The sequence below is a fragment of the Mesoplodon mirus genome (genome assembly GCF_964341445.2).
Source record: "Mesoplodon mirus genome assembly, chromosome: 8".
In the NCBI taxonomy this organism is placed as follows: domain Eukaryota; kingdom Metazoa; phylum Chordata; class Mammalia; order Artiodactyla; family Ziphiidae; genus Mesoplodon; species Mesoplodon mirus.
The window spans coordinates 30,346,062-30,418,150 of NC_138984.1; the positions used below are offsets into that span (position 1 = coordinate 30,346,062).

The window sequence follows — 72,089 nt, forward strand, 5'->3', positions numbered from 1 at the left end:
CTTCAGTAGTGTGGCACGTGGGCTCAGTAGTTGTGGCTCGTGGGCTCTGGAGCTCAGGCTCAGTAGTTGTGGCGCATGGACTTAGTTGCTCCTCAGCATGTGGGATCTTCCTGGAGCAGGGATCAAACCCGTGTCCCCTGCATTGGCAGGCAGATTCTTAACCACTGAGCCACCAGGGAAGTCCTGTATACCATCTTCAAGCAGCATTATTCACAATAGCCAAAAGGTGGAAGCAACCCAAGTATCCATCTACAATGTGGTATATACATTCAATAGAATATTACTTAGCCTTAAAAAGAAAGAAAATTCTGACACATGCTACAAGATGGATGAACCTTGAAGACATTATGCTGAGTGAAATACGCCAGTCACAAAAGGACAAATACTGTATGATTCCAGTTGTATGAGGTTCCTAAAATAGTCAAATTCACAGAGATAGGAAATAGAATTGTGGTTGCCAGGGGTTGGGGATAGGAGAGAATGAGAGTTATTGTTTAATGGGTACAATGTTTCAGTTGGGGAAGCTGAAATATTTCTGCAGATGGATGGTGGTGTCTGCACAACCATGTGAATTTACTTAATGCTTCTGAACTGTACACTTAAAATTGGCCCAAGTGGTAAATTTTATGTTATATGTATTTTACCACAATAAAAAAAAAGTCAGCTACAGCAAAACACAGCCCACAACTGAAGCTGTGCTCTCAGTCAGTACTTCCTAAAAATAATGCAGGGCACTGGACCATGCCCAGTTAACTACATAGGAATTACTTTCAGAGCTTGGCCAAAATATAAGCGATATATAAGGCACACATCAAGATTCTAATTCATGATGTCTGGGGTGGGGCCTGAGCATTTTTTTTATGTTCCCCTGGTGATTCTAATATGTAGCCATGTTTAAAGGCTGCTATTCTGCAATTTCACCATATCAGATTTAGAGGCAAAAAAGCAATTATCTATCTTTTATTTGTAATTGACTCAACTCTAAAAGGACTAATTTTATATAATAAAACATGGTGATATTTGTTTATTTTTTACATAATGCTATATTGATATATAGCAAAAAATTGAAGTCTGAAAACTTGACTTAGACATTTATTACTTAATAAAAAGAATTCACGTAAATCTTTTAAAATTAAGTTTTTAGACACATTTTCCCAATTCCTTCTGTTAACTTTGTGTTGAAATTTCTTAGATGTCCACAGAATACTTTCTAAGCTAGCAGGAAAATGTCATCTCACATGACATTTGTCTTGGTAGATGCTGGCATTATAAAAATGTTTTGATTATTTGCTCATAGGTACATCACAGTTTATATTTTAAAAGTCAGCTTCCACCTGAAATAATCAGTGTCTTTTCAGTGAAAGCACGACACAGTAATTATATCCCATTTGCATCTACAGACTCATTCATTATTAACAACTTTATGATTTTACGTATTGATCAGCATCTTTCTGAAGCCAGGAAATTTTTTTTGATTACATGCAAGTCAATGGCCAAAAGATGTCTACAGGCAATTCTTGATAAGTGGTGACACATGGTATCATGGAAATATTGAACTGAAACCAAAGACCTGGTGTCTAGACTATGTGCCACCCAGGTCCCGTGTTCAGAGCTAAGTACTCACTGCTGAATGAAAGAAAATACCCTCAGTCAAAAGGTTATGCTTAGCACAGGGAGATCAGCTCGGTGCTTTGTGACCGCCTGGAGGGGTGGGATAGGGAGGGTGGGAGGGAGGGAGACGCAAGAGGGAAGGGATATGGGAACAGATGTATATGTATAACTGATTCACTTTGTTACAAAGCAGAAACTAGTACACCATTGTGAAACAATTATACTCCAATAAAATTGTAAAAAAAAGAAAAGGTTATGCTTCCTCCCAGGGTCAACCTACATACAATGACACATGGATCCAGACCTCTTGCCTCAATCCACACATCTCTGAAGGTCCAGCCCCTCTTTAGAGCTTCCTGGCTAAAGCTTGCCTATGATAACAGCTGCATCACAATTCAACCTCTCTCTCCCCAGTCCTGCTTTCCTCACTCCCAAGAGCAAGCTCTAATAAATCACTGGCAACAGCATCGTCATCTCAGAGTCTGTTTCCATGGAAACCAGACTTGCATCACCAATTTTCTCAACTAGCTCTGTAACCATAGTAAAATCACTTAATCACACCTCCCTCTGTAATTGAAGGAGACTTACTGAGCTTGGAACCACTGGAAATTTCCAGTGCCACATTGAACAATGTTCAGCACTGGCAGAGACCTGACCTCAGGACTCACCTGCTGTGACCAAGTTCATACATTTTCCAATCTATCCCTTTGCATCCCACCCCCTTTAAATGGCAAGGAGGGGAAATTCTGTATCACTACCAGGCACTATCTTTAAGGTCCATCAATTCCAAAGAAGACTTTGGCTTTCCACTGATAGAAAATATACTGGAATGGGGGTAGCTGAGGGTGATCAGGGTTTACCTGGGTTTACACTAACAGACTCATGTATCAGAAAGGCTCTCAGTCCCAGGTAAACCTGGTCACCATAACATAGCTCTATATATCCCCTGGTCCATGGATTTGCACAATTGGTCATCATCTTGGTGACTCTGGCTGCCTGACTATACACAAGACAGAATATAAGTCCCAACCCACAAAACTAGGTCAGATCTCCTGCTGTACACATTCACTGCCCTCTCTGTTTTTCCTTTGTAAGACTTATCACAACTGTACTTTTTAGTTATGCAACTATTTGTCTAATTTTTGTCTCCTCAACTAGACTGTAAGTGCCAAATGGACCCATGTGCCTTGTTCATGGTTGCATCCTTAGTGCTTAGCAGAGGACCTGACACAGAAGCAATGACTAATAACTATTTGTTGGATAAATTAATGAAGTGGGAAGGAAGGAGATGTGTAATGCCTGGGACCCACTCAGAGGGTGAAAGACTAAAAGAGGATAAAGTGCAGGTTACTAAGACTGAAAATAGATTAATAGGGAGTGGAAGACTGTGTGGGCATTCAACCTTGTACCATGTTTCCACTTTCCTGTATCATATCACTATATTACTGAACTATTGGCAAACATTTGGTTAATTCCAACACTCAGATTTGACATATATTCATAATTTTCTATCAGATCAAGTACACTCTACCTGGAATATAGTAGGCCCTCAATTAAAAAAAAACAGTGTTGTCTTAATGAATGAACTGTATCACCACTCTGAGGATTACTGTTTCAAATAAATTCCCTGACAAGGAGATTTTAAGCACTTTATCTAGAGAAAACCTTGGCAGATATTTGGTCAAACCTTCCAATTTCTCTCTTAAGGCAACTGCATATCACATCTTGGTTCCCTGAAAGTAGTAATATCTGTAGAATTCTAGTTTCTTCTAACTGGCTACTACTAGAATAAAGCAAGCCCTTTCAGAGCACTGGAAGACACACCGAAATTCCCCTTTTGTGTAGCTTCATGACCATAATAAACATTTTATAGTATAACTCCCCACCCACATAACAGCTTTTTGACCTTATTGATGCTTAACCTGAAACTGGCCTGAATTGAACATACGTTTAAAAAAATATAGAAACTTCTGTGTTCTGTGAAGTTACTAATCAATAAACGTTATTCATTTTGAACAACAATTCATAGAAACAAAATTCATATTGAAAACGCCATCCTCTTAGATTCTGGTGTAATTAATTTTGGAACATGAAAATGGATTTTGCCAACATGAGATACCAGACTTGATTTCTGCCCCTGTTCTTGGCTCTTATAAGTGACTTTTATCTTTGGACCACTTAGAGCTCTGTAGAAGCTGAACAGCTTCATTTGTCAAGCTGAAAGATTATTGTATCTCATCAATCTATATCATACCATAAAATATTTATAAAATTTTATTGATTTAAAATTCACTACTGTAGCTTATAATGTAAACCATGTGAATCAAGTGATATAAATAAATAAGCAAACAAGCCAGATGATAAAAAGATAATTGGTAGATTAAACAATTCAAACCTTCTTTGTCTCACATCTAACTTCATCGCAAAATTGTCCAGTTTGCAGCCCCCTACATCCATTATCAAGGCTCCTTAAGCTGAGATGATGGGGGTCTTAAAGCTCCTAGCAGTATTGCATTCAGAAAAAAATGCTCTAAAGCAGCAGTTCTCACACCATGACCCAAGGACCATTAGAGATCTGGGACACCCTTTCAGGGGGACATGAGATAAAAATTTAATTTTATAATATTACCAAGACATCATTTGAGGGTTTTTCCCCACCATGTTAACATTTCTGTTGATAGCACAAAACAATAGAGACTGAAAGTGCTGGCACCTAAGTACATATCAAGATTGTGGCGCTGAGCTGTGCTAGTGGTCATTATATTCTTTACCAAAATGTATTTATTGAGAAAAAAGAAAAAAACAGTTTCATTTAAGAATGCCCTAGATGAATCAGTAAAAATTATTAATTTTATTATATCTGGGTGGTTAGGTACATGTCTTTTAAATATTCTGTAAGATGAAATGATAAGTACACAAAGAACTCCTGTGTATTACACCTAAAACTCTGTAATATTGTAAATCAACTATACCTCAATAAAAAAAATTAAATTAGAGAGAACTACTGTGTACTAAAGTAAAATAGTCTCCAGGAAGAGCATTTGTGTAGTTTATTTGTGAACTAGACTTTTTCCTGTAACCCCATTTTATTTGAAAAAACAACAAATGGGCAAGGTATGCTTATTCAGATTTGGATATTTGGCAGACGTTTTACTGAAAATAAACAAAATGAACCTTTAACTTCCAGGAAGACAGCTGACAACATTGTTGCCAATAATAAAATGAAAGCTTTCAAGTGAAAATTAGGATTTTAGAAAACTGTATCCAACACTGTGAACTTAACAGTTTACCAATACTTAAAAGACCTTTCTGATGAAATTGGTAGTAACATAAATAATTTTTTGATATTATATAATGAAACATGTCAACATTTGAAATATCTGCATATCTCAGTTAAATGGCATTTTCCAAATGACCAGTGCATGGTATGTTACAAAATCAAGCATGGGTAAAAGATTCATTCAAAATGCAAAATAGGGCCTCCCTGGTGGCGCAGTGGTTGAGAGTCCGCCTGCCGATGCAGGGGATACGGGTTCGTGCCCCGGTCTGGGAGGATCCCATATGCCGCGGAGCGGCTGGGCCCGTGAGCCATGGCCGCTGGGCCTGCGCATCCGGAGCCTGTGCTCCGCAACGGGAGAGGCCACAACAGTGAGAGGCCCGCATACCGCAAAAAAAAAAAAAAAAAAAAAAAAAAAAAAAATGCAAAATAGACCAATGGATTTTAATGTTACAAAATGTAAAACCCAGTCCTTTGACTTTAGTTTTTTTGTCATTTGCAACTAAAGTCAGAATTGATATAGAGGAAAAGGAAAGAAGTTAAGTTTCAAGTGTGGCATCACATCAATTCAGAGATAAAGAATCAGCTCCAATATTTAGAACAAAGAACAAAAATTCAGCCAATGTAGAATATAGGAGGTAGATGACTGAAAATTCAAGCCTTCTTCACATCCCCTACTTAAGGATCTGTAGAAATATTGAGGATACTTGGACTTGGAATTATCTGAGTATCCTCAATATTTATTTCAAATATTATCCTCAATATATATTTCAAATTTATTCAAAATACTGAGAGGAAGGATGATTCAAACTGACATCAGGTAGTGTAAGTTCCTAATAGAAAACTTTCTCCTATAGAAATTTGGTTTCAAGAATTTGTACCCAAATGCCCATCACTGGTGAATGGATAAGCAAAATGTATATCCATACAGTGGAATATTATTTGGCCATAAAAAGAAATGAAGTACTGATGCTTGCTACAACATGGATGAACCTTGAAAACATTATGCTAAGCGAAAGAAGCCAGATCTAAAGGCCACATGTTGTAAGATTCCATTTATATGAAGGGTTCAGAGCAGGCAAATCTATTAAGAGACATAAAGTAGATGAGTGATTGCTAAGGACTGGGGTTAAGGGAACTGGGGAGTTGCTGCTAATAGGTATGGGTTTCTTTCAGGGTGATGAAAATGTTCTGAAATTAGATAGTGGTAAAAGTTGTACAACTTTGTGACTATACTATAAATCACTCAATTATACATTTTTAAAGGGGAAATTTTATGGTATGTGAATTATATCTCAATAAAAAATTACATTAAAAAAGAAATTATAAACCTGGTGCCTTAGTTTCCTGAGGCTGCTGTAACAGACAACCACAAACTTGTGGCTTAAAACATCAGAAATTTATTCTCTCACAATTCTAGGGGCCCAAAGTCTGAAATCAAGGTGTCTGTAGTGTTGTAGTCCCTCTGGGAGTTCTGGGGGAGAATTCTTTCCTTGTCTCCTCCAGCTTTGATGGCTGCTGGCAATCCTTGGCCACATTAATCTCTGCCTGTCTTCACATCACCTTCCCATGTGTGTGTGTGTGTGTGTGTGTGTGTGTGTGTGTGTGTGATATTCCTCTCTCTAATAAGGACACTTGTGATTGCATTTAGGATCCACCTGGATAATCTCATCTCAAGATCCTTAACTTAACCATATCTGAAAAGACTCCTTTTTTTCCAAATCAGGAAATATTCACAAGTTCCTGGGATTAGGAGGTGGACATATCATTGCAAGTCATTATCAACCTACCACACCTTAGTGTATATATAAATAACTGGTGTAGTATGGTAGCCGTAGAGGTGTGCCACTTGGATCTGCCAATCAGCACAAGGAGTGAAGTTAGCGGACAGCCTCCAGCTACAACATCTTCAGGATTTGCCACACTCTGCCTGGCAGCCCCAAGCCAATGACTGAACATGGCATGTGTGCAAGGGGCTGGTCATCTCCCAACATGGGACCCCTCTACCAGCAGTCCTTATGCCAGAGCCTTCCATTGAGCTGAGTGAGATTTAGCTCTTCCTATTTAATTCATCTCTCTTCTCCCTCTTTTTACCTGCCTGTTCCTGTTGCCTCTCCCTTTATGATTCACAGAGTCACTCTCATGAATCTCTTTCATTGTCAACTTGGACTTGACATCTTCTTCCCGGAGGATCCAAGCTCAGTCAGTTGATCCTCAGAGTGGTCCATCCATGACAGCAGATAGCAAAATGGACTTTCAGGACTAGGTTACTCATTGTCTAGCTGCAAATGAGGACCCCCATGCCCCAGTGGCATGGATAGTCCCTGGCACAAAGTGACAGCTTATTCACTAAACTTTTACCAGTGCTGACACAGGAGAGTGTTCTGATGGAGAAGACTTCTCTGGCCAGTGCAATAATTCAGGCATTTGAGAGTGAACAATGCAACAAGGACAATGGAATTGGCCAGTTATTAAGGGATACAAAGGGGTAATGAGAAACCGAAGGCAGTTAACACTTAAAAACTAAGCGTATGAGTCAAAGGACATCTTTGACAGCTTATAAAGAGATGTTATCTCCTGCAGTTAGAGAACAGACACAGCTGTGGAGCAAATTCAGCATAGCCAAATTTCAAAGACTATTGAACACACAGCCAAGGCAAGTCTGTTGTGCTAAGACCAAGGCTCTGGCTAGAAAATACAGGGCACTAAAATATGGGATAAGAATGGATTTCCCCAAAAGACTTTGGCTCTCTTGACCACCCTGAACCCTCAGAGACTGCAGAGGCTACCTACCCCTCCCTATGAAGACTTAGCATTTCCTGCATGAGGCTCTATTCTGAGTTAGCACTTCCCCTATGAGAAAGACACTGCAGAGACCTCTCCCCTGCAAGCCAACCAGCGCCCCACCTCAGAATCTGTCCCCATCGCCTCACTTGGCTGATCAATAACTAGGGTAAAATCCCAACCTAGTACAACTGGACACATGTTGGAAATAATAAGGGAAGAAGAGATCATACCCTAAAGGACCTGCAAGGATTAGCTAGGATACACTAGTAGAAGCCAAAGGACTGGATTTTTGAGTGTGCTTGATCAACTCCTGTACAAGCAAGAGTTTACTGACTTAGGGACACTATATCAGAATACACGATTTAACACCCTGTCAAGGACCCAAAGGGATGAGAGAAACTCACGGGTAGGGTGGCTTTAAAAACCTGGAGAAAGCAATGACCCACGCTAAGTGAATTTGAAATGCATGAGTTGCCCTTGCAGGCAGTGGAAAAAAATCATTTAAAGCCTCAGGGAATTGGACAGGTTGGGATGCATAGATATATGTGGGACCAGAAGATCAACCAGAGAATAATATTCCACAGGAAAACCTAGAGGACACACCATTCACAAAGGCCATTAGAAATGCAGTGGGGAGAGGGGCACCAATGTCACTAAGAAATTCAGTGTGGTCCTCCTCTGCAGATTAAGGCTGATCGTAGGAGAGGCAGTCACAGAGAGTGGCTCAGAAATAGCAGTGGTGATAATGGGTCCCTGAAATAGTAGAGACCTGGCACATAACCACCCAGCAGAAGCCCCTTATAAGATGGAAAATATACGCCTGGGATCAAGCTCATGCAAGACAAGAGAGCATGTGTAAGTTGCATGGGGAAGTAGTTCAGACTCCAATTTGCCTTCCTTGGTTGCACCAATGTTCCTCCTTTAGCTTACACCTCATGGTCATATGGAGGGTTCCACATGAACAGCTGAACCAAGAGGAAAAAACCTGAGCTTGGTTCACAAGTGGATTGGCTCTGAATGTGCGGGAAAGCTGAAAATAGATGGAGGCTTCATTACAGTCCCATTCAGGGTTGACTTTGAAAGACAGTGGTGAGAGAAAATCTTTACAATGGCAGGAGCCTCACCTGGCACACCTGATCATTCACTTGTGTGGAAGGAGAAATGGTCCAAGGTGAAAATATATACAAAATCATGGACAGTAAAGAATGGCCTGATAGGCTGGTCAAGAGGTTAGGAGGAAAATTCTGAGTGACTGGAGAAAAGAGTTCTGGAGTAGAGGCAAGTGGATGGGCAGATGGGAATGGGTACAAAGTATAAAAATTTTTATATCAAATGCTAACCTCCACCAGAAAGCACCCACCACAATGGAAGCAATAAACAAACAAGTAGATAAAATGGTTCAGCCAGTTGACATTAGCCAGCCTTCATCATCAATCACTTGAGAACTGGAAAGATGGACATACAAATAGAGTAATCACCATGTCAGAGATGGAGGCTGCACATGGGCCCAACAGCATGGACTTTTACTTACCGAGGTCCATCGAGGTACTGCTATCTCTGAATGTCTAACCCACCAACAACAGAGACCAATGTTGAACACATGATTTGGCACCATTTCTTGAGGAAACCAACTAGCCACTTGGTGGCAAGTTGACTACTTTGGACCCCTTATGTCCTGGAAAAGCCAGTGATTCATTCTCTCAAGAATACTTATTTCAAGTAAAGGGTATATCTTTTCTGCCTCCACCTTTCCTGCTAACATCCATGATCTGGGGGCTTAGAGTGACTAGTCTGCAACCATAAAATCACATACAGGGACTTCCCTGGTGGCACAGTGGTTAAGAATCCACCTGCCAATGCAGAGGACACGGATTCAATCCCTGGTCCGGGAAGATCCCACATGCCGTGGGGCAACTAAGCCTGTGCGCCACAACTAATGAGCTTGTGCTCTAGAGCCCACAAGCCACAACTACTGAGCCCACGCACTGCAACTACTGAAGCCCACGCACCTAGAGCCCACGCTCCGCAACAAGAGAAGCCACCGCAATGAGAAGCCCACGCACCACAACAAAGAGTAGCCCCGCTCGCTGCAACTAGAGAAAGCCCGCGCATCAACGAAGACCCAACACAGCCAAAAATAAATAAAATAAAAATAAATAAATTTATTTTTTTAAAAAATCACATACAGCTTAGCATCCAACCTACCTCACAGCAAAGGAGGTACAGTAATGAGCTCATGACCATGGGATTCACTGGTCATATACACAATACCATCCGAAGAGCAACCAGTCTGAAAGAGCAGTGACATGGCTTGTTAAAGTGTAAGTTTAAAGGCAATACTCTATAATAAACCCTGATGAAGCTGTTCCTCCAAATGTGATTGGAGAAGAGGATTTACATGGCTCATGGTGAGGACCATGGTAACCATGGAGATGCACCTCTCGGATCTCCCTTTAAGAGGAACTCACTGGTCAGCAACCAGGAATGCAGTTAACTGACAGCCTCTAGCTGCAGCATCTTCAGGATCCACTAAGTGTTTGAGCCGAGCCCATAAGCCTATTGGACAGCCCCCAGCCAATGACTGAGCCATTGCTACCCAATGTGGACCTCTTCTATGGGTCATCTTTACCTTGGAGTTCCATTTTGGACTGGTCAAGACTTTATTAGACTGTACCACAGTGGCTCTTCCCACCCAACCCTCTTTCTTTCTCCCGCTCCTTTCCTAGGTGTCAGACATACACTACATTTCCTAAGTGTCAGATGTACACTACATTTGAAGACTTTCTCTGCCTACTTTTGCTCCCTCCCTCTTTATATTTCACAGGCATTTTTACTTGACAATCCTGTTTCACAACAAGTATGTAGTTGCATTTCTAACTCTATCCCAGTGTTTCTTCCTGGAACACATGCAATAATTAAATTTGTCTTATCAATCAATAAAGCTAAATTAACTTACATTTCCTGCCTCACCACTACCCTACCAATGGGCCTCTACTTAACACCATGCAATTCAAGCACTTGTTAATGACTTCAATATGTATTGTTAGCTACAGCACCTATAAAAAGTCCAGAGTCATTAATTTATTTATTCAAAAATTATGTATTGAGTACCTACTCCATGCTAGATACAGGCATTGGAAATACAGTGTTAAACAAACCAGAAAAAAGTCCTTCTCTTCATGGAACTTACATTCTATGGGGGCAGAGAAACAATACAAAAGACAGACTACCAGAAGTACGCCTATCTGTATTATATTGCTTTTTTTCCTCAATGGAATTTCCTTTCACAATATGACAGCACAAAAATTAGCCTCAGCTTTTTATTATGAACCAATTTAAGAAAGAGCCATATGTTAAATCTCTGCTGCACTTTTTTGGTAGAGCAACTAATTATAAAACCAGTTTAGTCTACATTAGAAAAAGCACTTATTAAAAATGCACGTAGGCTGTGTTGCAACAATTTTATTTCTAGGAATTTATCCCAAGGAAATAATCATGAATATTCAAAAGGCTTTATCCACAGGAATAGTAGTTGCAGAGTTTTTATACTTGTAAAAACTAAACTGAAAACCATCTAGTATATGACAATCTAGAATTATTTAAATAAACATTTGGCCATCCATGCAACGGGATACTGCACAGCCGTTAAAAAGTATGTTATTCAAAATATGGCAAGGGAGGATGATCACAATGTATTTAATGGAGGGAAAACTAGTCACAAAACAATACTCCATACACTATTTACAGGGTTATCCCATTAAAATGAATCAGGAAGAATATAAACCAAAATATCAAAACTGTGTTATTTCTGGATGATGAGATTATGGAGAATTTTAATTTTCTCAGTTTGCTTGTCCATAGCTTCAAATTTTTCTACAACAAACAGGGAAATTTATTTTATCTGCTACCTTAAATTTATTAAAGTTGTGCTTTCATTTTTGTTTTTGGTAAAGAAAAGTCACTCAACATCTCTGACATGAACATCAATAAATAAATTTGTCACAAGACTTCCAGATAGTTAGTTGATATTCTAGAGATAAATATTTTGATGGCCACAGCTCTTTCCCTCATAGCATTCTGGCGGGAAGGGGTGAAAGTGTCATGTCCTGTGCCCCCTAGTAACTAGCCTAAAGGAAAACTACTACCCAAACACCAGTGTCCCGAAGTCTCTGATAAGGACGCAGAACAAGCACTCAGTTAGCTGCTGAGGAATACAATGCTCCTTCAACATTTATTGATCATTGATTGATTATAATAGGTCAAACCTCTCTATGTCACAATTTTCTCCCATATAAGAGGTCTTTCCCTCTCCCTTACCTCTCCTAGTTAAGAAAAAACACACATGAGAACACATACACATGCACGCACAAACATACCTACAGGATCCCGCAATAGCAAGTCATTAGAAAGGACTTTGTAATGAAATTCAAGGAAGGAAGAAAAAAACCCTCTTCTGCATAACAAAAAGTCAAATACTGCATGGCAATTGACAACAGATTAACTCTTCCAGAATCCCAATGTTTGAATTTTAATATATAATTTACATATATTTTTATATATGTATAATTTTTTCCAAGGCCAATCATAAAGAAAAAAAAAAGCATGCTGCCACTCCAAGTGCACACTCCTCAGTGAATTTTCCCCTCTCCATCCTCAGGATCTTCTACTCAACTTTCAAAACTGGAAATTAAAAAAAAAAAAAAGATTCATACGCCACACCAAAGTTTCAAAAATTAAAAGGTATCTACAAGAAATAACCAAGATCTGGACTTCAAAGCATATGGGCTGAGTCCTGCAGAGGAGGGGAGGCATGGCCAGGTGAGGGAGAAGCACATCACACATTTGGGTTGAGAGGACTCCCACTCTGGGATCAGGGCCCTGTAAAGGACACAGCAGCAAGAAAGGCCAACGCTGGCTACCAGATTCAACTGGTAAAGACACATTAGCTCTTTTCAGATTTAGACAGTTTATTGTTTAAACTGGAAGCAAAAGAGTAGCCAAAACTCCAGCTCCTTGTCATGCTTGTTCCACACAACAAAAAGGATGACCCACTACAAAAATAGAGGCCAGAAGATTGTGACACAAGCTGTGAGACATTCCATTGGTGCGGACCCAATTCTGAACTGCAGCTGAGGGAATTCCCTGGTGGTCCAGTGGTTAAGACTCTGCCCTTCCACTGCAGGGGGCGCAGATTCATTCCCTGGTCAGGGAACTAAGATCCCGCATGCCACACGGGGTGGCTGTAGATAGTTAGATGATAGATAGATAGATAGATAATAAAATAAACTGCAGCTGAGTGGTTTTGGAGTCTGCAGCTCTATTCCGAAGTGGCAAGGCAGAAAACTTTATACATCATTAGTACCCCGAGGCAATGAAAAACTCAAGAGTGATGGCCTTGGACCAGCTCATTACAGACCTTCCTTACACTCATGTTCTGGGAGAATAAGGTGTTCAGCCAAGACTCAGATTAGCTGTGGCTCAGGTCTTTGCCTGCATGACCTATGTAGATATGTGTAAGGTTGCTAGGGTGCCATGTGGAGCTGTTCCCCTACAATCTCCACGTAAATTCTATCATGGTGAATTTTATGTAAAGACTCAAATAAACTTTTGGAGCTCTGTGAATACTCATTTGTATGAGACAGGAAGAAACCAATCACTTAACCAACCATACTCAGTAAGGTGAACCAGGGAGGCCCAGAATTTCCTGGCCTAGAGATCATCTGATTGTTAACCTGCATAGTATGCTAACCAAACCAATTTTTCTAATGGTCTTGCCTACCTCCAAGATAAGGAAATTAGTGACTGGATTATAGGGGTAATGATAGCCATCTTACACTAATTAAGGTAATATATATAAATATAGGACAGTGCATGATATAGAGCAGATGCTCCTCAAATGATTGTTCCTTTCATTCATTAATTTGTTCATAATTTATTCATTCAACATATACTTTTTAAAAAGTTACTATCAGCCAGATATTAAGTCAGATGCTGGATAGATATTGCTGAATAAAGTAGACAAGACTCAATTCTCTTGAAGTCTCCAAGCTAGTGAGGAAGACAGGCACACAATAAATATACATTCACAAATTATGTATGCTATGTGCTAAATAGGAAAACTATGTATTACACTAGACACATTGAAAGACACAAAAATGTAATTTACATGATAACTATTACATCCTTAAGGAGCCTACATAACCTACTAAGGAGGACAAGATCAATAAGCTTATGATACGTGGGCCTCTCACTGTTGTGGCCTCTCCTGTTGCGGAGCACAGACTCCGGACGCACAGGCTCAGCAGCCATGGCTCACGGGCCCAGCCACTCCGCGGCATGTGGGATCTTCCCGGACCGGGGCATGAACCTGTGTCCCCTGCATCGGCAGGCGGACTCCCAACCACTGCGCCACCAGGGAAGCCCAAGATCAATAAGCTTTTAAAGAAAAATGTGTGGAAAACTTTTCAACTCCAGAATTTCTCTTTGGTTCTTTTTTCCAATTTCTCTTTATTAATATTGTCTATCTGATAAAACATTGTTTTCATACTTTAATTCTTTAGACATGGTTTCCTTTGGTTCTTTATATTTATATATTTATAAATACGAATTTCTGTACTTATATTATAGATTGTATATCTATATTATATATAATGACTGACTTAAAGTCTCTAGGAAGTGCAACATTTGGGTCCCCCCAGGGACAGTTTCTATACACTTTTTTTTTCCTGGGCATGGGTCACACTTTCCTGTTTTTAAAAAATATTTTTAAAAATTTTATTGAAAACTGAACATTTTTTCTTTTTACTTAAGCCATAGAAGTTTGTTTTCTCATACATATGGAGGCTGGAGAGACAAGACGAAGGTGCTGGCAGGACTGGCTTCTGGTGAGATCACGCTCCCTGGCTTGCAGACACCTGCTTTCTGTGTCCTCCCATGACCTTTTCCTTTGTGAGCACACATTCCAGGTGTCTCTTCTGCTTTTGATAACAACATCCATCTTATTGGATTAGGGCTACACTGTTATGACCTTATTTAGCCTTAATTACCTCCTTAACAGCCCTATCTCCAAACAAAGTCACATTGGGGGGTAGGGTTTTAACATATGGATATTGGGGGAACACAGTTCAGCCCATTTATACTAACCTCCCAATTTGAAAACTGGACATTTCAGATAATATACTGTTACAACTCTGGAAATCAGATTTCCCCCACCCCCAAGGGTCTCTTGTTATTGCTCTTTTATTGTTATTGTTGCAACTGTTTGTTAGTTTAGTGGCCTTCCTGGACTAATTTTATAAATTCCGTATTCTCTATAGTTGTGTAGCCACTGAGCTCTCTGATTGATTAGCTTAGTGGTCAGCTAAAGATTGGTCATATATGTCCTTAAACGCCTTGAACCAATAAGCGTTCCAGCCTTTGCTGAGAAGCTCTGTGTGTAGGTATGTTGGTACATGCCCTTGGCACACAGGCAGTTTACATCCCTGTCTTAGCTGTCACTTCCTGCTTGTGCAGGGTCTCTAATCAGCCAGAGGTGAGAGACTGGGGCCCTCTTGAGTCTTTCCCAGGCATGCACACAGCCTTTCACATTTGTAGAGACTTTTAGACCCCCAAGAATATATCAGAGTTTTTCAGAACCCCTGTGGACACCTCATTCCCCAGATCTGCTTTTTAAGTTTTGACCAGGCTCTTGTTTGCCCCCAACTGGTACCATAGCTTGGTGATGCTACACAATTGTACTGGTTGTTTTTGACAAATGCCCTGAGTATGGGGCTTTTCCACAGATTAAACTCAAAGTCAGGACAAAAAAAATAACAAAAACAAGCAGTTCTAAGAGGGAGGTTTATAGCAATAAAGCCTACCTCAGGGAAACAAGAAGAATCTCAAATAAACAACTTACATTTACACCTAAAAGAACTAGAAAAAGAAGAACAAACAAAACTCAAAGTTAGTAGAAGGAAAGAAATCATAAATATCAGAGGAGAAATAAGTGAAATAGAGCCTAAAACAACATTAAAAAAGATCAATGAAACTAAGAGCTAGTTCTTTGAAAAGATAAACAAAATTGATAAACCTTTAGCCAGCCTCATCAAGAAGAAAAGAGAGAAGGCCCAAATCAATAAAATCAGAAATAAAAAAAAAGAGAAGTTACAACTGACACCACATAAATACAAAAGATCATAAGAGATTACTACAAACAACTATATGCCCATAAAATTGACAACCAAGAAGAAATGGACAAATTCCTAGAAATGTACAATCTCCCAAGACTGAACCAGAAAGAAATAGAAAATATGAATAGATCAATTACCAGTAATGAAATTGAATCAGTAATTTAAAAACTCCTAACAAACAAAAGTCCAAACTAGACAGCTTCACAGGTAAATTCTACCAAACATTTAGAGAACAGTTAACACCTATCTTTCTCACACTACTCCAAAAAATTGCAGAGGAAGGAATATTTCCAAACACATTCTATGAGACCAGTATCACCCTGATACCAAAGCCAAACAAAGATATTACAAAAAAAAGAAAATGACAGGTCAATATCACTGATGAACATAGACACAAAAATCCTCAACAAAATATTAGCCAATCGAATCCAACAATACATTAAAAGAATCATACACCATGATAAAGTGGGATTTATCCCAGGGATGCAAGGATGGTTCAGTATTCTCAAATCAATCAATGTGATACACCACATTAACAAACTGAAGAATAAAAACCATATGATCATCTCAGTAGATGCAGAAAAAGCTTTGGACAGGATTCAACATTCATTTATGATAAACACTCTCCACAACGTGGGTATAGCAGGAATATACCTCAACATATTAAAGGCCATATGTGACAAGCCCACAGCTAATATCATACTCAATGGTGAAAAGCTGAAAGCATTTCCTTTAAGATCAGGAAAAAGACAAGGATGCCCACTCTCACCACTTCTATTCAACATAGTAGTGGAAGTCCTAGCCACAGCAATCAGAGAAGGAAAAGAAATAAAAGGAATCCAAAATGGAAAGGAAGAAGTAAAACTGTCACTGTTTGCAGATGACGTGATACTATACATAGAAAATTCTAAAGATGCAATCAAAAAACTACTGAAGCTCATCTATGAATTAGTATAGTTGCAGGATACAAGATTAATGTACAGAAATCTATTGCAGTTCTATAAACTAACAACAAACTATCAGAAAGAGAAATTAAGGAAACAAGCCCATTTACAACTGCATCAAAAAGAATAAAATACCTAGGAATAAACCTACCAAAGGAGGTAAAAGACCTCTATTCTGAAAAAAACAGATGGAAAAATATACTGTGTTCTTGGACTGGAAGAAATAATGTTATTAAAATGATCATAACACCCAAGGCAATCTACAGATTCAATGCAATCCATATCCAAATACCAATGGCATTCTCACAGAACTAAAACAAATAACATTTGTATAGAAACACAAAAGACCCCAAATAGCCAGAACAATCTTGAGAAAGAAGAACAGAGCTGGAGGTATAACCTTCTCAGACTTCACTATACTACAAAGCTACAGTAAGCAAAACAGCATGGTATTGGCACAAAACCAGATGCAATAGATGAATGGAACAGAATAGGGAGCCAGAAATAACCCCACGTGCCTATGGCCAATCAATCTACAACAAAGGAAGCAAGAATATATAATGGAGAAAAGAGGGTCTCTTCAACAAGTGGTGCTGGGAAAACTGGGCAGCCACATGTAAAACAGTGAGATTAGAACACCCTCTCACACCATATATAAAAATAAACTCGGGGCTCCCCTGGTGGCGCAGTGGTTGAGAGTCCGCTTGCCGATGCAAGGGACACGGGTTCGTGCCCTGGTCCGGGAAGATCCCACATGCCGTGGAGCGGCTGGGCCTGTGAGCCATGGCCGCTGAGCCTGCGTGTCCAGAGCCTGTGCTTCTCAACAGGAGAGGCCACAACAGTGAGAGGCCCGCGTATCACACAAAAAAAATAAAAAATAACTCAAAATGGTTTAAAGAACTAAATATACGACTTGAAAACATAAAATTCCTAGAAGAGAACACAGGCGGGACACTCTGTGACATAAATCGCAGCAATATTTTCTTGATTCTGTCTCTTAAGGCAAAAATAAATAAATAAATAGATAGATAAATAAATAAATAAATGGGACCTAATTAAACTTAAAAGCTGGGACTTCCCTGGTGGCTCAGTGGTTAAGAATCCACTTGCCAATGTAGGGGACAGGGGTTCGATCCCTGGTTTGGGAAGATCCCACATGCTGTGGAGCAACTAAGCCCATGCACCATAACTACTGAGCCCATGTGCCACAACTACTGAAATCCGTGCACCTAGAGCCCATGCTCCGCAATAAAAGAAGCCACCACAATGAGAAGCCTGCGCACCACAACGAAGAGTAGCCCCCACTCTCCACAACTAGAGAAAGCCCGTGTGCAGCAACAAAGACCCAATGCAGGCAATAAATAAATAAATAAATACATTAAAAAAAAAACGTAAAAGCTTTTGCACAGCAAAGAAAACCATTAACAAAATGAAAAGACAACCTCCTGAATGGGAGAAAATATTTGCAAATGTGACCGATAAGGGGTTGACACCCAAAATATATAAATAGCTCATACAACTCAATATCAATAAAGCAAGCAACCCAATCAGAAAATGGGCAGGTGGCATGAATAGATACTTCTCCAAAGAAGACATATAATGCACATGAAAAGATGCTCAACATCACTAATTATTAGAGATGTGCAAATCAAAACCACAATGAGAATTACCTCACACCTGTCAAAATGGCTATCGCCAAAACATCCACAAATAATAAATGTTGGAGAAGATGTGGAGAAAAGGGAACCCTTGTACACTGTTGGTGGGAATATAAATTGATGCAGCCACCATGGAAAACAGTACAGAGGTCCCTCAAAAAACTAAAAACAGAACTATCATATGATATAGCAATTCCAATCCTGGGCATATATCTGAAGAAAATGAAAACAGTAATTCGAAGAGGTATGTGCACCTCAATCTTCATAGCAGCACTATTTACAACAGCCGAGACAGAGAAGCAACCTAAACGCCCATCATCAGATGAATGGATAAATAAGATGTGGTATAGGGCTTCCCTGGTGGCGCAGTAGTTAAGAATCCGCCTGCCAATGCAGGGGCCATGGGTTCGGGTCCAGGAAGATCCCACACGCCATGGAGCAACTAAGCCCGTGCACCACAACTATTGAGCCCACGCACCTACAGACCATGCTCCACAACAAGAGAAGCCACCGCAATGAGAAGAGTACTGCGCACCACAACAAAGAGTAGCCCCCGCTCGCCACAACTAGAGAAAGACCATGCGCAGCAATAAAGACCCAATGCAGCCAAAAAAAAAAAAAATCTTTTTTTAAGTGTTATATATATACAATGGAATATTACTCAACCATTAAAAAGAATGAAATACTGTCATTTGCAGCAACACAGATGAACCTAGAGAACATTATGTTTAGTGAAATAAGTCAGACAGAGAAAGACAAATACTGTATGATATCACATATGTGGAATCTAAAAAATAATACGGATATATGTATCCAAACAGAAACAGACTCATAGATATAAAAAACAAACTTGTGGTTACTAAAGGGGAGAGGGAAGTGGGGAGGGATAAATTAGAGGTATGGGATTAACAAATACAAACTGCTATATATAAAATAGGCCACGGGGATGTACTATATAACACAGGAATTATACTCATTATCTTGTATGAACTATAATGGAATGTAATCTGCAAAAATACTGAATCACTATGCTGTATATTGACATAATATTATAAACCACCTATACTTCAATTAACTTTTTAAAAATTTTTAAAAATAAGCATCTGATGAAGATATCAACTTTTCCTTAGGAAGTCAGTTTTGTGCTGTGATTAAGATGGGTAACTGAGTCTATATAACACTTCATCCTGGTGCGTCAAACCAACACAGGACAGGCTGTTCATAATAATGCAAACACAGGAAAACAATCTTTCCAGGTAATCATGAGAAATGCCTTGCAATGGGCCTTAATGTAGAAAGTTGAGGAATTTTTCAATGCCAGACAGCAGTATCTTGTGTTATCTATACAGGTATTTTAATGATCTTTTGAAAGCCTATGAATTATGTTGTAATTCCAAACTTACCACTATTGAAATTGTCTTTCACTCATATCAGTAATGAAAGTTAGCAACTAGAGACCTGTTTGATTGATGTTTGGATCCTTGGCACCCACCATAGGGCAAGGCACATAGTAGGGGTCTAAGTAATATTTGTTAAATGTATGAATAAGTAACTGTCTTATCTATGATCAGGTAGATGATAAACATAACAGATAAAATATTCACAGTTACAATTGCCTCAAAGCTCAGTTGTGAAAAAATGTAACTATTTGTTGATAACTCATCTTACCCTCTATAAGAGCCCCTATTTCAGATTATTAAAAGCTTTTACTCTAAAGTATGAACAAAAACTGGATATCTTCAATCACCACATTTATTCAAATTGACATCACATGGCTTCTGTTATGATACACTGAGAAGTCCACAAAATTTCTGCCCTGCCCCCACAAAGAAAAGCATTATGAAGAAACATCACACAAACTCAAACTGAGGGACATTCCACAAAGAAACTTGTTTGTCCACTTCAAAATGTCAAGTTATAAAAAATAAAGAAAGGCTGAGGAACTGCTCCATACTGAAGGAAATTAGAATCATGACAGTATGTGATCCTGAATTTAATCCTGGACCTATAGAGAATATTTTGGAACAATCTGTAAAATCCAAACAAGGCCTGTGGAGTAGAGGGTTGTATTATATCAATATTGATTTCCTGATTTCGATGATGTACACTGTGGTTATGTAGTACAGTAATTTTAAACCAGAACTTTCACTATGACCTGTACATCATCAACAATTCCTGGCTTTACTGCTCATGTAGGTTAGAATAATGGGCAACTTGAAAATGAATCTCAGTATGGTCACTTGCAAGCAATTCATAATGAAAGGATTGGGAACACGGAGTAATGTGTTGACACTGAAAATGAGAATTCACAAAGCACAGTGAAAAGAATGCCAAGATGGTCAGTAAAGGAAATAAGAGTCAAAGACAGAGGAAGCATAAAGCATTCAAATATGGAATAAGAGCACTCACAAAGGCAGATATCCAGTTGGTCTTGGATTTGGGGTAGTAATCGAGGATAACAGGTATGAGAGGCATAAAGGAACATCTAGCCTCAAGCTTAACAGTTTTTATCATATTTGTCATCAGGAGACCAGTGTTCTGTTACCAGCTTCATTAAAAACTAATTATAAGTACTATTCAGCAATTTTAAAAGAACAAAATACTGATACATGCTACATGAATGACCCTCTAATAAAACATTTTGGGAAATGAAAAAAGTCAGACATAAAAGACAACACATCGTATGATGCCATTTATATGAAATGTCCAGAAAAAGCTAAACTATAAAGACAGACAGTAGATTAGGGGTGGCCTGGGACTGGGGATGGGAATGGGGATTATCTGTAATCCCCATTTGATTACAGTCAACATTCATTTGTAATCTCAAAATTGAGGCTCTATGCCTTAATTTTCTCATCTGCTATTTAGTCACAACTATAGTACCTATCTCAAAAGGGCTCTTTGAAAATCAAATGAGATAATACAGGTTAAAAGTCTAGAACAATGCCTGGTACTTAGTGAGGGCTCAACATGTACACATACATGTCCAGCTTAAAAATTCAGAAAATAAAATGCATGAAAACAGCAACATGCATGTAATAAATTATAAACATAGAGAAAAGTAAAAGTTCATACTTCAAAGATTCAGCAAAAACTATAGTTCATCCTAGACAACTCCTTAGTCAAGGTAAATAATTTAAAATACTTTGGGAGAACTTTTAAAATATGTATTGTACAATCAAGTATAAGAAGAACAAAGGAAGCATTAAATATACTGTTATTTCCCTAATATTTACAGTCTCAATGAAGTATAAGGAAATGTTGAGACTTTTCCTCAGCCTGTAATCTTACGTTGACATTTTGATGTGTCATTTCCTAATTACATGATTTTCCACATTTTTCCACATTTTTTCTATACATAAAAGTCCTTTATTGAAAATGAGCTTCCATCTTACATTTTTACTCTATTAACTTTTTTATATAAAGAGAAGTCTGTTGTTCATCTTAACAATATAATCCTGGACCAAAAACTCTAGAAGTCAATACTGCTGAGGCCAAAGGCACTGACCTCACTGACATAGATACACTCTTCCATGTTTTCTCGTTCTTTAAAACATACGCTATGGTATTGGAGGCACCAAAGTTCTCTCTTCCAGTAGGTGTCAAATAATGATATAGGTACTGCCTCCTGAACTCAGTCCTGTTCACTAACTCTTCCAATACAGGTATACAAAGTGAAAAGTTGCTAACCCACCACTCCACCAAAGAAACAGTTGTTTAATTTTAATCCTTTGAAATAACTACTTCATTGAACATAACCTGCATATCTTTGGTTAAACTATTTTCTCACCAGCATCAACACTTATATTCCCCTATTTATTATCTCTAGGACCATTTATAAAATGAACTTCTGTTTTCATTAATCTATGATTCCTTAAGTATTCCCAGATAAAGTTCCTAACATGAAGAGAAAGTAGAGGCAAATTTCAATTATTTGATCAATTTTATCTTGATAACTTTGAAAACAAACTTACCCTTTAAATTGCATTATAAAAAATACATTACTCTTCACATTAGTTTTACATGGAAATATATAATTATTTGAATATTTAAATATAGTTTCTCTTTAGCAAAAAAACTGTCACTCAGAGCCCTAGTTACACAAAAAAGTTAAATGCACAAATCCAAAACACACTTCACACAACGTCATCTACATACTGCACAATTTGGAACAATTATAGTAAACATCTATGCAAGATACTGAACAAGGACAAGATAAATAAAAATATTCACTATGGTTATAATTTGATTTTTTACTATTAAAAGAATTTAATGCATACTTGAATACACAAAAAACATCCAATTTTAACCTAATTTGCAAATTAAGCCAAAACAAATTTTGACAAAGGGGCACTCTTGTATCCTACCAAATCCTGAAAGTTATTCACTATTTATTTAATTTCAATTATAACTTTTACAATTTCAAGTTTTCAAGCCTGTCTAAAATAATAATGATTATAGGAACTTAGTAAACCTTTCCAAAATGTTTTAAAAAAATCATCAGGACTATTTTGTACTTTAATATAATTCAGATATAAACCTTTTCCTCTAAAAAAAAAATGGTACTTAGAAGTTTCCAATGTGAAAAAGGTAGCAATTTTTTTCAACTTCAAGTTTTTATCACTTGAATTATAAGAACTATTCTCTGTGCACGATGTAATCACAATAGATATGATACATCATAACTACATGGTACATTTTTTCCGTATGATCTCTTGCTTTTAAACTGACACTAAAAGATGGTAGAATGCCTACCAACAATACTCAAGGGAATTATGTGTCTACTTCACAAGGAAAAAAGACACCAATACTCACAAATAGAACATTTTTATGAATTAGCTGCTTGTTTACTTCCTAATCAGTAGGACAGTTTTCTTTCTAAATTCAAATTGGAGGATTATTTTAAACTAGTGGTTTACAGATATTTTAAGAAAGGAAATTAAAATATTTGTATATGAGGCAAAGTTGAAGCTGCTTTGCAACTAAAAATATAAACATTTGTCCATTTTTTTCAATATAATTACTGTTTTAAATTTAGAAGTACAGAAGTTACAACATAACACCGTAACATACCCACAGGTTAAATAATGGCCACTGAAATAAAACTACATTTAGAAACCAACTGTTACACTATACTTAACTCTAAGATAACGAATTTTTATCTCTGAAATAATGGTACACTGATCTAGTTTCAATAAAATATGGTTTATACAATGTAGTAGCTGAAATTCATGTTTCCCTTTAACATCAATGATAGACAAGGATCCAGGATCCTTGGCTTAACAGGATAATTATCTGTACCAGTTCAACCAGTATCCCTGAATAAAGGATGTAAAGATTTTCTGAGTACCTCAGACCTAAACTGCATATCTTGACATTTTTAAGTGAACTATCAAAATCAGTTAGCAAATTGAAGGAAAGCCAAACCAATGCACAAATACAGTTTTTCACTTGCAAAATGGGCCACCCCTTATCAGTTTTATTAGATCTTTTGAATTATTAAGATTATAACTTATTAATAACAATTAATGGTCTGCCCAAATTACTGAACCAGTCATTTCAGTTCAAGCTATTAAGAAAGGATATGGAAACACCTAAAATATTTTTAAGAGATAAGGCCATAAGATAACTGGATTTTCAAATTAAACCACCGACCCTTCAGGTGGAGGGGGAAAAAGATGGTAGAAAAGCATAATCACACTGGCAAGATCATTTTCCCCTTAAGGTCTAATAATGCTAAAGAAAAACCTACAGAGGTTGCATGTACTCATGTGTCCAAATGAGGAAAGTTAGATACCTGCAGATCCAGTTTAAATGAAGAAGGAAGAGTTTGTGTTATGTATGTAAAATCACCAGGCAGTTTTTTAAACTGGATTAAAGTTTATGAAATCTCATTCTCTGGAATGCTTTTAAAAGAAAGATAAATTATATTTTGTGTGTGATTATTTAGGTTAATCCCACTCAAAAGCTGAGATAATCTATTAGAGTTTCTTATTTTTAATTATCCAGTTAGAATATGATATTGACAATGCCACTCTGAAACACACAGAAAATAACTAAATATTCACTTCTTCCAATTTTTAAAAAGTAAAAGCATTTTATGTTTGCCACATCCATTCTTGCAATAATATAACCTGCTGACATGAGAGACACGATCATAAAAAATAAATAAGAGGGACATGATTTGAGGGAGAAAGTTGTATATACTGTGCTAAATTATGTGATATAAATTAAGATGAAGCTCTTCCACAGCAAATGGACAAAGGAAGTTTTTTAATTTAAAAAAAAAGGACCCTAAACACTAACTTTAAATTAATATAAAAGTTCTGAAAAATAAGTCTATAGCAAAATAGTTGAAGGTGCATTTTTTTCACCAAAGTTAGGAAAGCTATGTACACTAGGTACCAAATATATTTTCAATTGAAGTACTGAATCCTCAACTAGCCCTTAATAGAAACACCTCTAGTTTACCTCATTACCTCACAATTTGTCAGAGAGCCGTGTCCTCATTCTATCAGAACATGGTATACCAGAATACAAACTTCTCAAAGCATATGTTCTAACAGGTCTAGAAGGCTTTCTTTGTTGTCTTCTAGGGCGTTTTTTATTACCATTCTTCTTACTTCCTGCAACGGCAGAAGAGCCCCGCACAGGTTGCTTGGGAGAAGAGCTTGCTATAGCTCTTGACTGCTCTTCAGCTCCAGCTGATGGAACCGAGGCATTTGAAAGAATTTTAGCTGGTCTCTTTGCCTTCTTTAACCTACTGACATCAGATTTTTTCTTCTTAAGATGCATCCTAACAAAAGTGCTCCTGGACCGATATTTGTGACGTAAAAAAACAGAGTATTTTGGAATATACTTTTTAATTATATCACTTAGTTTGGTCTGAATCCAAATCGACCGTTTTTCTGAAGCAATTCTGGTTTTTTGCTGGGGAATAACTGGTCTAGAACCTTCTTTGGGAAAACCTGGCTTATTATTGGTTGTCACCTTCCTTCTCTGAATTTTCCCTTTACTTTCCAAAAACTTATTTCTAATTGATTTCAGAGAAATTTTGGCAACATCATGATTTAAAAGAGTTGACTGGAAATTACTTTCTTTTGAAACTTCACTAGAATTCAAAATCTTGGATTTTTCCAGAAACACAGATTCATTGGCCTCCTGATGTGCCATTAATTCATGTCCTACTGACACTGTCATAAAAGGTGCCGAAGCAGAGCTTTGTACATAAGTATCATCATCTCCTGCATTAGAATTTAGGTGGCTAAAATGAATTTCCACACAGTTATTCCTGTCAGGCCCTGGTACTTCTATGTTCAAAGAAGGATCAATTACAATCTGCTTATTCAATGGGTCATAACAATTAAAGGAACTCTGGTTAAATTTGTACTGTATGCTAAGATCCCAATTATTTCTACTACCGTGCCTCCTTTTAGAGAAGTTGTTGGATTCACCTTTCTTCAGCTTAATATTTGAAGAAAGAACATAAATTAAGGCATTTGGTTGCAAAGGCTTCAAAACTGTAATACATGATTCAGGAAATTCAACTTTTCCAATTTTTACTTTCTTTCTTGTTTTTCTGTCATTCTGTAAAAGTGAACGCTTCCTTACTGGAGAGTCTTTCTCTTGTCCAGTTATTCTTCTTTTTGTCCCTGGGTGACTTGCGAGATTGGTTTGAGTTCCATGGCTGACTTTTATAGCCTGGCATGGAGAAGCCACTCGGCATGTTTGTTCAAGATGCTTCTTTGCTGAAGGATAATGGCTAGGTTTATCTAAGGCCACTGAAAAGTCACCAATATCTGAAATACCACCTGCATTATCATCACAATCCGAAAGAACTTGAATTGATGTAGTGTCCTGATTGAGGTCAGTCCAGGTAATCTTTTTTCCTTCATTCGATTTTTTTTTTTTAATTTTCCTGGTCTCACAGTCATCATCAAAGTAACAGTGGAAACGACCTTTCTTAAATTCCTTCACGAGAGCATTAATTTTCACGTCACCTTCTCTCATTATCTGAGACCATGTTTTCCCCACAAATGAAGGAGGGACATGAGGCAAGCCTTCAAGAACTGGTTCATCAGGATCATCTTCTGTGACTTCCTTTGCTTTTTCCAGGTTCCGTATAGAATCAACCATGGGAACAGAGCCTGAATGGGAATTATGGTTTGTTTCTTTTAGGTCAAAAGACATCTTCTCAAATAGGTCTATTTTATTAACAGCTTCTTGAGGCTGGTCATTGTCAGACTGAAGAGAGGGATCACATTGAAAATTCATCCCAGAACCACAAGGTTCACAGCTCATACTTTCTAGATTGGTATGTTTTAACTGCAAAAGGTTTTCTTTATCAGACATTTGATGAATCACCAACTCAGGAGACTCATTACAATCCATTGCAGAAACACTAGATTGACAGTTCTTATCTTTTAGGCCAATATTTTCGACATCTTTCCAAAGGTTGACTCCTTTGTTAGCCTTCTGGCGTTGCTGAGTCACTGGCTGAGAAGTCTCCTCCCGTTCAAAATTTCTTTTAGGACGATTAGATTGACAGCTCTTATCTTTGGGGTCAATATATTTGGCCTTTTTTTTTCCAGGCTCTTGTGACTGGGAAGTCATGGACTGATGAGAGGCATCAATTTGAAAATTTAGTTCAGAAATATAAGGCTCACAGCTTGTCTCTTCCAGAATAATATAGTCTTGCTTCTGGTTTACTACTTTAAAGGTCTTTTTGGAATGGTCTGTCACTGATTGAGGAGAGGCTTCACAAACATATCCTAGTTCAGAATCACAAGAGTCACAGTTCTCATCTTCTGGAACAACACTTTCTGCATTTATACAGCTGATTTCATTGACAGTCATCTGAGGTGAGTCAATCACTGGCTGAAAAGGGACATCAGAATCTGAAATTATTTCACAATCATTATCACTGGTCATCAGGTCCACAAATAGCATCTTCTGAAGATCTGTTTCTTTGTCTGACACTTGAAGTTCATTTATCACTATTTGAAGAGGAACATCAGAATCACACATTATTTCAGAATCACTAGGTTCACTGACTCTTTCTTCCATGCCAAGATGCTTTTCCATCTGAAGGTTTACTTCTTTGCAAACCATTTGAGGTTGGTCAACTTCTAACCGAAGATGAACACCAGAATCACATTTTATTTCAGAAACACTAAGTTCACAGTTCTTATGAAGGTCATGATCCTTCTCTTGCAAGTTTATTTCTTTGACAGCCACAGGAGAATGCCCAGCTATGAAGTCAACATCAGAATCATAACTTACTTCAAAATCACCTAGCTTATATCTCTTATCTTCCAGGTAAACATGGTCTTCCTCCCAAAGACCTATTTCTTCAACAGCTTTTTGAAGCTGCCCAGCCACTAACTGAAGGGGATCATCAGAAACAAAACTTATTTCAGGACCACAAGGATCATTGCTCTTATCTTCCAAACTGGCTTGTGGCTCTTCCAATATGTGTGGCTGCTCAACCACTGATTGGAGATGGGCATTTGAAACATAAATGACTTCAGAATCATTGGGTTCATAGCTCTTAGTACCCAGACAAACATGTCCCTCCCTCAGATTTATTTCTGTAATAGCCTCTTGAATTTCATTAGCTACAGACTGAAGAGGTTCGTCAGAAACAAAATTTATTTTTGAATCACTAGGTTTAACAACCTTATCTTGCGAGTCAACATCCTCCTCCCGAAGATTGATCTCCTTAACAACTTTAGTTTGGCCAGCCACTGACTGAAAAAGGACATCAGAATCATAAACAATTTCAAAACACTTAGATTCATCTCTCTTATCTTCCATGTCAACTTCATCCTTCCAAGGGCTTACTTCTTTAACAGTTTCTCTAAGCTGGTTGGCCACTGATTGAAGGCGGTCATCAGAATCAAAACTTATTTCAGAACCACAAGATTGATTGTGCTTATCCTCTAGCTCAGTATGCTCCTGCTCCAAAATAGTTATCTGAGGATGATCAACTATTGACTGAACCAAGAGATCAGAATTCAAACTCATTTCAGAACCACTATATTGGCTGTTCTTATCTTCCAAGTACACATGACCTTCATTCTTGAGGTTTATTTGTTTAACAGCTATGTCAGGTTGATCAGACACAGATAGAAGAGAAACATCAGAATTATATATTAATTTAGAAGCATTAGGTTCATCAACCTTATTCTTCTGGCCCATATCCTCTTCTTTCCACAGGTTTGTTTTTTCAACCACTTCCTGAAATTGTTCAGTCAATGGCTGAAGAGGGTCATCAGAATGAAAAGCTATTTTACCATCACTAGATTCATTGTTTGTATCTTCCAGATCCACATGTTTTTCCTTCAAAAGGGCTAGTCGAGGTTGGTCAATGACTGAATGAAGAGGGGTATCAGTACCCAAATTCTTTTCAAAACCTCTAGGTCCAGTACTTTCATCTTCTGGGTCAACATGGTCCTCCTTTAAAATGGTTATTTGAGGTTTTTCATTCATTGACTGAAGAGGGACATCAGAGTCCAAAACTATTTCAGAACCACTATATTTATCACTCCTGTTCTCTAGAAAAACACGTTCTTCTTTCTGAACATCTATTTCTTTACCAGCTATTTGAGGTTCAGCCATTGAATAATCAGAATCTAAATTTATTTCAGAACCACTAAATTTAGCACTTTTACCTTTTAACTTAGCATGCTTTTCTTTTTGAAGCCATAGTTCTTTAACAACTACTTCAGGTTTGTGAATCACTGACTGAAGAGGGATATCGGAATCCAAACTTGTTTCAAAAACACTTAACTCATTACCCTTATCAGCTAAATTTACATGTTCTTCTTTTTGGTTTACTTCTTTAATAGCTATGTCAGGATGATCAGTCACTAAATGAAAAGAAATATCAGACTTCATACTGCTTTCAGAAATAACAGGTACATGACCCTTACTTTCTAAGTGTATAATCTCCTCTTTCAGAAGGTTTCTTTCTTTAATGGGATCTTCAGAACATCCAGTCATTGAACGAAAAACATCAAAACTTAATTCAGAACCACAAGGTTCATTTTCCTTATTTTCTAAGGGTGCCCACTCTTCTTTTTGAGGATTTAGCTTTTTAACAGCTTCTTCTGGATGGTTAATCACTGAGTGAAAAGGGATATAAGAATCCAAACTTATTTCAGAACTGGTGGGTTCATCATCCTTCCCTCCTAAGTGTATATGCTCTTCTTTCTGAATGAATGTTTCTTTAGCAGCTACTTCAGGTTGATAAATCCCTGAATGAAGAGGTATATCAGAATCAAAAGTTATTTCAGAAACACAAGATTCATTACTCTTATTTCCCAGATCAATAGACTCCTCCTCATAAATGGCTACTTGAGATTGGTCAGCTACTGAGTGAAGAGGAATATCAGAATCAAAAGTTATTTTGGAGCTAATTGACTCAAAGCTCTCATCTTCCAGGTTAATGTACTTCTTTCTTATTTCTTCAACATCCAGCTCAGTATACTCAGTAACTGACATAAGAGGAGGATCGGAATCAAAACTCAACTCAGAACTGGAGCACCCATAGCTCTTAACTTCCATATCAACATTTAACGCTTTCAGATTTATTTCACCACAAGCCCCCTGAGGTTGATCATTAGCTGATCGATAAAGAGAAGCGTGAGAATCAAAACTTAGATCAGAAATGCTAGATTTAACACTCTTATTCTCCAGGTCAAGAGCTACTTCCTGAGCGCTTACTTCTTTAACTGCCACTTGGGATTGGTCAGGCACTAACTTAGCATCTGTTTTCATCAAAGGAAAATTCATCTCAGGACCATGAGACCCACAGTTCATATCCACAACGTCATTCTTCTCTTTCAGAAGACAGATCTCTTCAACAGCCCTCTGAGGTTCATCAGTCATGGTCTGAAGAGAGACATCACAATCAAGATGTGCTTTAGCACTACTAGGCTTATGATTCTTATCTTTCAGATAGACAAGCCTATCCTCCAGGTTTCTTTCTTTGACAGCCAGTTGAGGATGGTCAACTACTGACTGAAGAGAAACATCACGATCGAAACTTGTTTCAGAACAAGTCGATCCATAGTTCTTATCAACCAAGCTAATGTGAACCTTCTTCCGAAGTTTTGTTTCTGTGACAGCCACTGGGAATTGGTCAACCACTGACTGAGGTGAGAAAACAGAACCAGCACTTATTTCAGAGCTACTAGATCCATAGTTCATATCAACCAAGCCAACGTGTGCCCCCTTGGGAAGGTTTACTTCTTTTTCAGGCTGTTGGGGGTAGTTATCAGTTGACTGAAGTGAGGCATCACAATCAAAATTCATCTCAGAATCACTAGAGTCATAGCTTTCATCAACCAGCCTAATATGCATTGCCTTCTGAACACTTACATCTTTAACAATTACTTGAGTTTGGTTGGAAGTCAACTGAAGGGAGCCATCACACTCAGAGCTTATTTCAGAAACACAGGATTTATTGTTCTTATACTCCAAGTCAGCATGTACTTCCTTTAAGAGGTTTATTTCTTTGGCAGTCACTTTAGATTGGTCCGTCAGTGAATAAAAAGAGGAACTGCCATCAAAACTCATTTCAGAACCTCTTGATTCACAGTTCTTATCTTCTTGGTCAATTTGCTCCTCCTTCCAAAGGTCTGGCACAGCCTCTTCATGGTGATCAGATGCTGACTGAAGACAGCCACCAGCAAACTTCATTTCAGAACTCACTGAGATCTTCTGTTCCAAAAAGGCTGACTTGTTAAAGACCAAATGCTTTCCTTCTTGGGTATGATCCATATTAGGAAAGAATTTCTCATGGTGCTTTGGAATGCCATCTTCAAAGTTTCCTTTATTAGAAGGCATGTCAGTTTTATTCAGGTTGACTGCTGGATTTACTGTAAATCTGGAAAGAGATTCCAATTTTAAGAAGCCTTCAGCACCCACAAATTCATGGACTTTAGAGCCAGCTGACAAAGTTTTACCCTGAGATTTTACATCTTCCTGTATAACCAATTTATCTGAATTTATACATAAAGATTTCCTGTTTGATTCTTTAGGTTTCTGATAAGTTACTGAAGAAGTTTCTGGATGGGATGATAGCATAGGGTTTGCAGAGCTCCTATCTAGCTGTTTAAAGTATTTGTCAACTTTGTTTGGGTCACATTTGTTAACTGAATCCAAATGGGATCCTAGTGGTAACCCAGTAGTAGCATTAGTTGTAACTGGTCTTTCATGAGAACTTTCAGGTAAACAACTAACAGGAGCATTAGAAATCACTGATGAATATATTACATTTTGTCTATTATTTGTAGCATGACCAATACCAACTGGATTAAATTCTTTCATACGGCTCCCAATTTTATGAATGAACTCCAAGGGCTGCTGCTGTCCTTTCTCCAGTTTTTGAATAACTGATGGTCGAACTGAAACACTCTGTATATATTCCTGAGATTTACTAGGTCTAGAATACAGCTCTTCAACAGGTTCAAAAGCCTTGGAAGACATCTCTTCTCTGACTCCAGTAGCATCCTCAGTCATTATTTCAGGAACAAAATCGTCATTCGGAACCACTCCAGAAGGTGACACAGTAGTCATATGAAGTCTCTCATTTTGCATTGATCTAAAAAGCAAGGGGAAAAAATCCATAAAAATAGTCTAACATCTGTTTAAGATTTTTATTAAATGCATAATAAATGTTATTTTCCTCCTACCCTGGGCAAGATTCCTAGAAGACAGAGTCTCAAAATAAAATTAATGTTGTAACATTTGGCTAAGAAAAGAAAGGAAGGCAGAATCATAAAATCAAACAAGTTGGAAATCCCAAAAAATTTTCATCTGTATTTGTGTGTGTTTAAAATTAACAACTAGGGCTTCCCTGGTGGCGCAGTGGTTGAGAGTCCGCCTGCCGATGCAGGGGACACTGGTTTGTGTCCGGGTCTGGGAAGATCCCACATGCCGCAGAGCGGCTGGGTCCGTGAGCCATGGCCGCTGAGCCTGTGCTCCGCAACGGGAGAGGCCACAGCAGTGAGAGGCCCACGTACCGCAAAAAAAAATAAATATATAAATAAATAAAATTAATAACTAAATCACAATCCGTATTTCTACTCATTTTAAACTAATTTTACAACAAAAAAAAGCCCTCCAAAAATGTAACCGTTAAAGGTTAAAAACCACTCTTTTATATAACTCTTATGCTAAAAAGGAAAAAATTTTAAACTATCTACAAACAAAATAAATAACTATATATTAAATCTATGAGATGTGATCAAAATCAAAACTTCACACTTTTAAATTTCCCATTAAAATAAGAATTAGTAAACAGAAATTAACTAAATGAGCACCTAATTCAAAAAGACAGAAAAATAACCAAATCCCCCTACCTCAGGAAACTTGAAGATATAAATTAAGAAAAAGAAAGACCAATAAATAGGAAACAAAAATAAAGCAAGAGCTGATTTTCAAGAAGTCTAAAATAATAGAAAAACCAACAATGTCTAGACAAGGGGGGGAAGAGAGATGAAATTTTTAAAAGATGAACTGTATAATGTAGAAAGCTTATAAACATAATTAAGTAGTGTGGTATTGGCATGGGATTAAAAACATTCAAGGAAAGAAAATGGTATTCAAAATCCAATATATAGATATAGAAGTAGATGTAGATACACAGACACAAATACAGGAATTTTATGTTACAGGTGATGTTTTATATCAGTGGAGATAATTAGTATATATTTATTTTAAAAATAAGTACTGCTACATACCACTTATAAAAATAAATTCCAAGAATATTAAAAATATTTAAAAGAGAAAAATGGAATTAAGAAAAAGACATGAAAGAAGCCATAAAGAAAAATTCTCCTTAGATTGTGTCAAAATGTTTCTTTCTATATGGTAAAAAATAACATATAGTTGATAAACACATGATAACACAGTTGATAAACACATGACAGATTCTGATATTTAAAATACAAATAACATTTAAAATACAAAGAACTATTATTCATATATATTGCATACAAACCCAAAATATACAAACAATTCAATGGAAAAATAAGCAAAGTATATGAAAAAACAATCCATAGGATAAATATATTTCTAATAACTATATAGCAAGAGAAATTCTACTTTACTCATAAAGAAATAAAGGTTAATTAAGAGACACTTTTTGGTCTATTATTTTAGGGAGAAAGAAATAGGTTGATTATCGCAATGTTGGCAAGAGTGACAAGAAATAAGCACTGTCATATACTACTGGTGTATATACATATATATACAATTTAAGCAATAAATTATATATAAATTGGTATAGCCTTCCAGGAAATGTCTATCAAGAATTAAAATTTTCTTCTCTAAATGTCTGGTAGAATTCACCTGTGAAGCTGTCTGGTCCTGGACTTCTGTCTGTTGAGAGTTTTTAAATTACTGACTCAATTTCATTACCGGTAATTGGTCTGTTCATATTTTCTATTTCTTCCTGGTTTAGTCTTGGGAGATTGTATTGATACATTTCTACAATTTGACCATTTCTTCTAGGTTGTCAATTTTATTGGCATATAGCTGTTCACAGTAGTCTCTTATGATCCTTTGTATTTCTGTGGTGTTTGTTGTAACTTCTCCTTTTTCATTTCTGATTTTATTGATTTGGGCCCTGTCCCTTTTTTTCTTGATGAGGCTGGCTAAAGGCTTATCAATTTCGTTTCTCTTTTCAAAGAACCAGCTTTTAGTTTCATTGATCTTTTCTTATTTTTCTAAGTCTCTATTTCATTTTTTTATTATATCATTTTCTTAATTTTTTTTTTTTGGCTGCGTTGGGTCTTCGTTGCTGCGCACAGGCTTTCTCTAGTTGCGGCAAGTAGGGGTTACTCTTCGTTGCAGTGCACAGGCTTCTCATTGCGGTGGCTTCTCTTGTTGCAGAGCACAGGCTCTAGGTGCGCGGGCTTCAGTAGTTGCAGCACGTGGGCTCAGTAGTTGTGGCACGCGGGCCCTAGAGCATGTGGGCTTCAGTAATTGCAGTGCGTGGGCTCAGTAGATGAGGCACGCAGGCTCTATGGTGCGGGGCTTCAAAAGTTGTGGTGCGTGGACTCAGTAGTTGTGGCTTGTGGGCTCTAGAGCTCAGGCTCAGTAGTTGTGGCACACAGGCTTAGTTGCTCTATGGCACATGGGATCTTCCTGGACCAGGGATCAAACCCATGTCCCCTGCACTGGCAGGCGGATTCTTAACCACTGCGCCACCAGGGAAGTTCCTATTTCATTTATTTTTGCTCTGATCGGTATCATTTCTTTCCTTCTACTAACTTTGGGTTTTGTTTGTTCTTCTTTCTCTAGTTCCTTTAGGTGTAAGGTTAGGATGGAAAACTTCTAAATCAATCTATGAGGCCACCATCACCCTGATACCAAAACCAGACAAAGATACTACAAAAAAAGAAAATTACAGACCAATATCACTGATGAATATAGATGCAAAAATCCTCAACAAAATACCAGCAAACAGAATCCAACAACACATTAAAACAATCATACATCATGAATGAGTGGGATTTATCCCAGGGATGCAAGGATTCTTCAATATACTCAAATCAATCAATGTGATACACCATATTAACAAATTGAAGAATAAAAACCATATGATCATCTCAATAGATGCAGAAAAAGCTTTTGACAAAATTCAACATCCATTTATGATAAAATCTCTCCAGAAAGTGGGCATAAAGGGAACATACCTCAACTTAATAAAGGCTATATGTGACAAACCAAAGCTAGCAACATGCTTAACAGGGAAAAGTTGAAAGCATTTCCTCCAAGATCAGGAACAAGACAATGATGCCCACTCTCACCATTTTTATTCAACATAGTTTTAGAAGTCTTGGCCACAGCAACAAGAGAAGAAAAAGAAATAAAAGAAATCCAAAATGGAAAGGAAGAAGTAAAACTGTCACCATTTGCAGATGACATACTATACATAGAAAATACTAAAGATGCCACCAAAAAAAACTACGAGAGCTCATCAAAGAATTTGATAAAGTTGCAGGATAGAAACTTAATATACAGAAATCTGTTGCATTTCTATACACTAACAATGGACTACCAGAAAGAGAAATTAAGGAAACAACCCCATTTACTATCACATCAAAAAGAATGAAATACCGAGGAATACACCTACCTAAGGAGGCAAAAGAACTGTGCTCAGAAAACTATAAAACACTGATGAAAGAAACTGAAGATGGCACAAACAGATGGAAAGATACACTGTGTTCCTGGAAGAATCAATATTGTTAAAATGACCATACTACCCAAGACAATCTACAGATTAACTGCAATCCCTATCTAAATACCAATGGCATTCTTCACAGAACCAGAACAAATAATTTTAAAAGTTGTATGGAAACACAAAAGACCCTGAATAGCCAAAACAATCTTGAGAAAGAAGAACAGAGCTAGAAGAATCACACCTCCTGACTTCAGACTATACTGCCAAGCTACAGTAATCAAAGCAGGATGGTACTGGCACAAAACCAGACACATAGATCAATGGAACAGGACAGAGGGCTCAGAAATAAACCCACATAGACTTCCCTGGTGGTCCAGTGGTTAAGAACCGGCCTTCCAATGATAGGGACGTGGGTTTGATCCCTGGTTGGGGAACTAAGATCCCACATGCCACGGGGCAACTAAGCCTGCACACCACAACTACTGAGCCCGTGCGCTCTGGAGCCCATGTGCCACAACAAGAGAGAAGCCCACGCACTGCAACGAAAGATCCTGCGTGCTGCAACTACAACCCATCACAGCCAAATAAATAAATAAATAAAAAGAAATAAACCCATGCATTAATGGTCAATTCATCTATGACAGAGGAAAGAATATACAATGGAGAAAAGACAGTCTCTTCAGTAAGTGATGCTGGGAAAACTGAAAAGCTACATGTAAAAGAATGAACTTAGAATATTCTCTAACACCATGTACAAAGATAAACTCAAAATGGATTAAAAACCTAAATGTAAGACCAGATAATATAAAACTCCTAGAGGAAAACATAGGCAGAACACTCTTTGACATAAACCGCAGCAATATTTTTTTGGATCCATCTCCTAGAGCAATAGAAGCAAAAGCAAAAATTAACAAATGGGACCTAATTAAACTTAAAAGCTTTTGCACAGTAAAGGAGACCATCAACAAAATGAAAAGACATCAGGCATACCCAAATTTAGGAACATCCTACAAAATAACTGGCTAGTACTCTTTTAAAAAGTGTCAAGGTCTTGAAATCAAAGACAGACTGAGGAACTACTCGAGATTAAGGGAAGGTAAGGAAATGTGACAACTCAATGCACTGTGTGGTCCTGGACGGAATCTTGGTCCAAAAAAAGGACATTAGTAACACTACTGACAAAATCTAAATCAGGTTGTAAATAGTATGGTATCAATGTAATTTCATGGATTTGTTCACTGTACTGTGGTTATTTTAGATTTAACATTTGGGGAAGCTAGGTAAAAGTTACACAGGAATTCCTTGTACCACTTTTGCAGCTAAATTTTTGTAAGCCTGAAATTATTCCAAAATAAAAAGGTCAAAATTAAAAAAATATTTTTTAATGTCCATAAATTTTAGCCCCAAAGTTCAAATTCTAGGAATCTACTCCACAGAAAAAGTTGCATGTACAAATATGTTTGTTGAAGCATTGTTTATATACACTATAAACTGGTAATTTATACTGACCCCAATATAGGCTAATTCCATCTTTCCACCAGCTAAGAAACCACATAATTTTTTTAACATCTTTATTGGAGTATAATTGCTTTACAATGTTGTGTTAGTTTCTGCTGTATAATGAAGTGAATCAGCTATATGTATACATATGTCCCCATATCCCCTTCCTCTTGCATCTCCCTCCCACCCTCCCTATCCCACCCCTCTAGGTGGTCACAAAGCACTGAGCTGATCTCCCTGTGCTATGCAGCTGCTTCCCACTAGTTACCTATTTTACATTTGGTAGTGTATATATGTCAGTGCTACTCTCTCACTTCGCCCAGCTTACCCTCCCCCCTCCCCATGTCCTCAAGTTCATTCTCTACAAAAACCACATATTTTTTTTCCTGACTTTTCCCCATTAAAACTTTTTCACCATTTACTAAGTTCTAGGTTAGTGACTTGCAAAGCGTTCAAGAAGTTTATCCTTTTTTCTGCTGCTAGTGCTGAACTCAACTAATTCTGCACAGATGTGCTAATGATCTATTTTGCCTTATCTTGTATAGCTGTAGCTGCAAACTCACCGCAGTACATAACCTGATTTTCTACCAAAGTTCGTCTTAAACATAGGATATTAACTTTTTAAAATGTTATCAAAACATTTATTTTTATTAAAAGCAAAATAAATTAATACAAGAGTAAGCTATCAAGATACTGACAAATTATAAAAAGAGCCAATTCTATTTGACAAAATAGCAAATAGTTCCATTCATGTGGAATTAACTTAGTTTTTACCTTAACCACCCTTACTTGGCTACTGTCACCAACTTTCTGGTTACTAATCTTGTAAAAGTTATATTTGCTCCCACCTTTTTACCCTGTTTAATCCTGTGACATCCTTACAAAACACCTTAATGATATATAATTATTTATTGGCCTAAGACTTTTCTTTAGAAAAAGCATAGTGTAGTCCGTAACTTTTAGAGTGAAATTTCTTACCTAAGCTAGGAAAAATTTTTAAATAATTGCAAAGGTAAGTTACTAGATAAAATTTCACATTATATTCCTTGATTCAAAGGTTCACTTTAGGAAGTATTAGAACAATTAACACAAACATTTACTGTAACATATAACTAACTTTGTGCTAATATTATTCCACTCAGTTACTTTACCTGCTTTCTTGATAGTGATATGGGTGGTGCCTCAGTACATCCTGCAAGAAACGATCCATCAAACTAGTGGTACCCATCCATTGTCTACTCTGAGTGGTCAAGTATCTGTGCTGATCACTGGATATATGCTATAAAGTAAGAAGAAAATGAATATTTTTAAATGGGTAATACTCATTAGTAGTGAGAGTGTCACAATATAAATTCATTGTACACCTAGCAGAAGTATAAATTAATATACCCTTTCTATAAAGCAATTCTAAAATATGCATCTGAAAACCATAAGGGGAGCTCAAATCAATGCAGAATATTAGAGGATGTGGAGCTCACTTCTCCTCACGAACATATCAAAAATACATCTACATGTGGAACAGTTCTCACTGAAAACTAACTGGAAATGGGTAAAAGGACTCCTGTACAACCAAGGCTGGAAGAAAGATACACACATAGGATGGGTAGGAAGGGAAGAAAAGCAAGCGATTAGGTTGGACCTGTGTCCATGGGAGGGGACTCAGAGGAAGAGGAAGATCAGTCACACTATCAGGAGGGTAAACAACCCATACACTTAAAACCATTCTGGGGCTTCCCTGGTGGTGCAGTGGTTGAGAGTCTGCCTGCCGATGCAGGGGACACGGGTTTGTGCCCCGGTCCGGGAAGATCCCACATGCTGCGGAGCGGCTTGGCCTGTGAGCTATGGCCGCTGAGCCTGCGCGTCCGGAGCCTGTGCTCCGCAACGGGAGAGGCCACAACAGTGAGAGGCCCGCGTACCGCAAAAAAAAAAAAATTCTGTTTTTCACTTTCTGTATTCAATAAATAACAAGAGCTACTCAATTATTATAAAATAGGCTTTGCATAAATGATTTTGCCCAACTGTAGGCTGATGAAGTGTTCTGAGTACTTTTAGGGTAGGCTAGGTAAGCTATGATATTCAATAGGTTAGGTGTGTTAAATGCATTTTCAACCTAAGATATTTTCAAATTACAATCAGGATGTAATCCCATCATAAGTTGAGGAAGATCTGTATCATTTTCCTCTCTGTGGCTTGCCTTTTCACTTTCTTTTGTGTATGTGTGTGCATTTAATTTTTAAATTTTTCTTAAATTTCTCTCAATGTTTATAGTTTTCTGTATAAAAATTTTATACGTATTTTTATACATATTCCTTAAAAGTTGATGATTTTTGATGCTGTTGTAAATATCTTCTTCAAATCTCATCTTATATGTGGTGTTTATATATAGAAAGACAATTTTTTTATTCTTTTTTTCTAACTATTTTTTATTGAAGTATAGTTAACTTACAATGTTATGTCAGTTTTATGTGTACAGCAAAGTGATTGCTATACATATATATATTTACTCTAAAAAGACAATTTATTTATATGTTGGCCCAAAGGTTTTTAAAAATCACTTATCAATTCTAATAGTTCATCTAAATATCTTTAGGATTTTCTTTGTGCACAATCACACTGTATACAAATAGTAACAGTTTTATTTCTTCTTCTCTAATCTTTATCATTTTCTTTTCTTTTTCTTTCTTTATTTCCCTGACTAGGACCTCTGATAAAATATTGAATATAGTTTAATTCAAGCATCAAGTCTATTTTCACTTAATTTATTACTGATATAGTTGTAGTTAATTCTTGTTTTTATTTTTAAATCTGTTCTATTATTCTATTCTTGCCTACACAGTGTCCCTATTTATCTGCTTTCTTATTTTCTTGTGGACTACTTTTTATTATTCCAATTTTATATAGACTACAAAGATCTATATTTTATATAAACTTTTTCCTAGTCTATTAGTGGTAACAGATTATAACATGCAACCCTGACGGATCAAAAGTACTTGTTACTTTTACTCTCTCTCTCTCTCTTTTTTCTTTTTATTTGGCCATGCCTCAGGGCATGTGGGATCTTGTGGGAACTTTGTTCTACTAACCAGGGATCAAACCTGTACCCCCTGCCTTGGAAGCACTGGAAGTGCCGAGTCTTAACCACTGGACCACCAGGGAAGTCCCCACTCTCTTCTTGAACAATGCAAGGTCCTTAGGTATTAGCTCAACTTACTCCCCTTCCAATTTATATGCTACTGTTGTTAATCTCACAAGATATTATTCCTTTACATTGCCCATCTATTTACCTTTCCATTGCTCTTTGTTCCTTCCTGTATCTCTGAGCTTCCAACTGGAATCATTTTCTCTCTACCTGAAAAACTCTTTTTAGTACTTCCTTTAGTAAGTGTCTGCTGGTGATAAATTCCCTTAATTTTTGTTTCCTGAAAATATTTTATTTCACCTTATTTACTGAGTATAGAATTCTAAGTTGGCAGTTGTTTTCTTTCCTTTGGCTTCCATTATTTCTGTTGAATATTCTGATCAATATTCAGCTAGATCTGGGCCCCATATGTCTTCACTGCCTTAGTAGTTCACCAAAGCTTTGAATCATATATACACATATATAGGTGTGTGTGTATTTTTTTTTCAAGCTTTTATAGTTAGTACAAATTACCTCAGCTATCATCAACAGAATCTTTTTAAAGGTCAGCTTAGTACAGGAGTATCCAAATGTCTAAAAATTATTATTCTAAACCTTAAGCAAAAAAATTATACTGAATGCTTATTGACTAGAACTTGTAGTTAAAGCATAAACATGTTTTATCACTAGCAAAAGTTCAACAAATAATTTTCCATTCAAGTGATGATATAATTTCTCAATCATGAGAGAAATATTGAAGAGAACTTGAGATTTATTATCTGCCTCCTCATGTTTATAACCAGCATTAAAAATTATTTCTTTTTTAAAAAGGCAGAGATGTAGAAATCACAATAATAAAAACTCTTCCTAGTATGAATTTAAGTGTTTACTATTAGATCATTAAACAAAACAAATGCTACTAAACAGCAGAATTTTTATATATTATAAACTTGTCTTAGATATCATCAAAGATCAAACAGTTTAGCACTAGCAGAAGCTTCATTATATGATTGCTTCACCTATAAGACAATTCCATAGCTGAAGAAAAACTTGAGAATCTTCTAACTTAACAATCCTGGTCAGAAAGCTGCAGCTACTATTAGCATGAATACTTATTTCAAAATCTCCATACTTGATGTTTCACAAACTCTTCCAACAAAAAGAAGAGAAAGGAATACTACTCAACTCATTCTATGAAGCCAGTACTACCCTGATACCAAAACCAAACACATCACAAGGAAAAAAAGCGACAGGTGAGGACTTCCCTGGTGGCACAGTGGTTAAGAATCCGCCTGCCAATGCAGGTGGCACGGGTTCAATCCCTGGTCCAGGAAGATCCCACATGCTGCAGAGGAACTAAGCCCTCACGCCACAGCTACTGAGCCCGCATGCCACAACTACTGAGCCCGCATGTCACAACTACAGAGCCCGTGCTCTGCAACAAGAGAAGCCACCACAATGAGAAGCCCGTGCACCACAATGAAGAGTAGCCCCCGCTCGCCGCAACTAGAGAAAGCCGGCACGCAGCAATAAAGACCCAACGCAGCCAAAGAAAAAAAAAAAAAGCTACAGACAATATACCTTACGGATATATATGCAAAAATCTGCAACAAAATACTAGCAAGCCAAATCCAGCAACATATAAAAAGAATTATACACCATGACCAAGTGGAATTTATCCCAGGAATGAAAAATTGGTTTAACATCCAAAACTCAATCAGTATAAATGCTTCAGACTGCACTGTGTCCACCCCTCCCACCTCTGTCAAATTCTTGTGTTGCTACCAAACGTAAGTAGATAGCTAGTGGGAAGCAGCCGCATAGCACAGGGAGATCAGCTCGGTGCTTTGTGACCGCCTGGAGGGGTGGGATAGGGAGGGTGGGAGGGAGACGCAAAAGGGAGGGCATATGGAAACATATGTATATGTATAACTGATTAAATGTGTTATAAGGCAAAAAATTAAAAAAAAAATTCTTGTGTTGAAGTTCTAACCACTAATGTGGCCGTATTTTTAAAAGACAGGGCTTTTAGGATGTAATTAAATCATACCACACACAAAAATTAACTCAAAGTGAATCAAAGACCTAAAAGTGAGAGCTAAACTATAAAACTCTTAGAGGAAAACATAGGCATCAATCTTCATGAACTTGGATTAGGCAATTTTTATGACACCAAAAACACAAGTAACAAAAGAAAATAAGACAAATTCAACTATAGCAAAATTTTAAACTTCTGTGCATCAAAGCATAAAATTCAAAGTCCTTACCTTGTCTTACAATGACTTACAAAATCTAATGCTCTGAATTCTTCACCTGTCACTTAACATCCACCCCCCACCTGACCTCCACTGCAGCCATATTGGCCTCCTGGCTTTTAGTTAGCATGCTAACCACTCTTCTGCCTCAGGGTCTCTATCCTTGCTCTCCTGTCCCTCTACCCAGAAATTCTTCCCCCAAATATAAGCAAGCCTGGCCCCCGCATTTCATTCAAACCTCAACTTAAATGTCACTTCCTTAACCCTACCTGGCCACTCTACCTAAAATTGCACACTCTTCCCTATTTTATTTTCCTCATAACATTTATCACAATCTGACATACTATGTACTAAATTTATATGACTACTTACTTTCTGTCTTACTGCACTAAAGTATAAGCTTCATGAATAAAGGAAACTGATTTTGTTCATGGCCGTATCCCTAGAAACGTAAACAGTATCTGCCCATTAGTAGATTCTCAATATGGTCTGTTCAATGAAGGAATAAATGAATTTAATTAAACGTAAAAGAAGGGAAAGTTACGACTAGGTCTTTTGTGGTACAACCATAGTAATAGGATCTTCTCACCTGTTCCAGGTTATTATAGTGCACACAGCAATAGCTGCAATATCCTTGTCTGTTCTGCATATTGAATAACCAAAGTCAGGTGGCTATTGTCCTTGAATACTCAAACTGGAAAAAAACAAAAATGGCAAAAGCACAGTAATTCCTTACTACCATGAGGAAAATAGCTATGATAATATCAGAGACCAGAAATTCATTCTTGGGTCCTACCCACTCATATTTCTAATAATTGTGAAAACAGACAAGGCTACCATGAGCTACTGAACCAATCAATGAGCCTGGAATAAAATGAGACCTCTGAATCTTCTTTTCTTTTTTAATTGAGGAATAGTTGAGGCACAATGTAAGTTTCAGGTGTACAACACAGTACAATTCACAATTTTTAAAGGGTATATTCCATTTATAGTTATTATAAAATATTGGCCATACTCCCTGTGTTGTACCATATATCCATGTAGCTTATCTATTTTATACATAGTAGTTTGTACCTCTTAATTCCCTACCCTTATCTTGCCCCTCTCCCCCCTGGTAACCACAAGTTTGTTCTCTTTATCTATGAGTCTGTTTCCTTTCTGTTATATTCACTAGTTTATTTCTTAGATTCCACACATACGTGGATATATATGATATCATACAGTATTTGTCTTTCTCTGAGACCTATGCATCTTCTAAAAGAGCAGTGTGTTGCCAGTATTTGAAGTCTAGATGACTACATTTTTTATTGATTTTCTAAGTTGTTAAGAGTTATCAGAAAGTGATTCAGTACTGAATACAGTATGCAATTTATAAAGACAAATTACTATTTCTAAGTTGTTACTAGAGTATATTTACTATACTTTAACAAAGCTTATTAATTTTCCCATTATGTTTCTACACAAAATCCCCTATTATGTGAACTCTCAGTGTCATATATAACATCTTATTCTCTAGCATGAGAGTAAAGATACTACATTTATTTTCTGCTTAATCCACAGAGGCAGACTTTAAAGTAATTTATCCAACAAAGTTGCTAAAAAACAAAATAGCAACTAATACAGCCTCTGAAACAAAAGACATTTCTCTTCTGACAATTACATAAACCAAACGAATATGAAGAATTTTTTTCCAACTAGTGCAATAAGATTTCTCTACAAATAAAGACTAGTTTCCCAGTTTCTACCCTCCTCCCCAAAACTATAATCCTTCATCATTACATACTGCATTACATACTGGTTTCCAAACCAGGCTGAATATAAAAACCATACCCCAAAATTCTGATTTAGTAAATCTGAGAATAGAGCCTAGAATTCAGAATTTTTTTAATTTCCCAAGTAATTATGATACACACACAATTTATTCACATACACAAAATGTGACAAATTTAAGTAATAAATTAAATACAATGAGTTTTTTTGCTGTTTTGCGAAAGTGAAAATAGGATTTTAAGAGATAATTTCATCAAGGTTTTAATTCTAATTAATTTAACACTCTTATCTGTCGAAAAAAAAAAAAGAGAACGATCCTATAACGTTATGAGTGTTTCTGATAAGAAGATTATCCTGCAACAGAAAAAGTTTATTCATTAAAATCAATGTTCAAAAATTGAAACCGCAGCCTTAAAATCAATAATAGAAAAGCTTCATTAAATCAAAATGCTATCATAACATTCACTTACCCATTACTTTTTATTATGAGAAATTTTGATAGTTTCTGACTTCTCACTTATAGGGAAAATAAATCAATTAAACCAGCTTCTGAAATAAAGAATATATAAGAAATTATTTACTTAAAATTTGGTCTTTTTTCCATTAATTTACGTCACTTATTAACCTGAAGCAACAAAATGAAAGAAAGTTTAAGTTGTATTCATAGATGTGGCAATTTTCAGGCTGAGAGAACTCTAGGGTTTAAACCTGAACTCTGAAAATCATTAAATAAACTTTTTAGTGCTTTATTTAAAATATAATTAAAACATTCATTGAATAAAAGGCAAAATGAAAGCATGAGTCTAACATCACACACACGCACACACAAAATTTAAATACTTTAAATATTTTTTGATCTTTAACCCTTATGAACTTTAACTCCCATGGCATTACTACCTGCCATTTCATCATCTCTAGTGCCATGCCACAATGAAACAGAGCTACAATAAACCAAAAGCACCTGCTGGCATTTAGAAAAATTCACATGCTAAAACCCCAAAAACTTATGGAATCAAAATCCCCTGGTGGGAAGCCAGGCACATGCATATTACACATATTTAAAATGTTCCAAGGTGATTCTGATATAGGTTGAACCAATAATACGTCATTTTTCATGTACTAACAAAATTCTTAAAGGGATCATTTCTGTGGGGCCCAGGATTACATTACTTTACATGACCAAATGGGTCTTTTTATACAAACTCTGAATTCTATTGGTACCTGGTATTTTTATGAAGTAACAAATCATTTACCTTGAGCAGAAAAGGTCAGATATTTCATCAGCTATATTTAGTCCTGGCAAACATCTATAAATTAAAATAACACTGTTTAACAAAAAATGATAAGCCCTATGAGTGTCTACCATTAACCAAACTAAATACCCTCGTCACAATTTAAGTTTGAAGACTGACACGATTATGTTTCCAGTAATAGGAGAAAAACTACTAACTTTTGAACACAAAGCACTTTACATACTATGACGCACTGAATCCCACATGACCTCTTAAGATGTTCTGGAACAGAGTAACTCTGATGGTGCATATAACCCACTGTCAAATACTTCAGATCTCTGGGTTCTGGGAACAGTAGCTGTAAGAACGCAAGGCACAGCTGTGCCTCTGGTAGGGTTAAGAACAAAGAGGCCATCAAACACAAAATGAGCTTCATGAGAAACTTTTCAAAGAAATATTTATGTGAAACTTAAGTTTGGGTCCTGAACTAACTACACAACTCTTAGCTTTTGTGTTAGTTTTAATAAAAAATACTGTCAATTCCTTATCACCTATCTATATCAATTGACAATTAAGCCAAATTATCCATTTTTTATTCCTCCACGTTGTCGTGGGCAAAGTGTTGACCCCCCTACCCAGGATCACTGGTTAACAAGAAATTCCAGCACTTGGACTCAACACTTGACACCACTGTATGATCAAGGAATAAACATTTAGCACCTACCCTGTGCAGGGTTCTATGCTAGGAGCTTCAAGGGATAGAGAGAAATATAAGACAAGCTTTCTTGCTCTCAAGGAGTTTAGATGGAGTTGGGAAATAAATGCAAAAATATCAGGTGGTATCTGAGAAATGCCTAGGCACATATAATAAGTACAAATAGGTTTAGCTGCAAAATTCAGTTTTAGCTGGAGGAACCAGGGATGTCACAGTGGATATGGTTTTTTTAACTGGACATTGGAAACTGGGTAGAATTTGTTTACACAACTGTCAGGAAAAGCTATTCCAAGTAACAAAGAAGCAAAGTATAAAAGCAAGAAAGCATAAGATACTTTTGGAGATAGTGAGTTGACAAATTCACCTGGAGCTAAGTTTTCATTTAAGAATTTAAGGGGCACTAAAGCAAGAAAAGTAGACTGAGTTTTGACATGATAGGATTTAAAAGCAGACTAAAGATTTAGACCATATCTTCAGGCAGTGTATAAATTTTTTGGAAAGCAGTGTACTAAAGGAGTGCTTTAAGAAAATTCTGGAACAACAGTTCTTTCCTACTCAAAGATGCTTTTCATAGGATAAGGAATATAACTGTTAAACTATTCAGCACTATTTCCTAGAATATTGGAAAATTAGTTAATACCCAAAACATCCAAGTTCAAAGAGTCAGTATCCCTTAGAGCAAAGACTTAGTCTCATTTATACTTATAAATTAGGAAAACACACATTAATTTTTTCTTTAAGAAATGACTTTTATTAATTTTATTATATTTATTAATTTATTAATTTTTATTATGAAAGTAAAACAAAATTATAGTACAATTATAAAAATTAAGAAATAAAGAGCATAAAATCAGCCGTAATTCCACTACCCACCATTTACATTTGCCATATATTCTTCTTTGTTCTAACCATGTTTTTACAAAAATGGAATGGTACTACCCATTCTATTCTATAGTCTCCTCTCTCATTTAACCATATATGATGAGCACCTCTATATGAGATTATATATAATTCCAAACAGAATATTTAAAGATTGCATGCTATTTCATTTTATCAGTGTAAGATAAAAGCCCTCTTATCTGATAAGACCCAGTAGTTGGTGAGTTAACTTTTTAAGAATTGGTCAATAAGATGATTTTTAAAATACATACACACATAACCTTAATATTTTATCTAACTTAAAACATACAAATGAATACATGTTTGATTTAAGGTCAAGATAGACTTTTTTGTTTCATTGAGGGCTTTTTGTGGCTAGGACAGCTAGAGTTCCAAGTCTTATTTTTTTCATATTTTCATAAACACATCATTATTTACCCTCAAGGAGTTTCTGAAACCAAGTCCCCCTAAGACCAAGCTCCCCTGACAAGTTTATGATTAACCTCTCTATCCAAAACTTTATTCCCTTTCTTGTCCCACCCCTGCTCCCTTTAGGATTGAGAAGTATCAAAGAAAAGGGGGTACTGAGACCAAGCAGGACCCTGTGGGGCCCTCCCAGTTACAAAAGCCCCTCCATGTCCCCCATTTCTTGTTTGTAGAAAAAGGCTTTAGTCTCCTAGGCCTTCCCTGGTTCCAAAAAGCAGACTCAAACAGTTACAAATTAGGGAAGTGAGGGAATGCAGAAACAAAGGAAAAGCAGTTAGGCAAGAAAAGTAATGATAGCTTAAACAATATTTCAGTGGTAAAACAGAGTACTAGTTCCTCCTCAAGGGATATACATAACAATCTAAAGCATATCTTTGAGTTTTTCTGCAGAAACTAAGACCCCCCCACACCCAGTGGAGGATGGTGACTACATGCTAACAAGAAGGCAGACCCCAGACTGGTTGGACCCAGAAGGTTAATGATTAAGAATCCCGAAAAATCACCCTGTTACCTCACCACCAACCAATCAGAAGAAAGTCCACGAGCTGCAACCCTCGCCCCAAATGTTGGCCTTAAAAAAACCCTTCCCTGAAAGCCATCGGGGAGTTCGGGTCTTTTGAACACGAGCTGCCTGTTTTCCTTGCTTGGCACCCTGCAAATAAACGCTGTACTTTCCTTCACCACAACCCGGTGTCAGTAGATTGGCTTTGCTGTGCAGCGGGCGAGCAGACCCAAGTTCGGTTCGGTAACATTTCCATTTTGGTTCCTCTAAAACAGAATAAGAACTTAAAGACATTTTCAATACTGAGAGAAGTATTACAATTAATGTTTAAGATTTCCCCCAACCTTTTACAGTTGTGATACCCAATTAAAGGCTTTTGCAACAGCCTTTTTTTGAGGCCAAAGCATTTGATTTATTTTTCATAAAAATCAAGTGCTATGAAAAATGACAATGCTTACACTCTTATTTCATTGGTTTATGTAACATTTAAAACTGCAAAACCAATCTGGGCCAGTGAAGAGAGATCTTTGAAATGCCTGAGATAACTTCAGCAGAACTGTCTCAAAATAGAAATAAAGTCCTTTTTTTTTAAGGACTATTTCTTGCATACCTGAGATCTGTACCTACTGCAGAGATAAACACATTTTTGAAGTGCCTTGAATTATAAGTGTGTGAGTTTCTCAAGCTGACAGTGGTACAGAATAAGAGCTAACAAAACCCAGAATCTCTGTGGGAAATATTTTTCAGTTGCTTGACAATAGAGACGTCAGCTCAATAATAAATAAGTAAAGACAGTAGAAGGGCATTTGGTCTACTGAATAAGATAATCTAAATTACTTTTCTAGCAATAGAAGAACAATTGGGGAGCATTCAAAAACAATGCCTAAATGATATTAAAAGACCATCTTAATTCAGTGTCCCTTTCCTTATAACATCATTAACTAATTTTCAATTTCCCACTCTTTTGGATTATCCACCTTCTATGGGTTTACCTCTGGCGACAAGAATTATCCTGGATACCTCCATTCAGTCTTAATAGCTAACTTGTAGTGAGTACTTAATCTGTGCAGGTACTAAATCAACAGTTTCACATGCATTATCTCATCTGAATATCAAACAGCCTTATAAGGTTGGTGTTCCAGTAACTCCCATTTTACACATCAGGAACCTGAAGTTCATAGAGAAGCACTATGTTGTTCCAGGTCACACACAAATAACCAGTGTAGCTGGGATTTGACCCTAGGTCAATCTGAGCAGTTTATGCTCTTAACCTCTGAACTTCTTTAAAAGGCTTTCTCTCTGTATTTTCAGGAATGCTAATTGACTGTTTTAATATTAGGTGAAAACAAATAATTAAGATCTAATTCGCTACAATAAACACTGTCACATGTTCGAAAGAAAAAAGTAGAACTATTGTTAAATTTAATTGCATCATCGCTCCCATTCTTTTTTTTTCCCTCCCTTTCTGCGATGAGTGCTGACAGTACCTTAGTGACTGTGACTTTCAAATTTGATTAGCATGGCACACGGGAAGCAGTACATTTTATATCACAACCCAGCATATGTAGACACACATGCACACACCACACACACATGCACACTTTAAAAGTTTCACAAAACAATATCTTCATTACAGGTAATGCATTCTGATATTTTCTATGTTATCTTATTTTGGCTTATGAAACTAGTGGTTATGATCCACTACATTAATCTCACAATTCACTAATGGTTTGAAAACTCAATTAAAAAAAAAACATTGCCTCAAATTATTAAGCAGAGCAAACAATACTTCATAGAAAATGATTGTTACCCTGAATTCAGCTTATTTCTATCCAACATCTTGGCCACTGCAGTGATATTTTATTAAATCTTTTAGGAGTTTCTTTGCTAAGGTTGGCCACTGGTCAAGATTCAGGGAGAAGAAAATTCTTGCTTTACAGGCTTTGGGTCCAAATCAGTGCAAGTTGAGAAGGCAGTGGAAAGATGTTTATGCATTGATATAGAAGTCCTTCATGTATTAAACAGTAGATCACATTAGCACCCCATTTATGTAACACGAATATCTGTTTATGTATCCCAAATTGTTAATAGTGACTCTCTCTTGAGGATGAGATTGCTATAGCTTTTTCAGCGATTTTTCCCCCCGATAGTACATAATTGCTGTAAAAAACAAAAACAAAGGTAAACAAAATTCAATTTGAAGGGGTAAAAAACGTTTTAGTTCCGTGAGAGTCAGTATCGCTTCCACGCGCTGCCAGATTCATCGCGCCGGAAAATGTTAGGAACTGGAAAGGGCTTTAGGAGCACGTGATAACAACGGCGTATTTGACCAGATTTACACAACTGTTGCACGACAATAGTAAAATGATTGTTAACACAAAAATCTAACGTCTCCAAAATAAATTCTGATCGCCAGAGGCCGGTAAAGGCTAGATTTGGGGACAGCTGGACACAACGCAGGGCACTGGGGGAAAGGGATTTGTGGACAGGTGGCTCCGGATCTCGGCCCCATAGATGCCCCTGCACTTCCCGCGGGTACAAAGCCCTAAATCCGACCTCCGCAGGCCGCCTCCTCCCCAGCCCCAGCCCAAGGCCTAGTCCGCGAGCCCCTCCGACCTGGGGCCCCCGACACACGGGCAAGGCAGCCTGCGCGCCACCTCCACCCACGCCCCAGCCACCTCGATCTCGGCCCGGAGACGCCGGCCCCGCTCACGTAGGAGGGGCAGAAAGGGACTCGGGGTGAGGGGAAGCCAAGGACCTGCGAGGCGGGCGCTGGAGCCGGGCGAGCAGTCTACGCGTCCGTCTGGAGGAAGAAGTCACCCCGCGAACTAGGCGAGCAGGCCCCACCCCCGGCCGCGCGCTCGGAGCCCGCGACCGTCTCCTCAGCTGCGCGCCTCCCGGCCCCGCCCCTCCCGCGCTCGCCCCGCCCCCAATCCGCCCTGCGGCCGTTCTCACCTCGGTGGAGGCCGCCCTGATTCCTTCCCGGGCTGGGTGGAGGCCAAGGACCCAGGGAGTACGCTCCCTTCCTATTCCGGATCCACCACGACGCCCAGACCCCCGGGCTGTCCAGAGAGCCGCCCGCCGCCCGCCGCCCGCGGAGCCAGAAATTGGAGCCACCGTCTCTCCCGCCAGTGCGGGAGTATAAGCAGAGCGAAAGCGTCACTCGCAGGACCCGGGTCCCGAGTCACGACTCATACCACGTAGACATCCACGGGGAATGTAGCGTTGCAGCCCTCCTTAAGGTTTGACGTCAACGAAGGTGCGAAAACAGGGGCCCCTCTGACGCAGGAGCCACGGGACCGCCCCCTGCCCACCCCCGCCCCTGGTGGTTGGAGTACCCTTCCTCCCGCCGCGCTGTCCCCTCCCCACATCTTGAAAGGGAACACTTCCTCCGGGGTCAGGGCCCCAGTCCGGAGCTTGTGAAATCAAACGTGTTCCAACCCAAATGGCTAGGCTTATAGCGCAGGATAGACATCAAGGTTTTAGCATTTGAGGGACCAAATAGAAATTGCTTGCCAATTCAAAGCCACATAGGAACTGTAGAAAATGGAGCTAAGAGAGCTAGTCGTTCGCGCTGTTTTCGTGTGTTTCCGCATGAGGTGCGCCTAACAAAAGCTGCTGTTTAATGAGCGCGTACTTTGTGGTAGGCACCGTGTTTAAGGTTTACGTGTGTGTTCTTGCAATTCATACTCAGGGCAACCCTTTATAGGATCTTAGGACGAATGCTATTATGACCCCCTTGGACAAATGAGAAAAGTGAGGTTTAAAGAAGTTAGGTATTCAGAGACCTGCATTGCATATGAAAGGGTTCCGAATATTGACCAGAATCTACTCAGTCATTTAATTATATTCTGTACCACTCACTACAAGTACAGTGGTGTGCAAAAACAGTTTTGTGTATAATGGATACAAACCTAAATCAATCACAGTACTGAATATATCATAATAATCTGTGATAAGGAAAAATTATCGTACCTAAAATGGAGAGGGCCTCCAGTTGGAGAGTTTATGTCTTACGTAAAAATAATCTCAACATGAGCTACTTTGCTCTTTGGCTCTTGCCGTAACTATCATTATGCTTTTTTGGTGAGCTTGTGACATTGTCCCCCTCCCCTTTTTTAAACCCATCCATTGCTTTGGCATCCGTAGTTTCCATTCTTTATGTAATTCTCAGCTCCTGCCTCCCCCACTACATCTTTCCCCCTGTTACAACTTTCTCCCCTGCTTTAAATGAGGGCTGTTGCAACTGTTCGTTCGTCAACCCCTTTAGATTTTTTAAACACACCAAGAAGTACTGATTTCTTTTAAGGCAAGCCCTTTCCAAATCCCAACCTTGGAACGGATCAAAGAAAACCCGTCACCCGTTAACCCAGCCACCATGACATGATGTATTTCACAGATGCTAAGACACACATTTTTCACTCTTGAACATCTCTGAAATCGGGGTGCATTTTACAAACTGGTCTCGATATTGGCCACGTGGCTATTAACCTAGTTGTCCTTCCCTCCACACATAGAAACTTGAATGTAGCTGTTCACATTGTCCTTATTTCAACTGAGTTAAGTGCATTTTTTAATATAATAAAGCCTACAACCCTCAGAGGAGGGAATTAACAGGAGGAGGAATTAAGGGGAGGGAGAGACATAGGAGTCTCTCAGACTTAAAGGGAGTTTTTCTTAGAAAAAGAGGGAAGATTTTCCCAAGACCAAAAAGAGATTTTTCCAGCACTTACAAAAGGGAGATACGGCACTGGCTACAAGCTATTAAACCGTGGGAGCCCTGAATTACTCACCAAGTACATTAGTTCTTAATGCACTTTGGAAACCTATATCTGAACAGTTAAAGAGTAAGCCTAACGTTCCCCCCCCCCGCCAAAAAAGTGAAATTACATAGTTATTATTCCTGATGGTATGGTTAGTCAGTTACAACTGCTCTTAAGTTTTAGCCCAAAAAAATCATTGAAGAAGGAAAATGAGTCCTGGATGTTAGCTGAAAACCATCCATTGAACTCTTCAGGATAGATCAAGAAAGTGCTGGCATCAAAACTTGAGGAATAGGATCTGCAGCTTGGAAAAAATCCTGGATTTGATAGTGGAGCACTTTTTGAAGGCTTGGTACACCACCAACAATTTTGGTGGCACAAAAGGCAGTACTGTATGGTAAACCACAGCCATCAACAACTGATTCAAAAAGTGATTTAGAAAAGTTGGAAAGTGAAGAAATTTGGGGAACACCGTAACCAATTTTACTTATATTTCCCTTTTTTATGCATGCACAAGATTGATACATAATAGTCTGTATCTGAGTCTGAAACTGTTCTTTCACTAAGTATGAAATAAAAATACTAAGGTACAGGAAACCATTGCATTTTAGTTTGGTTGGCTGCATTTTTTCCCAACATGATACTATCATGTAAAATTAGAGGAAGAGCCATCCTGCATCAGATTAGCAGTCCTTCCAGACCAGATTTCTGTCAAGTGGCAATGGGTGCGTTTTCGACAGAGTTTAATTATCTTCAAGATGAAGCTCTAAAAGTTGTAATTCCCCCCCCCCAATCCTTTATTAATCCACTACAGATCTAAACCCATACATTCAGCAAATATTTATTTAAAGGACCCTAGGAATCAAGGTTGGGATTATATGTATCCCATTCCCTCCTCAGGGAGAAAAATGATCCTATGTATATGTTATTTCATATCCTTCTTTCTTCAAAGGAAGAATAAAAGCTTCTCTTTTATGTCCAGAAAGCATTCCAATAATACTTGTATTTTGTGAGCTGTGTAAGCTAACATTAGGCTAATGTCTTAAGGGAGAAGGCTATAGGGAAAACCTAGATCTCATTCCTGAGTCATAAAAGAATTTAGATTCCATAGGTTTAGAGTTTAGATTATATTTCCCCCAAGTTCTGTTATTGTGCCTGTCTACCTATTCACAAGTCAGATCATTATGAAGCTTTTATCCATTAGCTTGGCATTTTACCTCTTTAAAGGGTATAATGTCATCTTTAAGGGAAGAGAATTCACCCACATGCCCCATTCAAGTCACAATTTAAAAATTAATGAGAATGGGGCTTCCCTGGTGGTGCAGTGTTTGGGGGTCCGCCTGCCGGTGCGGGGGACACGGGTTCGTGCCCTGGTCCGGGAAGATCCCACGTGCCGCGGAGCGGCTGGGCCCGTGAGTCATGGCCGCTGAGCCTGCGCCTCCAGAGCCTGTGCTCCGCAACGGGAGAGGCCACAGCAGTGAGAGGCCCGTGTACCGAAAAAAAAAAAAATTAATGAAAATGGTCACAAAATACCTCCATTCACTTTATCTTGTTCTTGATTCTTTACTGTAAGATATTTCCCATCCTTGACAAAAATTTCATCTAAAAGAAGAAGGAAGGATGAGGAAAGGATAGTAGTGCTAATGTCTTCATCTTTCTGATTGTTGGAACAAGAGATTCGTGAAAGGGAATGAAAGTTAAAGTATATAGCTTAAAGTTGCAGAGGTATATGGCGCACCTAGGCGAATGGCAGTGTAAATACGGGGAGGAGAGCACAGGGGGAGACAGTGCCCCAACCCCAGCCTTTTCGAGTCAACTGCATAATGTCTAAAGTTGGCAAATCACTAAATAGCAATATAAGCCTATTTCTAACTAAACGTACAGACGATCCACCAGAACTAAAGACCAAAAACGTTTTTACTGGTTGCTTCTGCTTGTCAGGAGCGGATGTAGGCAAAGGCATGGCACCAGGGCAAGCAGCTACACTTCTCATATCATAACATTTTCCCCCAGATCAATTTAAAATTATGCACAGTGAGATTTAACATCTCCCTTCTAGTCTTCCCACCCGATTCTTCCTTCAGTCTAATCGGATCAACTCTAGTCCACTTTTACAGTCTGTGGGAACACCTGTAATACACCTTCATACAAAGACAAAGCTGGGACATGTTTGGCATAGTTTGCAATAATTCTTGACCAGTTTTTACCATATTCTACTCCTTTCTCTTTTTTCTTTCTCTCCTTCCCCTCTTTTGCTCCGCCTGCACATTTTTTCTTTTCCTTCCTTTTTTCTTGCTAGCAGAAACATAGGTTGTAGCCTTCAAAAAAAGTACTTTCAACTTCTGGTAATTATCAGGGCCAAAAATGTTATTAACCTAACACTTGTTCCTTTCTTTTTTTAAAAATAAATTTATTTATTTTGGCTGTATTGGGTATTCATTGCTGCATGCGAGCTTTCTCTAGTTGTGGTGAGCGGGGGCTACTCTTCGCTGCAGTGAGTGGGCTTCTCTTTGCGGTGACTTCTCTTGTTGCAGAGCACGGGTTCTAGGCATGCGGGCTTCAGTAGTTGCGGCACTTGGGCTCAGTAGAGTTGTGGCTCGACAGCTGTAGAACGTGGGCTTAGTAGTTGTGGCGCATGGGCTTAGCTGCTCCATGGCACGTGGGATCTTCCCGGACCAGGGATCAAACTCGTGTCCCCTGCACTGGCAGGCGGATTCTTAACCACTGCGCCACCAGGGAAGTCCCCTTGTTCCTTTCTTTAGCTCAAAAATCATTACAAAACTTATGTTCTATGGAGTTTTAACTTTAAAAAAAACAATAATTCCTATTGGCTTTCTGTATGATGAAGTCATCAATATGAGAACTATATTCTTGAACCTTTTCCTCTATTTAAGCTCCCAGATGTTTTCACTGGTTGACTTGCAACAATATTAGAAGTATTCCATTGGAATACAGTTGCTATAAGGAAGAATTTAGAGGCTGATGTGAATTCCATAGACCCTATTTTTTAAAAAATTCACTGATGACATTTGAATATTATTTGGAAAGAGCTCCAGAATATATTAAGAGAAAAAAGCAAAGCATAATAATTTTGTGTTAGAGAAGGAGAACTAGGAATATAAATATATACAGTAATTGTATTTTCACAAAGAAACTCAAATGAAACTCAGGAAATTAATAAAATCATTTATGGCAGAGCTGAGGTTGTGAGAAATGGGAAAGATGACGGTGAAGAGAGTGAAATTTTTCACTGGTGCTTATTATGTTACGGTTTATGAGTTATCTGAATTTTTTTCTATTTAAAATATTAGCTAAATTAAAATTTAAACTAAAATAAATTAGGCAGTGGAGAAATAGAGTTCTGATGATGGACTCTGGAACAGGAGCCCGACTCAAGAGGCTTTTGGAGAAGAGGGTGTAGGGATGAAAACTTTGGCATCCTTGGAAACACCATTTATGCGTATTTGCTCCTAAGTGGACCTCAGAACCTCTTGTACATGACCATACAGTGAATAACAAACTGGAGTCAGAACTGGAGTCATTTTGTTGTTGTTGGTGGTGGTGGTCATTGTTGTCACTGCTGTTGTTTTTCAGAAACTGAGGGGCTGCTTCCCCACCTGAACCTGAGACTGCCAGAACAACTTGTCCAGACCACCAGGGACCTGAGAGCAGAGAGAATATCTGCTGCCTGGCAGCCCTGCGTGGGGCTTTCCAGCATCAAAATAGATGAACCAGGGCCTCCCTGGTGGCGCAGTGGTTGAGAGCCCGCCTGCCGATGCAGGGGACACGGGTTCGTGCCCCGGTCCGGGAGGATCCCACATGCCGCGGAGCGGCTGGGCCCGTGAGCCATGGCCGCTGGGCCTGTGCTCCGCAACGGGAGAGGCCACAACAGTGAGAGGCCCGCGTACCGCAAAGAAAAAAAAATAGATGAACCAGGGTACAGAGGATTTACCACCTTTCAAAAAGGATTTTGGCTCACTGTTGGAAAGGACCTTGCCGCAGATAGCATCACCCCAGCCCAGGAGTTCACTGCTAAAGAAGACTTAGCGTCCTCCTCAAGCTCTTATGCAGAATTACCCCTCGGACTCAACCCAGCTGTGTCGCTCCACACTTACAGCAGCCTCCCCTACTCCTCCCCTAAACGTCTCCGGGATCATTTACAGCGATATCACCCACGGGGTGTCTGCCTTCCAGAGCTAGCAGCTTACTTCCGCTGGGATCCTGCTATATTCTACCCTGCCTGGTAAACTGTAAGTAACAAACCTTTCAAACTTTTGCTAATTTTACTGATAGGTATGTTAGTGATCCATTTCCTGCTTGTTTGCCTCGTAAAATACTGTAATAATGTAGTTCCCTACTGTTATATTTATTTTGTTATACTTCATTTTATTGTGGTAAGAACATTTAATGAGTTCCACCCTCTTAACCGATAGTCAGGTATACAATACTGTGTTTTTATCTGTAGACACAGTGTTGCACAGCAGGTTTCTAGAACTTGTTCATTTTTCGTATCTACTATGACTAAGGTATCATCCTTACCGCCAAAGCCTCTAAGAAATGCTCGAGTGCCACGGGGTCAATTGTATTAACTGTACTATCTTATTGAATGTACTCCTAATTCTCTGGCATTTGGAGCCTGTGGACACTGGGAACCCACTCTCCAGGATTAACTACATCCAAGAGATAACAAGCAACTTGCCTGCCAGCAAAACTTTGATATGCAAGCAAATCAATTCAGAGTCCATACCCCCTACCCAGGCGGATCCTTTTATCAGACCTCTGCAGTCCAGGACTCTATTCCCTGCCCTAATCACTGCAGGGCCAGGTGTGAGACTACTGATGACCAACGTTATGGTCCAGGGTTCCTAGTTCAGACTCTCCAGTCATAGTTCCTGCTCTGGTTTATCTTGCCCATTCCCTCTGGAGAAAACCTCCAGAAAGGACCCTGCCCCCCGCTCACCTCTCTCTTCCAGCTGATCCTGCACACTGTCTCCCCCGGTGGCCCTCCTGTTTCTAGGGGACTGTGAAATTAGTACAGGACTTCTTCCTCATCACAGTTATTTTCGCTGCGTGTGTGTCTTACTATTTATGCTCAAAACAAATCCAGGGTAGGTTTTTAGAACAACTGGCACTGCATGGCAGACTGGTTTCACCAGACGGAGATGGTAGGTCCTTGGACTGCTTGGCGCATCAGTGGGACCCAACGGCAGCAACCACTGCCTAAAGGGCACCGCTGGTGCTTGGCTAGCTTGCTGCTTGATGGCTACTGCATTGCGTTGCTTTTTGTCAGGTGTTAGTAGTGTGATTTCCCAGCCTAAAATTGTTTAAGTGGCAAGACGTGTCTTATTCAGGAACATAGCAGTAGTACGGGGAGTTCTCTTCTTCTTTTTTTTTTTTTTTTTCTTTTTGCGGTACGCGCGCCTCTCACTGTTGTGGCCTCTCCCGTTGTGGAGCACAGGCTCCGGACGCACAGGCTCAGCGGCCATGGCTCACGGGCCCAGCCGCTCCGCGGCATATGGGATCCTCCCAGACCGGGGCACGAACCCGTATCCCCTGCATCGGCAGGCGGACTCTCAACCACTGCGCCACCAGGGAAGCCCGGGACTTTGCTAATGGGAAGTGGAGAAGTCCTTAAACCCTTCAAAAAAAATTTGAGTGTGAGTAGGTGCAACCATTCTAGAAAACACAATGGAGTTTCCATAAAAAATAAAAAACAGAACTACCATATGATCCAGCAGTCCCACTTCTGGGTGTATATCCAGAGGAAATGATATCTCACAAAGTCAGATCTGCACTCCAGTGCTCATGGCAGCATTATTTACAGTAGCCAAGATATGGAAACAACCTAAGTGTCCGTCGATGGCTGAATGGATAAGCAAAATGTGGTGTATAGATATATACAATAGAATATTATTCAGGGTTTAAAAAAAAAGTAAGTACTGGGGCTTCCCTGGTGGCGCAGTGGTTGAGAGTCCTCCTGCCGATGCAGGGGACACGGGTTCGTGCCCCGGTCCGGGAAGATCCCACATGCCACGGAGCGGCTGGGCCCGTGAGCCATGGCCGCTGAGCCTGCGCGTCTGGAGCCTGTGCTCCGCAACGAGAGAGGCCACAACAGTGAGAGACCCGCGTACCGCAAAAAAAAAAAAAAAAAAAAAAAGTAAGTACTGTTATTTGCTACAATGTGGATGAACCTGAAGGACATTATGCTACGGAAATAAGCCAGACACAGAAAGACAAACTCTGTGTGATCTTACTTTTCCGTGGAATCTAAAAAAGTCTAGTTCATAAGAGCAGAGAGTAGAACAGTGGTTGCCAGAGGCCGAGGGTGTTAGAAATGGGGAGATGCTGGTCAAAGGGTACAGCTCTGTCTCCTTGCATGGCCCTGGAATAAACCTTTCTCTGCTCCAAACTGACATTTCGGTTTGTTTGGCCTCACTGTGCATCCGTCACACGAACTTGCGCTAATAGTGAGTCACGGGGAGGTGTGTGTAGAGAAGCAAAGAAGGGCTGGGAAGCTAAGGGGATGAGGACAGATTCAGCGTGGCAATTACATCGCTGCAGGATGACAGTTCAGCAGGCCTCAAGCAATTGGTAGACCGTGGGCAGGGCACCTCGTGGACCGTGGGCACCTCGTGGACTGTGGGCACCTCGTGGACCGTGGGCATCTGGTGGACCGTGGGCAGGGCACCTCATGGACCATGAGCATCTGGTGGACCATGGACAGGGCACCTGGTGGACCGCGGCTACCTGGTGGACCGCGGGCACCTGGCGAACCATGGGGAATTGGCAGGACTCGGGCAACCGGCACACCGCAGTTCAACAGCAGGCTCCGCTCTTTTTGCCCAAAGGGGTAGCTAATGATTTTTTGGGTGAATCTGCAGGTGCCAGACCCACCCCACCCCCACAGAGACCCCAAACTCAATTCCTTAGACCCCCCAGGACTCAAAGGGGAGGATACAGCCAGTCTCAGAGGCAGACCCACCTCAGGCTAAGAGAGTCATTTGCAAAACAGTAAGGGGCATTTGAGCCTCCTTTGGAATTCAGTTGGCTTTTGAGTTTTTTTTCTTCTTAAAGAAACAGGGTGTCCCCAATAGGCTTTAAGGAGCTGCCCTAGGGATGAAATTTACCAGGCCCATCTTGGAGAGGCTTTGCAGTTGTTACTACTCTTGCCCCTTTGCTCCAGGTGGGAAATGAAGAGCGTACCCAGACCTTTAGGTCCCTGAGACCCGGAGAGTAGTCAGTCACACGCCATTTCAAGCATCAGAGATCTGAGCAAAGGCTGTGAAACCTGGGAAATCATGGTGAAATGTGGTCACGCATCATGGTCTGGCAGGGGTGGGGAAGGGAGGCCAGAGGAACCTCAGAGAACCTCAGCATCTGAGCAGGATTGAGGTGCTGGGTGCTACCTGACCGCGGGCTACTGGCGAACCACCGCCCAAAGGAAGTTCCCTCTCACAGTCCAGCAAATTCTGCAATCCCTATTTAGAGCCAGCAGCATAAAATTCCTCTTCACTTCCTAGCCACCGGCAGCCCAATCCTGTACTTGGGCTCAGGGCTCTTGGTGATCTTGGGGGAACCCTGCAGGGGCCAAACTTAATCAGGAATCCCAAAGCTTAATTCTGTAGCCTCCAGGGCTGAAGAAAGGCGAGTTGTGCTCGCTTTGACCAAGGAATGAGTCCATTCTCATTCTTTGGGGGACTATGTCCATCCTAGTGCTCTGAACTCTGGTAGACAGAGCCATTACGAAGCAGCAGGAGGGCAGTATGGTAAAAAAAAAAAAGGAATATGGTAATTCTTTTGGCTCTTTGGTCTTTTCCTACCCCGTCGGTCTTCTCTTAAAGGGGCAGAAGATCTCCAGCCAGCCTTAAAGGGCAGTTTAAGTTTGAAACACCAAGTTCAGCCTGGGAGCAGTGGAGGGCAGCGGGCTGTGTGTGTGCACGTATGTGAGTGTGTGTGCGCGCGCGCACACGCACGCACACAGGTATTCATTCTACTATCTCTCTGATGGGGACCCACCCAGTGGGAGCCACAGACTTTTGGAGTGACACTAAGGCATTCTGAAACTGAGCAGGACCCTGTGGGGCCCTCCAGGGTACAAAAGCCTTTCCATGTCCCCCGTTCCCTGTTTGTAGAAAAAGGCTGTAGTCTCCTAGACTTTCCCTGATTTTCAAAGTGTAGATTCAAGAAGTTACTAATTAGGGAAGTGAAGGAAGGCAAAAACAAAGGAAAAGCAGTCAAGAAACAAATGTAGCAATAAAACAGAGTCCTAATTCCTCCTCAAGGGATAGACATAACAATCTGACACTTATCTTTGAGTTGTTCTGCAGGAACTAAGCCCCCCTCCCCGCCAGGTGGAGGATGGTTACTATAGGCTGAGACCGCAGACTGGTCGGAACCAGGAGGCTGATGATTGAGATTCCTGGACACCACTGTTACCTCACCACCAACCAGTCAGTCATGCACCCTGCAGCCATCACCCCAAATTTTGCCCTTAAAAACTCTTCCCTGAAAACCATTGGAGAGTTCGGGTTTTTTGATCACGAGCTGCCTGTCTCTTTGCTTCACCCTGCAATAAACCATTGTCTGCTCAAAAAAAAAAAAAAAAAAGATGAGTATGTTCTGAGGGTCTAAAGTACAACATGGTGACTATAGTTAATACTGTATTTTGTTCTTTTTTAATTTATTTATTTTATTTATTTATTTTTGGCTGCATTGGGTCTTTGTTGCTGTGCGCGGGCTTTCTCTAGTTGCGGCGAATGGGGGCTGCTCTTCGTTGCGGTGCACAGGCTTCTTATTGTGGTGGCTTCTGTTGTTGCGGAGCACAGACTCTAGGCGCACGGGCTTCAGTAGCTGTGGCACATGGGCTCTAGAGCGCAGGCTCAGTAGTTGTGGCGCACAGGCTTTTTTGCTCTGTGGCATGTGGGATCTTCCCAGACCAGGGATTAAACCATGTCCCCTGCATTGGCAGGTGGATTCTTAACCACTGTGCCACCAGGGAAGTCCCTGTGTTTTGTTCTTGAAATTTACTAAAAGAGTAGATTGTAAGTGTTGTCAGTACACATACACAAACACAAGTAACTGTGCGAGGGGATGATCCTGTTAATTAGCTTGGTTGGGTAATCATTTCACAATGTATGTGTATATCAAATTATAGAGCTGTACACTTTAAGTATATTCAGTTTCTATTTGTCAGTGATACCTGTACAAAGCTGGGGTCAAGGGTAAGTGTCTGGGACTCATTGCCCGGGGGAACTCCACATATGTGTCCTGGTTGGCAAGCACCCAGGGTCCAGGATAGAGCACCTGCGGGTATATAGGGAATTGAACTCATCAGTTTCTGGAAAAGGTCATCTGAGGGGATGAGGAGTGACTACCGTCCTAGTGAGAGTTGAGTCTGATAGGCAGTGGGGCCATCTGAGTCATTTAGAGGAAAGTGCCTGGGTCCAGAACGTTCTGTGCTTCTGGGGCACCCAGTAAACCATGTCCCGTTTTTCTCTGCGCTTTGCTGTGTCCACATCCAGCCTGTTTCACAGAGTACGGGGAGAGTGCACCACCGAACGCCATCTCAAGGGTCTCAGACCATTCCTGGGGTCCAGGTGTGGGTCTCCTTCTCAGGAAACCATGGCCCACTGAACATGGCTGTTCAGGTCTAAAACATCACCACTGTGGGAATTCCCTGGCGGTCCAGTGGTTAGGTTTCCACGCTTCCACTGCAGGGGGCACGGGTTCGATCCCTGGTTGGGGAACTAAGATCCCATGTGCCGCAAGGCTCGGCCAAAAGAAGAATAGAATAGAATAGAATAGAATAGAATAGATCGCCACTGTTGTCTGCCTTGCTACTATCGTGATTTGTCCCCCAAACCAGTGGAATTTAGGGGGTCACATCATTGGAGACCAACAGCTCAATGGTTAATGAAAAGGGGGGAAGGAGCAACTGGTTCCAGTTATCCCCAAAAGTCCCCAAGAGGTAGACCAATTCATAAAAGATTATATGAAAAAAAGGACTATAATCTGTAAAAATACTAAATCACTATTCGATACACCTGAAACTAACATACAATAATATTGTAAATCCACTATACTTCACTTTTAAAAAATACTGTTAAACAGTAACCATCTGTATTCAGTTGAACCAAATGTTAAATACTGAGGTGATACATGGTATTCAAGAGAAATAGGACACCACTTTTTGGCAAAAAGAAAAATATGTGCATAAAATTGAATGTTACATTCTATCAGTTCATGTTCTTTGCAGTCATCAATTGACCTTTTGTCAAAACTAATCAATTATGAACCAAAAAAAAAAAGAGAGAGATTACGCAGCACCTAATCAATGTATCAAGTGCTGACACATTTTTTTTTTCTTTATTTGTCTGTGCTGCGAGGCTTGCAGGATCTTCGTCCCCCGACCAGAGATCGAACCGGCTCACAGCAGTGAAAGCGCTGAGACCTAGCCACTGGACCGCCAGGGAATTCCCATTGCTGCCATTTATTAGCATGCAAAAGAATTGGAAAGATAAAACTGATGCTACTAGGGGAGTTCCCTGGTGACTTAGTGGTTGGGATTCCGGGCTCTCACTACCATGGCCCAGGTTCAGTCCCTGCAAGGCAGCTGCTCAGAGCAGGCAGAGGCACTCACTGACTGTGTGCGTGGTGAACACCCGATGGAGGGAAATGGTGGGGGAGAGGAGGAGATAGAGACTGAGGAAATTTACTAGATTAGAGAGAATTCAAACTATCCTTAAGGATTTTACATCAAAGACAGAAAATAAGGGGGTGACAAATGCCATTTGCAGCAACATGGATGGACCTAGGGATTGTCATACTGAGTGAAGTAAGTCACAGAGAAGGATAAGAATAAGCATAAGGGGGCTTCCCTGGTGGCGCAGTGGTTGAGAGTCCGCCTGCCGATGCAGGGGACACAGGTTCGTGCCCCAGTCCGGGAAGATCCCACATGCCGCGGAGCGGCCGGGCCCGTGAGCCATGGCCACCGAGCCTGCGCGTCCGGAGCCTGTGCTCCGCAACAGGAGAGGCCACAACAGTGGGAGGCCCAAGTACCACAAAAAAAAAAAAAAAAAAAAAAAGAAGAACAATAAGGATAAGGATATCGCTTATATGTGGAATCTAAAAAAATGGTACAAACGAACTTATTTACAAAACAGAAATAGACACAGAAAACAATCTTATGGTTACCGGGGGGAAAGGAAGGGAGGAATAAATTGGGAGATTGGGACTGACATAGACACATTACTATATGTAAAATAGATAACTAATAAGTTCCCTGTATAGCACAGGGAACTCTACTCAATACTCTGTAATGACCTATATGGGAAAAGAATCTAAAAAATAGTGGATATACGTATATGTATAACATTCACTTTGCTGTACAGCAGAAGCTAACACAACATTGTAAATCAGTTATAGTCCAATAAAAATCTTTTTTATTTTATTTATTTATTTATTTGGCTGTGTCAGGTCTTAGTTGCGGCACGCAGGATCTCTGTCACATGGGATCTTCGTTGGGGCACGCAGGATCTTTGTCACGTGGGATCTTTCCTTGCCGCACGCAGGATCTTCCTTTCGGCACGCGGGCTTCTCCGTGGCTTAGTTGCCCCGCGGCATGTGGGATCTTAGTTCCCCGACCAGGGATCGAACCCGATCCCCTGCATTGGAAGGCGGATTCTTTACCACTGGACCACCAGGGAGTTCCCCAATAAAAAATTTTTTTAAGTAAAAGAAAATAAAAGAGCGACTAATGTCAAGGGGTCTCTAACATGGTCTCCAAGCTATGGCTCACTGCCTGGGAGAAGCCGGCATGGCCCGCCTCCTAAGGTTCAGGAGGTACTAAGATCCTCAGACTCTCCTCGATCAGGTTTTACACAGCGGGGAAACAACCCTAAAGCTAAAGAGCTATTCAGACTCTCCAGTGATAGGTTGTTTGTTTTTGTCGTCGTTTTTATGAGAGAGCTGTCATCCTCCAATCATTCACTTTAGTTTGACTTAATATCGTCTCCATTTGTTTTTACATTTTCCAGTGTATCTTTTCTTTACTTTTGAAATTGGTGCTTTCAATGCTCAGTTTGATGTTGCCATCCTCTGACACCAAGGATTACAGTAGAATATATAAAATATATATATACACTTTATTCAGTGAATCTTTCCAGGTCCTAAAGACCGAAGGCACAGCCAGCAGGCACGACGCACGGGGCCATGTGGAAGATCGCTGACCTTGTCAGAAGACAGAAGACAGGAGCACAGGGGGAGTTTAGGTCCCAGGTTTTATTGTTTTTTTTTTTTTTTCAGCATATTACCCTTGCTTACGCTGTGTATGATCAGGCCTCATAAGATGGCTGCTCTCTTGCTCTCTGTACATCCCCTGCTGGACCTGGCCCTGCCTCACCCTTACCTAGCTGTATGATTGCCTCTCCATCCTAAGCTGAAAGGTATTTTTCCCCTGTTTTAAGGTGATTTTATTAAATTGATTTGGACATACTGAAGATCAAATAATATTTTCCAAAGATAAAAACTATAGACTTTAAGGGTTTCCTGGTGGCGCAGTGGTTAAGAATCTGCCTGCCAGTGCAGCGGGCCACGGATTCACGCCCTGGCCCGGGAAGATCCCACATGCCGCGGAGCAGCTAAGCCCGTGCACCACAACTGCTGAGGCTGCGCTCTAGAGCCCGCGAGCCACAACTACTGAAAGCTGGGCGCCTAGAGCCCGTGCTCTGCAACAAGAGAAGCCACGACGATGAGAAGCCCGCGCACCGCAGCGAAGAGTAACCCCTGCTCGCCGCAACTGGAGAAAGCCTCCGCACAGCAGTGAAGACCCAACACAGCCAAAAATAAATAAATAAATAAATAAATTTATTTTTTTAAAAAAACTATAGACTTTAAAGCTTGACGTAAAATTAGTAGCTTCAAAAGTGTTAGTCACAGCATGATAGTTAAGCAACAGCATGATAAAATAATTCAACTATGTAGAAATAGAACTCTAGGACTAGCTGGAAACTCGGAAATCATTTAGCTCATTAGCCTCATTTTGTAAGTGAGAAAACTAGGCTCAAAGATTAAATGATTTGCTCAAGCTCATCTAATAATATTAAAGCTAAAGTAATCAAGCTAGAAATCAAACCAATTTTTCCTAAAACTAAAATCCTATCATTGATATTCCAACTGGCTCTCTATCAACTAAAAGTCTAGATTTTCCTCTAATGTTCCACACTACTGTGGCATGAAAAAGCGTTAAGACACTACAGTAAATCTTAGTCAACGAATTCAGGCCCGAGAGGGGCTTTATCAAATAACTGAGCCAGCCCCCTCTTTGTGAAAAGGAGGAAATGTGTGGCAAATCACTTCCCGATGGCTTGTTAACAGAGATGTCTGGATTAAAATTCAGATAGTAGCAAATTTACCCCCAAATCCCATCTCTAGTTTCATGGCTCACCCACTAAGTTATGTGCTCCTTTTACATCTCCTTTATACATTGAGGATTTAGTTATAACCTCACTCAGTATTATTCCTATTCTTAGTATTCTTATTCTTATTATTACTATTATTTTTGGCCGCACTATGCAGCTTTTGGAATATTAGTTCCTGACCAGGGATCGAACCCATGTCCCCTGCAGTGGAAGCGGGGAGTCCTAACCACTGGACCTCTAGTATTATTATTGATTATAAACTGACATTTCCTTCCACGTGAACTGTGTAACTCATTAACACAGAACTTTCTTTTAGATCCTGAGCTGTCAACGTTCCAAGGGGCTCCCAAGGTGCAAACCTTTGCGTTTTTAAGCCTCTGGAATCTTCCTCTTGCAGAATGTCGTACTTCTTACTTGTAAAACGACGACTACAGGGCTTCCCTGGTGGTGCGGTGGTTGAGAGTCCACCTGCCGATGCAGGGGACACGGGTTCGTGCCCCGGTCCGGTAAGATCCCACATGCCACGGAGCGGCTGGGCCCGCGAGCCATAGCCGCTGGGCCTGCGCGTCCGGAGCCTGTGCTCTGCAATGGGAGAGGCCACAACAGTGAGAGGCCCGCATACCGCAAAAAAAAAAAGACAACTACATGGTGTAGCAGAGGGTGAGATACTGCATGATGGTCTCGGTCCCCTGGAGCCCCCCCTTGCTGAGTCACTATGACATTCTGTCTGCTGCACATCAGACAGGAGCCCCCCACAGGAAGCAAGCTCCTTGGGTCCAGGTATGGCAGTCCTCCCATGTGAGGATTCCCTACACAGGTATTCCTCCAGTCTCTATTTTTTATCTTGAGGATGGAGCTCTTATCTTCCAGAGAGATGTGTCTTTTGATTTGCAGATCTGGGTGAGAATCCAGCCCTTGTTATGGTCAAACAATGGAGGTGACCAGCAGCTCTGCGCTGGGTGTGTAAAGGGGTCGTCATCGCCTGAGTAGGATGATTGTCTGGCTCTGCTGGGTCATTAGGTGCCTCCAGGTAAGGAGCTAAAGTGCCCCAGGCTGTGGACTCCGCACACCCAACCTCCCTCTCCTCAAGGGACACCCTGTAGGTGCGCTTCCCAGCCTCGTGCCTCCAGGCACCTCTCTAAGCTAAAAGGTTGTGGTTTTTTTGTTTTTTTTTTTACCTTAATCAGCAGAACTTTATCCCCTCACAGTTCTGGAGGCTAGAAGTCCCAAATGAAGGTATTGAGAGTGTTTGTTAGTTTCTTCTGAGTCCTCTTTCCTTGGTTCGGGGACAGAAGCCTTCTCACCATGTCCTCACATAGTCTTCCCTCTGTTTATGTTGACTGTTTTTCCCTGTTTCCTCTTTTTATAAGGACACCAGTCATATTGGGTTAAGGCCCATCCATATGCCTTCGTTTTAACCTAATTACCCCTTTAAAGGTCCTGTCTCCAAATGCAGTCACGTTCTGATGTAATGGGGACTAGGACTTCAACATATGAATTTGGGGGATTCAATTCAGTCCATAACAAGGACTAACTGAATTTGTTCCTTTACATTATCTTTGGGGAGTTTGTTTGTTTTACTGTGTTAAAATTTTTTTTACTGAAGTGTAATTGATTTACAATGTTGTGTTAGCTAAGCTGAAAATTTCATCAATAACTGCCTACGTGATTGGCCCAATCCCCAGCTAACGATTGTTCTAGCCCTTGGACTAGAATGGCTCCAGTCTGTTCGGTCATCAACAGGAAACAGCGGCCCTCTCAACAGTTGCTAACCCAAAATGCTGTGGGGGAATGTGTTCCATCAGTCCCCTCGCAACCAAGGAGCCCCTCTGATGTCATGCCCCCCATAAGGGATCACCTCCTCCTCCCCGTGTGTAGCAAAGCCTGCTGCGCTTTCCTACCTGCCGAATCCGGTGGAGCGTCCCTCCAGGACCTTGGCCTCTGACTTGTAAGATTCCCTGTCGGATAAATCGTTGATGTCTCTGACTCTGACCCTGAGTTCTTTCTTTAGTCTCAAGACTGGGAAGTTGCGAGTATTGCGGGACTGCAGGTCGAAGCTTCACACCTTGCTTTGCCCATTCTTTCCCAAGAAAACCTCCATAAAGGCTCCGACGTGCTCAATGTCCCGCTGCCTCTGCACCCCGTCCCTGCCTGCTGACCTTGCCTGCTACCTCCCCAGGTGGCCCTGCATGAGCAGCTGTGGGAGACTATGGTGTCATAAATATATTCTTCCTTCATGGCAATCATTTTCATATCTGTGTGTCTTTCTACCTCGGCTCAAAATAAGTCCAGGGTAGGTTTTTGAACTACTGGTATTTCGTCGTACCCGCCGGGGCGCTGGACTCTAGCCTCCTTCAGAGTGATAAGAAACTCTCCAAGAAGGGGTCTTTCTTTCCCTCTGTTGTCCTGTGCACTGTAATGTACAAAATAACTTGTGGTGCTGATCAGGGGTCTTGGCCCCTTGACATGTACACTGTAAAATGGGGTTGTATGTACATGTGTCTCGCGTGAACCTATCAGCGAGTATAGCTGCCACTTTTGAATTCTCTCTAAGATTGTCCTGAATTTTTTTTTTTTTTTTTTTTGCGGTACACGAGCCTCTCACTGCTCTGGCCTCTCTCGCCGCGGAGCACAGGCTCCAGACCGCAGGCCCGGCGGTCATGGCTCACGGGCCCAGCCGCTCCGCGGCATGCGGGATCCTCCCGGACCGGTGCACGAATGCGTGCCCCCTGCACCGGCAGGCGGACTTCCAACCACTGCGCCACCAGGGAAGCCCTGTCGTGAATTTTGCCACTTTGAAATAATGTGCTGAATAATTTCAGCAACCAAAAATCATTATCTGGGAGTATCTCTTGTGACTGAGCTGATTTATTCTGATTCATTGTATCATTTTTAGTCGATCTTATACCCAGCTAGAAAATGAAATAGAAAGAGAAATAGCATTTCCTTTAAAAATGCTGGAGTGGGGCCATTCCTTGTAGAAGAGGCAGGATGATCGGACCTTGAGTATTTGAGGAGGTATTGTACTATGCTTCATTTCTGATACATTTTGGTTTCCAGTTTTACATTGAGCTCCAGGTTTTCTACGTTTGGAAAGCAGAGCTTTGGACCCTCTGAGTGACTCCCTTTTTTAAAAAATATTTATTTATTTATTTATTTTTGGCTGCATTGGGTCTTCATTGCTGCGCACGGGCTTTCTCTAGTTGTGGCGAGCGAGGGCTACTCTTCGTTGCGGTGTATGGACTTATTGCGGTGGCTTCTCTTGTTGCAGAGCACGGGCTCTAGGCTTGAAGGCTTCAGTAGTTGTGGCACGTGGCTCAGTAGTTGTGGCTCACGGGCTTAGTTGCTCCGCAGCATGTGGGATCTTCCCAGACCAGGGCTCGAACCCGTGTCCCCTGCATTGGCAGGTGGATTCTTAACCATTGCACTACCAGGGAAGCCCCTCTGAGTGACTCCTTTGTAAGTGAAGAGAAAGGGTGGTTTTGCTGTTCTTGTTATTTGTTCCTGGTTTTGCTGTTCTTATTATTTATTCCTAGTTATGTTGTTCTTGTTATTCCGAAAGCCCTGGTTTGGAGACTGTGTTCACATGCAGTGTTTATATGCAATACTCAGCCTGTTCCGATGCAGTGTTCTTGAGAGGTGGGGACCTAATTATTACCAAAGTAGCAGCCAAGAGTGGAAAAGGTGTCAATAAAAAGGAAAACATGGTTTTTACCTGAAAAAAAAATTTAGGGAGCTCGGAAAGAAAGTTGAGCTCTCTCCTCTCGCTCTTCCTGAGAGTGCTGTGCCCAGTGCCGCAAAAGGAGCGGCTTGCAGTACCTACGGACTGGGCCAAGTACGGGACACGTGCGATGCCATAGATGCCTGTTGCCAGCAATGCAGTTTACAGTGTGGTATGCAGTGTCACTCTAACAAAAAAGTTCAATGACAGTTGTTAAGGCAGTAAAACAGGCTTCATTCAGGACCGTAGCCCTAGGGATAGGGACCTCTACGATTGGGGGTACACTGAAGTCAGCTCCAGATACAGCATGGGCAAGTGGGAACTTCAGCCAAGAGCAGGGTCGGGGGCAGTGGATGTAAAGTTATGAGGAGGAAACATCATGAAAAGGTGTGTTCTGACTAAACCAATCCAACCAAATTCTTCTAAACACTCAACAGGCTGGTCAGACTCATCCTGGGGGCTGGAGAATGCCAAACCTGATCAGATATCTAATGTGATCAGTTCTGGAGGGTGGAAAGTTCTAGTGAAACTGATTAGCAGGGTTCTTGCCAAAACAGGATTCTAGAGGAATTGCACAGATGAGCCGAGAAGTTTCAGGGATCCGACTAAAATAAGGCAAAGCAAAGACTCACCAAAGAGTGCCTGGGGAAGACCCCTTGTACCGAGCAGAGGTACAGGGCGATCCAGTAGGGAGGAAGTATCACTTAGGGAGCCAAGGTGCAGCGTTCCATGAGACTCCGAGATCTGCACTCGCTCCAGGTGCTGAGGTCCGTGCGACACTGCAGTTTGGCCGCAAGGTGTCGCAGTGTCCCTTACGGTGCTGCCGTGAAGAAGAACATTCAGCGATGCTTTGTGAAATAAAATCCATATTTTATGGCAAGACAAGAAAAATTTAAACAGAGGAATTCTTGGGAGTTCCCTGGTGGTCCAGGGGTTAGGACTCAGTGCTTTCACTGCCGTGAGCCCGGGTTCAATCCCTCAGGTCGGGGAACTGAGATCCCACATGTTGCGGGGAGTGGCAAAAAAAAAAAAATTCTTCTTCTTTGCCCTTTGGTCTCCTCTCTCCGCACCGTCCACTGTATAGATATCATGCATCGACCAAACCTGTTCAACCAAAAAGAGCAACCTTCTCCTAGCATCAAGACAACTCCTCCAAAGATAACATTCCTCCTTGATCTTGTAAGGGGTCACATGGCCCACCATTGATGACGCTTAGATCTGGATCATATAAACTGTCAATAAACGTCATTTGATGTACAGCCCTCTGTCTCAAAAACTTATGTAACTGTGCCTTGACTTCTAATGGACGGAATAGTTCTCCGAGCTTTTTGATATGCTCTTCCTGGGTTATAATCCTCAAATTTGGCTTGAATAAAAATTTCCACTTCTTTCTTAGATTGACTGGTTAATTTGTCATTGACAGCTTGTTAAAATGGGAAGACAGGCATTATTCAGGGCCGTAGCAAAGGTACGGGAACCTCTCCAGCTGGGACTTCACAGTGAAGGAGAGACTGCACTTAACTCTCAGTACAGCATGGACAAGGGGAAACTTACAGCTATGGAGCAGGAGGGGGGACAGTGAAGGGAAAACTACTAAGAAGAAACATCAGGAATAAGGAGGGTTATGGCAAAACCCACCTAACACGATTTTCTGAAGACAGGCCAGGATGAGGAATCACCTGAGGGTGAATTCAGAATGAGGGTTCTGATCAGATATCCAGGGTGGTCAAATACGGAGGGCGGGAGGTTTTGGTGAAATTACTTAGCAGGATTCTTGCTAAAACTGGACTTTACAAAGAAGTGCACAGATGAGCCTAGGAGAACATTCAACAGCCTGATGAAAGTTATCAGGATCCTTTAATGAAGGTCAATACCATGGCCCTCTAATGAGGGTCAGTACTAGGAGTGTCTCTGAGAATGATTAATCCTTTCAGTTCCTTTCTCTCTCACCAGTGGGTTCTCCCCCCAAACCAGGACCCCCTAATGAGGGTCAAAACCAGGAAGAGAAAACAGGATTCAGACTCATGTACAGAGATACTCACACACACACCCAAGGTAAAGCCAAAGCAATTCCAGAAGGCTCAC

At 39.9% G+C, this 72,089-nt stretch overlaps 1 protein-coding gene across 1 annotated transcript; it reads right to left on the reverse strand.

Annotated features, from left to right (window-relative positions):
• Nucleotides 1–23,412: 23,412 nt before the first annotated feature.
• Nucleotides 23,413–46,009, reverse strand: ZDBF2 (zinc finger DBF-type containing 2). Its single transcript, XM_082631090.1, has 5 exons — nucleotides 45,542–46,009; nucleotides 44,759–44,837; nucleotides 43,108–43,212; nucleotides 38,297–38,424; nucleotides 23,413–32,057 (listed from the first exon to the last, which is right to left on the reverse strand). The coding sequence occupies exons 3-5, from the start codon at nucleotides 43,165–43,167 to the stop codon at nucleotides 24,929–24,931; spliced, it is 7,317 nt and encodes a 2,438-aa protein (XP_082487216.1). The 5' UTR covers nucleotides 43,168–43,212; nucleotides 44,759–44,837; nucleotides 45,542–46,009; the 3' UTR covers nucleotides 23,413–24,928.
• Nucleotides 46,010–72,089: the final 26,080 nt, after the last annotated feature.

Excerpts from the sequence above, each read along its gene's own strand:
- ZDBF2 (XM_082631090.1), bottom strand. The coding sequence starts at position 43,167 with ATGCAGAACAGACAAGGATATTGCAGCTATTGCTGTGTGCACTATAAT. Across the intron at positions 38,425-43,107 it reads ACTATAATAACCTGGAACAG|CATATATCCAGTGATCAGCA; the intron begins GTGAGAAGATCC and ends CTTACTTTATAG. Across the intron at positions 32,058-38,296 it reads TATCACTATCAAGAAAGCAG|ATCAATGCAAAATGAGAGAC; the intron begins GTAAAGTAACTG and ends CTTGCTTTTTAG.